Source organism: Ostrea edulis, chromosome 8, assembly GCF_947568905.1.
Source record: "Ostrea edulis chromosome 8, xbOstEdul1.1, whole genome shotgun sequence".
In the NCBI taxonomy this organism is placed as follows: domain Eukaryota; kingdom Metazoa; phylum Mollusca; class Bivalvia; order Ostreida; family Ostreidae; genus Ostrea; species Ostrea edulis.
The window spans coordinates 5,785,222-5,857,310 of NC_079171.1; the positions used below are offsets into that span (position 1 = coordinate 5,785,222).

The 72,089-nt window shown below is 36.1% G+C and overlaps 1 protein-coding gene and 1 pseudogene across 1 annotated transcript; both read left to right on the forward strand.

The window, feature by feature from the left end:
* The first annotated feature begins 2,514 nt into the window (after positions 1-2,514).
* LOC130049857 (uncharacterized) lies at positions 2,515-4,968 on the forward strand (annotated as a pseudogene).
* A 64,214-nt stretch (positions 4,969-69,182) lies between these two features.
* On the forward strand, positions 69,183-71,826 carry LOC130049854 (E3 ubiquitin-protein ligase TRIM36-like). The gene has a single exon (XM_056148044.1). The coding sequence runs from the start codon at positions 69,272-69,274 to the stop codon at positions 70,928-70,930; it is 1,659 nt and encodes a 552-aa protein (XP_056004019.1). The 5' UTR covers positions 69,183-69,271; the 3' UTR covers positions 70,931-71,826.
* The last annotated feature ends 263 nt before the right edge of the window (positions 71,827-72,089 follow it).

Below are 72,089 nucleotides of genomic sequence, written 5' to 3' on the forward strand. Positions count from 1 at the left end.
CGGATCCAGGATTTCCGAAAGGGGGGGATTGATTGATTGTATCTTGTTTAAAGTCTCTCTGGGGAATTTTTCACAAAGACCGGTGAAGGGCTTCAAATGTAGGCCTTTGCTCGGCGCTTACGGCCATTGAGCAGTGAGGGTTTTTTTTTAGCGTGTCACACCTCCGGGACATCCGTTTCAAGGTCACTTCCGAGAACCGTGACATTCACATCTGATGCCGAGCGTTTGGCGATGGAACTATCCCTAACTGTTTTAACGACTTAGGTATGTCGCGGCTGTGATTCGAACCCCCCATCGCTGCGGTGGGCACATTTGAAAGTCGAGTATTAGCTGAAATCATCAGCAATTTGGGGTGCTGAAGTTTAACTTACATTATTTTGTAAATTTTTTGCTCTAAAAAGGGAATGACCTGGGCCCCTGCTCTCCAAATCCACCACTGGATGTCCCTGCCCGCTAACACATGTCAATACCGAAAATACAAGACTGTATTCCGCCATGTAAACTTATACACATACTTATCTGAGCTTAATCAATTTATGGTGCAATGTTTTAAGATAAAATTGCTGTGCCACTTGTAAACAAATTCCTGAAATCTTAAGTCGTATTTGTCCGATTCTAAGTGTTTTCTAAGCTACATTAATCATTCTAATTCTTCAATTCCGTTCTGTTCCGCGTTTTAGCAACATCCGTTTCTAGTACCTAAAATGCGAGATTATTCATGACCCACAGGGTTGAATTTCAATACAAACGGAGAAATTTGATTGCATTTTTGATGAGAGCAAATTCTGTCTTCTGACGTAAATGTTGGCATAGCTACCCATTTAAAGTGAAAAATAAAATTTGGGGGAAAATCGTGAATCAGTCCCTTTAAAATATTTCAATCACATTCATGTATACACTCCTCTTCGCGGTACGCACGTTTTAATCATTTTTAATATAAAACCCTGAGAGAAAATTCATGTCATGAGTATTTGGCAAATAGATATTGTTTAAATTGAACCTGATCAAAGCATGAACATTACAAAATATGTACATACACGAAGCTGCGCTCGCTCAAACGGTAGCACCGTCAACATATTAATAATAACAAATATTCATTGTATATACATTGATTGTATTTTTTATGAGAGCAAATTCTGTCTTCTGACGTAAATGTTGTCATAGCTACCCAACATGAACTAGGTCAAAGCAAACTGCAAACAATTTAACCAGGCGATAACACATCACTAGCGTATACTGGCCGACGCGCCGCACAGGTATTTAATCACGGGACTAGGCGGAAGGTCGAAAGAACAGGGAGGCCGTGTTGGATTTTCAGGTTAGACAAAATTATATCAACGCATTCTGACATTGTAGTGTCAATAATATCGATATTTCTGTGATCAGTGAGATATATCTGATCAACTAGATAATGATTTCATATAATACTTCTCATTACCAGCTCGTTGGAGTTATCGTGCTTTGATGACTCTTGTGCGTCATTGGTAAGAAAATGCACAAATCTCGCGAGCAAGTGCGAGATTACTGGGACATAAACGGAACGAAATGTACATAGACCCCCCCTTTTTTGTAAGAGTTAAAATACATAGTGTATTTTTAAATAAAATTACCATTAATCAAACTGCATTTTTCAAATATTCTAACACTATCTTATTAAAGATGTTACATGTTTTTTTAAACTCCACCACACCTGTTTTAAAAATTCCAAACAACGATGTTCTCTGGACATCCAAGTCCATCAATATTTTGTAATTTTCAAATTAGCTTAGATGCAGTTTGGAAACGCATTAGGTGTGTTAATTAGTGTTATAAACGTCTTTAAAAAATGCAGTTTGGCATATACATGTATATAACTTGTTCTAAAATATGGATATTGACGGGGTGTGGCGGTGGGTGGGGGGTGTTCGTGTACGATTTCAAAGTCCATGCCATAAGAACCTCTCCTAATTGTATGATAAAATAGAATATCTTCATAGTCTGACAGAATAACTTTAAAAACATTGAGCACATTAATTACAAGAAAATTTCTTGTGTTGGATGTGCATATAGGTTTTTCCCTTTACAGTTCTTCTTGAGATTGAGGCTTTATATCGCACGGTCAGATTTGGCAAATTTAGTAGATTCTCTCTCTCACATAGTTTAAAAAGTTCGTCTGTTTTCTTGTAAGAATAATCAATTCCTAAATTTGACTTTAGAATTTTAATCAGTGTTGTGGTTTGCAGTCGGTTATAATATGTATTCAATACCATAATTCATATTACGTATGCCAAAGTAATGTATTTGCATTATGTTGTCCCGGTAGCACGACTTTACGCGCCTTTAATTTGAAGAGTTCCACTAATGGAAATGATAAGTATTCGGGGAGGGGGGGGGTATATCGATGCCTTTTACTTATCATTTCATTTGAAATATTAAAATTATTGTATTATATCATAGTGTAATTGTTTCTTGTCAATTGTTTTGACCTTTTGAAATATTTTATTAAGATCCCCCTTTTTTATTGACAGTAAACTACTCGTGATCCCGGCGTCAGAAATGCATCCCCGGCGCAGTGCTCAGGAAGTCCTACTGTGTGACCTCTGTGAGACTGTCCCCCTACAGAGTCATTGTGAAGTTTGTGCCGTAAATCTCTGTGTTAACTGTGTAGGAAAACACCTCTCGGACTCCTCTAAACAACATCATGTCATGCCCTATTTACAAAGAAAGTCTACTCCCAACTACCCAAGATGTCCGAAACAAGTCGAAAAACACTGCGAACTTCACTGTGAGAATTGTGATATTCCTGTTTGTATTAAATGCGTCTCCTCAGGTAAACACGAAGGTCACAAGTTATCAGAATGTCTGGAAAAACTCGGCGCTAAAACACAAAATTTACAAGAAGATTTGGAGGAACTCGAGACCCGAATTTACCCGCGATATGAAGAAATGGCGTCCGATGTCCAAACTGAAAAAGCCGACATAGAAACAAACTACGGGAAATTGACCACAGCTGCCGAACAAGAAGGTGAAATTTTACACCGGGAGATCACCGCCATTGTCAATCAGCGGAAATCTGCCATTGCAGAGATGAAAAACAAACACCTTTCTACCCTGAATAGAAATACAGATGAAATCACACAGAAAATGGCGGAACTCAAACATATCATGTCCGACTTGAAATCAATCCTAACATCAGATAACGTCTCCTTAACCTCTACTTACAAAACTAGGAAATCGGAATTTAGAACATTACCGCCTAAAGTTCGAGTTACATTACCGAGGTTTACTCCTCAGAAAATAAACAAAGATCAGCTCAATGAAATGTTTGGTTCCCTGTCGCCATTATCCATTAACACAGAACATGGCGACACAATGAAGTCAGCAGAAGCTGTATCGTCTCCTTCAGTCAAACCACTGCTTGATGAGCCGGTATGACACTCTATACAGTGTTAGCTGTCTGAGTGAAGATCAAGTCTGGACACGCGGGGATAACGACACCATGAAGCTGCTCAACCTCCAGAGTGAACTACTGACATCAATAAAAACCAAGTCAGGGAACGTACCGGGGGACATAGCAGTGACACGGGACGGAGATCTTGTTTATACTGACCCTAATAATAACACCGTAAACTTAATTAAGAATACAAAGATACGGACCGTGATCACACTACAGGGGTGGAGACCTCGCGGTGTCTGCTGTACCGCGGGTAACGATCTCCTGGTTACCATGGTCAGTGATGATAGAAAACAATCCAAAGTCGTGCGTTACTCCGGCTCCACAGAGAAACAAAGCATTCAGTTTGATGATCAGGGTCGTCCTCTCTATTCATCTGGTGATTATATCAATAAATACATCAGTGAGAATAGGAACCTGGATATCTGTGTGGCTGACTATGGAGCTAGAACAGTAGTGGTGGTCAATCAGTCAGGAAAACTCCGATTTAGATACACTGGTCATCCCTCTAATACCGAGCAATCATTTTATCCAGTCGGCATCACTACAGACAGCCAGAGTCACATCCTGACAGCAGACTTATACAATCACTGTATCCACATCCTAGATCAGGACGGACAGTTCCTCCATTACATTCACTGTGATTTACGCCGTCCATTCGGTTTATGTGTGGACATCAGAGACAACCTCTTTGTGGCTGAGTGGGATACTGCTAAAGTGAAGAAAATCCAATATCTATAAACACAGTGTTAATTACACAGCTCTACAGTGTTCATTACATCTATCAAAACGGTGTTAATTACACATCTCTACAGTGCTATTTACATCAGTGTGTTGATTACAACTGCTTGTTAATTACAGCCCTGGGTATATTACAGTCTTGTGTTGATTACAGTTCCTTGTTAATTACAGCCCTGTGTTAATTACAGTCCTGTGTTAATTACAGTTCCTTGTTAATTACAGCCCTGTGTTAATTACAGCCCTGTGTCTGTGATGTGTAATTAACATGTACTTGTGTTTGTGAGTTTAACTGATAGAACATTACTCTCTCACTGCTGTTTACTAATTATATCTTATCTGTATCATTATGTTTAGTGGAACAGTATTAATATTAGTACATTAATTACTAGTTTGACCGTGTTACTAGTTATCTCTATACAATCTTTTGTGGACTTATTTGACTGTGTTACTAGTTATCTATATCTTTTGTGGACTAATTTGACTGTGTTACTAATTATCTATCTCTATACAATCTTTTGTGGACTAATTTGACCGTGTTACTAGTTATCTATCTATATACAATCTTTTGTGGACTAATTTGACTGTGTTACTAGTTATCTATCTCTATACAATCTTTTGTGGACTAATTTGACTGTGTTACTAGTTATCTATCTCTATACAATCTTTGGTGGACTAATTTGACTGTGTTACTAGTTATCTATATATAATCTTTTGTGGACTAATTTGACTGTTTTACTAGTATCAATATGTGTACAATTTTTAATGTGTATATTATAGATAAACATGATTTAGAGTTCAGTCTTACTTTATTACTGAATACTTACTTAGATTTGTAGTACAGGCAGCTCTTCAGATTAGTAGTACTGTAACAGATAGTGACCACAAACGTTCGGTCTTTATCACAGAGCTTCAGATCCAACGTCACAGTCTTCTGTCTACAATCAATAACGTCACAGCAAGTAACCAAATCTCCACCGTCCTACAAAAGAAACACAGATAAAGTGTTATCATGTTAAACTGAATTATCAAGAATTGTCTGTGATATAAATATGTAAATGTGATGGAAAGGAAAAAATATTGTTCAAGCAGGAATCAAACCTGAGTCCCCTAATTTGAGCTATTCAGACCAATATCCATGATTTGACTAGACTGGGCCTGGGGGTTATAACTTTTTGAGCACGTTTTCATACTCAAACTCTGTGCTCTAAATCGTACTCGTATTCAAAAGTGAAGGTTATAAAACATTTATAAAACCATTCTCACACTCAAATGGAGTACAGACTCGATATTTTTCGAGTATGCTGGGAGCTTGCTGAGAGTTGTACTCAAAACAAATATGGCTGAAATTGAGTATGAGTGCATGAAAGGTTTTAAATATCTAGGCCAGGATGCAAATGAAATGTGAAGATAGCGAACAGTGATCAATCTCATAACTCCTATCAGCAATACAAAATAGATATTTGGGCAAACACGGACCTCTGTACATACCAGAGGTGGGACCAGGTGCCTAGGAGGAGTTAACATCCCCTGTCGACCGGTCACACCCACCGTGAGCCCTTTTTCCCGATCAGGTAAACGGAGTTTAAATGTAAAGGGAAGGGAAAAAATGCATAGCTCAACCAGGAATCAAACCTGACACCTCTGCATTTGTAGTCACGTGTTCTAATCACTGTGATATTCAGACCAATACATATGGTTTGTTTGAACTGGGAATCGAACCCGATACCTGTGTATTACTTGTTTAATAGTCAGATGATCTAACCACCGTGCTATTCAGACCAATGCCCATGGTTTGTCCGGACTGGGAATTGAACCTAAGATCCCTGTATTACTAGTCAGGTGCTCTAACCATTGAACTATCCAGGCTGATAGTCACAGTAGATATAGTCAGGTGCTTTAACCATTAAGCTACATGTATCCAGGCTGATAGTCACAGTACATATAGCCAGGTGCTTTAACCATTAAGCTATCCAGGATGATAGTCACAATATATATAGTCAGGTGCTCTAACCATTAAGCTATCCAGGCTGATAGTCACAGTACATATAGCCAAACCACTGCTACAACATTTACTAGTAATTCTGTACTGATATGCTGTAGCTATATATATAGTAAGAACATTGTTATTAACTCACCTGTGACAAAGGCTCAAGTGAAGTATTCTAATCGGTATTTGCAAGTGGTCAATGATTAATTATATTGATAAGCAAGCATCTGTTGGCATTGTTTTCCCCAGGGGAAGGTGGAGCCCACAATAGGAGATGAAGTTTCATGTGGGAATTATAGAGAAAAAAATCTTCCTAATAACAGCTGGGCCATGATTAGTCATATTAATATGCAAGAAGGTTTTTCTTTCTCAATTAAATTGTCTCGGAGGGGGGGGGGGTCACAGAAGATTGAAGTTTTATTTGAGAATATACAAGTTTACTTAGATGTAACTGGTCAGCCCCCATTGCCTGCTGTGCGCTAACAATAGAACATTGTTTTTAACTTCATGATAAATACCCTTCCAATTCTTTCAAAATTTGATATGAAGAATCTTTTGGACAAAGGTGATTTCTGGACTCCTACATTCAAGGGGCCTTAGAGGCAAGGCAAAAGTGCCAAAAAATTAAAACAGGATTTTATTTTCTAAATTTGTAGACATTCCTTTGGGCTAGTGATTGATACATTAAACATGTTCAGGTGACTGGCAAGGCCTGTGGGTCTCTTGTTATTTCATGCCCCTACAACTATAGTTTTGTTAGGGGACCTATTGTCTTTTCCTACCTTCAGATCGCTGTCCGAAACTTGAACCTTGCTAAAAACTTGAATGATGAGTGTTAGGACTCTCATATTTTGCATGTGAGCATTCTATGCGATAAGGCCTCTCGTTCGGTATCTGAGTGTTCAACATTGTGATCTTGGAGTTTGACTTGTTTTTAAGAATACCCAAACCCAGCTAATAGCTCTTTACTATGTAAAGTTTGGTTTTCATATTTTGTACCTAAATTCCTGACAATAGGACCTTGCATATCAGAACATTCTCTGTTATTCGTGATTTCAGTTTCTTGAATATCTTAAGATTCTGCTTTTCACAGTTCTTCAACTTTTATTTCCGACCATATACTGATGTTGATTGATTGCATCCTTAAAACGTCTCTCTCAAGAATTGTTCACATATATGAAGACGTCACCAAGACTGATGAAGGGCTTCAAATTTAGGCCTTTGGTCGGTGCTTATGGTCATTGAGAAGTAAGGGTTATTTAGCGTGCCACACCTAATGTGACAAGGGACATCTGTTTATAAGGTCATCTCCGAGGACCCGTGATATTCACACCTGATACCAAGCATCTGGCGATGGAACTGTCATTACTTGTTTCAACGACTTAGGTCTGTCGCGGCCAGATTTCGAACTACAGCCTTTCACTTGTGGCGTGAACTCTCTAACATCTAGGCCACAGCGGCGGTTCTTCAACTTTTAACTCTGATATTATACTGCTGTTGAAAAGGAACTAGATGTGTCGTAGTGTAGTGATACAATGGCCCCAATCAACAATCATAACTCTGTCAAATGTTTTCTGACCACACCCATATCACGTATATACCCAAAAGTATATACCCCAAACTTCAAATCGAAATGTCTGTGTATGATGGAGATGATAGACGGAGACATTATTTTTTTTTAATGTTTGAAAGTCCAGTGACTCAATTCCTTATTCAATGACAACCCAATACAAACTTGACCCGCATATTATCAGGACGTAACTACATGTATATCCACAACTTCAATTCAAAATGTTCCTGAAGGACTAAGATAATGATGGGGACTGTAAATTGTATAAAGTTGTCTACATGTAAGTACAAGGGGCATAACTCTGTCCAAAATTCATTTTATCGAAACCATGATAAGGAACCTTGACCTTCATCTTCTTATGATATATCTGTTTCCCGACTTTCTCTTCAAAATGACTGAGATAACATGGAATGTTCTTAGAGGACAAATTATATAACCCAAGACCACACTGTATGATGGAAAACAATGAATTTGTGTTCAATGGAGGATACATGGTTGTTAAGATGTTCTCTGGACAATGATATAAAACATGTAAACTCCCCATCCCTTAACACAAATCCATAACTTCCTTGAATGTTAAGAATCTCTCAATCAAATACTCTGATAAATGGCTGTTAAGATTTAAGATATAATCTGGTAAATGATATAATACATGTAAACCCCCATCCCTAAAAAAGGAGAAATTCATAACTTCCTTGAATGTAAAAAAATCTAAATCAAATATTCTGGACAAACTTTGTTTGCTGGGTGTATAATAAGTAGAGATCAATAGTTATTTAAAACCGTCTAAGTCCAAGGAACACAACTCTGTCAAAAATCATTCAAATATAACAATGAAAAACTTGATTGGGATACTCTCAGGATGTATTTATATCACAAATTTCAGTTGAAAAAGCACATCATTAGTAGAGATGATGAACCCCGTAAACTGAATTATGATGGAATGACGGAACTACAGATCGATGAAAAGGGCTAACACTATGCCCCAGTCACTTCATGGTAGAGAAAAATGAATATTTACACAATTTCATTAACAAACCTGACATTTTTCTATAGCAGTAGAGGTTTCCATATCTTGAATTATGTCAGACTCTTTGGAAAATCATCCTCATGATTCAGCTGGACGTATCTTGTCACTGCTACCCTGTAAAATTTATTCTCACATTTAGGATTAGGTAACCAAAAATTATCTCTTCAAACCATTAAATTGTGCATCTAGAACAAATATAAATAAAAAACTTCATACAGTGGTGGTAGTGTTAGATACTTGGCCTTCCGACTAGCTCTGGTTAACCCTTTATCTTGATTGGTAGAGTGATGGTTAGTGGGTTAACCCTTTATCTTGATTGATAGAGTGCTGGACTGCCGAGTCAGAGGTCCCAGGTTGTTGGTTAGTGGATTAACCCTTTAATTTGATTGATAGAGTGCTAGACTGTCGAGTCAGAGGTCACAGGTTCTACTAGCTCTGGTTAGTGGGTTAAACCTTTATCTTGATTGATAGAGTGCTAGACTGCCGAGTCAGAGGTCACAGGTTCTACTAGCTCTGGTTAGTGGGTTAACCCTTTATATTGATTGGTAAAGTGATAGTTAGTGGGTTAACCCTTTAGCTTGATTGGTAGAGTGCTGGACTGTCGATACAGAGGTATCAGGTTCTACTAGCTCTGGTTAGTGGTTAACCCTTTAGGTTGATTGATAGAGTGTTAGACTGCCGAGTCAGAGGTCACAGGTTCGATCCTCAGCTGAGGGAAATACTAGAAATTGCTGCACAATGGTACCGAATGTATCAAAATGAGACTGACCCTCAATTAAAAAACATTCATAGACACCTGATCTTACCTCCGGTATATCCAGAGTTCCGTGTTTGCTCAACTCTCTATTTTGTATTGCTTGTAGGAGTTCTTCACCTTTCTTGTAGGAGTTATGAAATTGATCACTGTTCGTTATCTTCGTCTTTCTTATAAGATTTATGAGATTGATCACTGTTCGTTATCTTCGTCTTTCTTGTAAGATTTATGAGATTGATCACTGTTCGTTATCTTCGCCTTTCTTGTAAGAGATAAAATTGATCACTGTTTGTTATCTTTACCTTTCATAACATTTCTCACTTGATTTGTATAGTTTTAGTTGTACACCTTATCTATAGAAATAGATCTTCACCCCCTCACCCCACAACGTAAAGTTCAATACTCATTATCATGTTTAAACCATTTTGTTTAACTGAATAAATGTGTAATCAATGAGAAAAAAAATGAGAAACCTCATAATCCCCACAATGAATAAAAACAAGAATTTCCTGCTCACATACCACACGCCTCCACAATAAATCTAAAGCAGAATTTCCAGCTCATATACCCTACACCCCACCAATAAATCTAAATCAGAATATCCAGCTCATATACCCTACACCCCCACAGTGAACTAAAACCAGAGTTTCCTGTAGATATGCACATTTACTCACTGTATGAAATTCTGTTCAGCGGTTTCAGCGGAGTTACGCTGACAACCTAGTTTATTTAATTTTGGTCAAAGTTTGAAGTCTGAAACTCACAGGGAAAACTGGTCTACATGTTTGCAGTTACTCTCCTTACACCGGAAGTTGGGGGCACGTTTAAGATTGCGCCCCGAAGCTTCACATATATAGTATTAACAGATAGTGTATAGTAAAGCTTACGTTATCAAATTCTTTATTATGCTAAGTTTTAACAGGTTGTAATATTTCTACGACAGAAACAAGGTTTAAATACTTCAATTTTATGGTGAAAACTTTTTACGATATGCACTTCGTCAAATTGTAGAGTGGGGGATGGGAGAGGGGGTGTTATAGACGTATTTGATGTTTATCTCTGTCCAAATTATGCAACTAATACTAAAGATTTCAGTGGTGATGTGCTTTAACAAGAGGCCCATGGGTCACATCACTCACCTTAGTCTTCTAGGCCCATACTGAAATATTTCCATATATATTCACATGTAAAACTTTGATCCCTATTGTGGCCCCAACCTAACCCCAGGGGACATAAGTTTTACAAATTTAAATCTGCACTTTGTCAGGAAGCTTTCATGCAAATGTAAACTTTTTTAAACCAATGGTTCTTGAGAAGAAATATTCTTAAAGATTTTCTCTATATATTAATTTTGATCCCCTATTATGGCCCCACCCTACCCCCGTCCTACTCCCACACGATATGAGCAAGCTTTTAGGTAAATTTCTACTTTCCTGGCCCAGAGGTTCTTGAGGAGAAAATGTTTAAAGATATGTTCTATACATTTGCATGTAAAAATTTGATCGCCTATTGTGGTCCCATCCTACCCCGGGGGATATGATTTTAACAAACTTATCTGCACTATATCAAGACACTATCATGCAAATCTAAGCTTTTCTGACCCAGTGGTTCTTGAGAAGAATATTTTTAAACGACACACCCTGCTTTTGTGATTATCTCCTGTTTAAAGAGAGCATGTCCCTTTATCAGAATAAACTTGAAAGTCCTTCACCAGAGGATGCTTTTTGCAAAGTGTTGTTGAAACTGGTCCAGTGCTTCTGGAGAAGAAGTCGAAAATGTAAAAAGTTTAGAGACAAACGGACAGGTGACCAGATGGATGGACAGGCGATGGACAACGTGCATACGATTAGAAAAGCTCACTTGAGTTTTCAGTTCAGGTGAGCGAAAAAAAAAAAGCGCCCGACTCCTAGAATCAAAAGCACAATGAAAGTATGTGATACACGATATTATCAGGTACGTAGCATTGTTTATAAAGTGTGTGTGTGAGATGTTGACTTCATAATATTGCCTGAAAATTCTCAAAAAACTAAATTAAAAAAAAATCCAAAGCTCAAAAAGGAAGGCCACAAGGGTTGATGTTTCAGTACCATGCATCCGTTAAATTTTACATTTCCATTACAGTACCATTAACCACAATGCTGTTGTGTTTTTAAACAAGAGTACCGCAAACGGTACATAATTCGCCCGTGAAATGCTTACATAGGGTGTTTTTCTTGCGCTATAATTTGTATAACGTTGCTTCAGGTAGTATCTGCCATCGTGAAGCTGTGACAAACTTTCACATAAACAAAGGGTCTTAGCTTAAAAATCGAGATTTCCTCAAAATGAACCAAGTTGAACAACCTGTAATTTTCTCAACAATTGTAGAAAATCAAAATCCATCCCATATGCACATCTTCAATACCCATACCAACACTCCACAAAATAAGAAGGCTCTCACTTGAAACTGTGCGAGGAGTAGGGCGGAAATACTATGTACCCTACATATAATAATTGTTTCCAAATAAAGGGGCAAAGCTCCTGGGAAAAGGGTCGAAATGGATCAAAATTGCAGTATGATCTAGAGTGACCCACAAAGAGGCTACACGGCAAGTTTCAACATGATATGTGAAAGGGAAATGAAATTATAAAGAGAAAACCCAGAACGGACGGACGGATGGACGTACAGACATCGCTGTACTATAATACGTCCCGTCTAAAGACGGGTGTATGAAAAGAGGAATGAGGGGCAACCAGCCTATATACAGCTATATCTCTGGACGTAAAAAGTGTCCAATTTGCATATAATGATAAGAGGGGGTAGATTCATTGTTGCTGCGTGTCTGATGATTGTTTTTGTTCTCATTTGAATAATTAAAGTGCAAGCAAAGTTTTAAATTGGTGTTCACAACATTTAACTTTCAAAAGATTGAATCACACAAGAAAAAAATATCTGAACAGAATTATTACACTAGAGGTATCAATTCTTGATAATCATGTTTTGTTTATTGGCACCTGGTGTACATTACACAGGAGGTAGTTTTGTTCAACAAATGGATATATGTATACACTCGTATCTTATTGCATGTTGTTTTGTGTTTTCATGAGCCATATTGCTCACCTGTGCCCATATTCAAAGAGTTTCCCTCTATATTTTGCATGTAAAACTTTGATTCCTTATAAAGGTCCCACAATACCCCTAGGGACAATGGTTTGAGCAAACTTGAATCTGCACTATGTCAACAAGCTATTATGTACATCTATTATCTTCTGGCCTGATTAAAGAAGAATTTTCCTATATACTCGTACTTACATGTAAAACGTAGATCCCATATTGAGGCCCCACCCTACCCTCGAGGACCATGATTTGAACAAACTTAAATTTGCACTATGTTACGAAGCTTTCATGTAAATGTCAACTCGTCTGGCCTAGTGGTTCTTTACAATAATAATTCCAAAGATTTTCACTATGTACGCACATGTAAATCTTTTATCCCTGATTGTGCTCCAACCCTACCTCCATAGACCATTTGCACAAACTTTAATGTTCACTATGTCACGAAGCTACCATTTAAATTCTGACTTTTCTAGCTTAATAAAATGTTTAAAGAGTTTCACTGTGTCTTCACACCTAAAACTTTGATCCCCTATTGTGGCCCCACCCTACCTCTTGAGGCCATTATTTGAACAATATTGAATATGCATTATGTAAGGAAGATTTTGTGTAAATTTCAGCTATCCTGGTCCAGTGTTTCTTGGTAGGAAGGCTTCAAATAACCCACCCCAGATTTGCATTCTTTGATTATCTCACTTTTAAGGTGGCATGACTCTTCATTTGAACAAACTGGAATCACCTTTATCCTCGAATTATGTGTACCAAATTTGATTGAAATTGGTCCAATGGTTCTGAAGAAGAAGTCGAAAATGTGAAAAGTTTACAACAACATAGACAATGACAGACAACGGGGAGTTCTGATCAGAAAAGACACGGAAGATCTATCTTAAGGAGATAAGGACATAATTAAGAGGTCAGATTCTTATTTAAAGTAGGTCAAACATTCAGTTCAAGGTCATAAGATTACACACTATTGCATCAACAAAAGGGTCTTTCTATAAAGAATACACATACAAAATATGAAAGTCCGTCCTTAGATAGTTCAAGAGAGAAGTTTAACGATTATTTCTATGTATACGTTCCAGCTTATAAAACATTGATCCCTTGTTGTTACCCCATTCTACCCCTGGGGGTGGAACCCTGGATTTGATCAATTTTGAATGCTTTTATCCAATGATGTTCTGTACTGAGTTTGGTTGAAATTGCACTAAGTATTACTAAAAATGCTGGAAATATGTAAAGTTTACAGACGGAGAGACAGACAGACAACAGACAAGGGATAATCATTGCTTATAAACTAGGCGAGCTAAAAGAGAGAAATTTTACCAGCTCGATACAAAACACCATCCCTAGAAATGGATCGGATGGGAAGGTAACCTGGCCACTTCTGCTGTTAAGAGACATGAAATGCTCCTATAGTCATTGTCTCACCGTCTTTTGAGGACCAGTAAGCTGCAAAACCAAAGTTGTAATGTGTGCTAGAATAACCAGAAATCAGACAGGGAAGTAACATTTTGTTGAAATCTGAAGCAAGTTTTAAATACAATTTTAGCAAGCAAGCCAGCTCATGACTCACAGGCCTTATAATTCACCAAGGCTAAGAAATCTACAACAATTGTTCCTACATTAGCTCTGTCCTACATCCCGTCCTTGACTAACCCCCCGCTTAGATGTTTAACCTCGGGTGATGAGATTACAATTTTGATACATCTCTTGTTGTTTTTCTTAAGTTTGCATTGATCAGTAGTGTATATACTACTAAGAATAATTTCAAATGCTGAAGACAATAAATAGCAAAGATCATGTAGGTCCCACTCTGATAACCAAGTCACTACCCCAGATTCATGAAATTCACATGTGTGTTGTCCATCACTAGCATTAAAGAAGATGTTATCCAATGTTTCACACACAAAAACACTAAATTTGTCGACATGTAAGATCAAGAACTTGTAATTTTACAAACAGTACACCAAAGAATTTAAAAAAAAAACGTTGAAGAATTAAAACCCTTGATCTAAATCTCCCAGTCGCCTGTGAAGTTCTGAGGTTGTAAACAGTGGGTGGAGTCACACAGACACGCCACGTAGTCATGGTGATACGTCCTCAAAACTGACCAGTTCAACAACCTGTAAATTTCTAAAAACATATCAGGAAATCAAGATCCATGCTACATGTATATCTTCAAAACCCATACAAGAAGAGTACCACCAAATAATACCAACCTATATAACAATGTAAAACGGCCGCGAAAAGCTAATATGGTGTTTTTTCTTACACCATGATTTGTAGAACTTGGATTGAAGTAGTATCAGCAATCATCAAGCTATGACATACTTTCTTTGCATTGTAAAAAAAAGACAAATCATGTACTCTCTATGTAACATTTCCTCAAAATGATTAAGTTCAACAATCTGTAAAATTCTCAAACAAGGTTTTCCTACAAAGTGATACTAAAACCTTGATCTTTGACCTTGTGAAAAAATAGACATCATCCACTTGGCACAAGATATATGTGTATTGAATTTGATGATCTTAGCCCCAACAGCTTGATCTGTACCCCTCCACTACGACTTTGACTTTGAGGAACAATAGGCATCCTTCACTTGGCAGAAGATGTATGTGTACCAAGTTTAACAGTCCTAACTCCAAAAGTTTGGTCTATATCATGTCTGCAAGGTTTTCTTACTAAGTGATACAATGACCTTGAACTTTGATCCTCAAGAACAAAATGCATCCTCCGATTGGCATGAGTTTGACAAACCTAGCCCTAATAGTTCAGCTTGTATTGTGCCTACCGGTAAAAGGTTTTCCTTTCAACTGATGCTACGATCTTGACCTTTGACCTTTGAAAACAATACCCCCCCTCATCATGATAATCAAATATACCAAGTTGCAATATTCTGGATCTTACGGTTCGGTTTGTATCCTGCCGAGGTCTGGACAGACGGACAGACAGACGTCACCCATACCATAACACGTCCCGTCTTTGACAGCGTATAAAACTATATAAAAAGACAATTCTCATTTGAAAACTGACATCAATCTAACTGAAACATGATCAAGAGTGACCAATTCAATATTTGATACTTGATAGAAAAATGAAAATAGAAACAGGAAAATTCTAATGAACGGACAAACATACAGACGTTGCTGTTCATAATACGCAACATTTAAAGATGGGCGTGTAAAAGTGTTCAACTGATGATGGAAAATGCATGACAACGGATGCAGAACAATACCAATAAGTTACCCGAGTACTCAGGTGACCTGAAAATATATTCCTAGAGTGTCTTATACATGAAATCTACCATTAGATGTGTAGTTCTATGCAGATAAGTATACGTAAACTGAGGCACTACACGCAGCTATAACTAATGCTTTTGACTACTGAACAGTCGAAAACATTCAAACAACAGTATCTGAAATCACATCAGTCTAAGGGAGGTAACTGTAATATCTGCCTTCATGCTCTCTACAATCTGAACTTATTACGAGAAAAATTAATACTTCTCTGACTCTTCTTAGAGGAAATGAAAACTTCCACTGATTGATACATCTCAGGAAGACCGCAGCAATGTTTATTGAAGTATCCAGCCTCCAACAGCAGGTAATGATGTGATGAGAAAAATCTTCTCTCCACTAACACTCCTCTTTCAATCAAGTCCCTAAAAACCCAGTGATAAGTTATGGCTAAAATTCAGAAAGTAAATGAGGCTGACATGATGAAGTCACAAATATTGCTAGGCGGTGGACGTCAAGACCCCTAGGATAAACCCACATGCAATCCCTGTTTACAGGGAATGGCGCCTACACTAACCCCCTGTACTCGGTGGTAGGTGAGTGGTGACTCTACAGTAACTCCCTATACTCGGGGGTGGGTGAGTGATGACACCTACAATAATTCCCTGTAATCGCGAGTGGGTGATTGATAATATATATAATAACCCCCTCTACTTTGTGCGGGAGTTGGGGTGGGGGTGTCTGGAATTGGGGGGTAAGACATTCTTGCAGCAATACAAACTGTGTAATAATTTAATGGAACTATCACCTCAAAACGTGAAATAATTAAAATGGCAAAATGAATGTAATTTGCTTTAAACATGGTCATTTACTAGATGAGGCCAAGGTCCAGCATTGCTGTAGTCCTGAGGTCTGAGACAAACTGTCTAATGTTACACATTATAAGGAAGCGCTGTTACCTAGATAGGAATGGTATATCAGAACACATCTGTGAGATTGGTTTTGAGGTACAGGAGATGACCACTGACCCGGACAGTGCTGCTGGTCAAACGACATATTCCCTCTACCAGGACGGGCATCTGGGGAAAACCACTGACACTCATCACTAGTTGTCAGAGAGAAGAAAAAAATAAAAATAAAATTTCAAAACAAAATTAAAGGTCATAGAAGACACATGGGTTAAAACAAAACATTTACCTGACAGATGTAGGTCTGGGGTCAGTTAAAGCCCAGCAGGTGTAGACGATACATTTACCTGACAGATGTAGGGCTGGTGTCAGTTAAAGCTCAGCAGGTGTAGACGATACATTTACCTGACAGATGTAGGGCTGGGGTCAGTTAAAGACCAGCAGCTGTAGAAGATACATATACATGTACCGATAACATGAAAAACAAGTTCGTATTGATGACAAATATGATATGGTGAAATGCGACGTGTAAGTGCTCGTGCATCATGCAGAAAACATTCCTTGGTATGCTGAAGGGGGGGGGGGGTAACTAGCTACGAACATTACACATCCCTAATCTATAATTAAAACTTACCTCACAGGTTTAAATACTGCATGTGTAGAATATGACAAATAAAATGGATGACATAGGGTTCAGAAGAAAAACATAGGTAGAACAGCATTAGCCTGATGAAATATTTTCAGAAATTCATTCGATAAAGTTGTTATGTATACCCTGTGAGTTGGTCTCGTTTGTTTACATGATTTGTTACGAACCTTTACATTTATTTGTATCACACATCAGAAAAGCTTATAGAAGATAGAAACTGACTATTCAGAACGATTTGTGAGGGTGATCGGTGGGGAAATAACATGTTTTGGATAAATTATGGTTCTGCATAAAAATAATTTTATTCTAGAAGGGGGAGGGGGCTATATGTGCATCAGACCTATAAAACCTGTCCACACGCCAGGTGCTTGTGTGTGTATATTATTTTGAAAAATGAAATTATCTTAGAAGAAAAAACACATTCTCCTCTGTAACCCTCTTAAGACCTCACACTGATCTCAAGTCATGATATGAATAAACATGAATATATACTTTATGAGGATGCTTGCAAATTAAATTTTGTATGCCCACATTTTGTAGCATCAGTGCATTTTAAAAGATGTTTAACTCCACGAGGATGCACGCATATCAATTTAACTATGTATACTAATAACCATTGTGGATCTCAGATATATGACTAGCTGCAACAATGATGTAGCCCTCTCCGATTTTGTTTTTTGTTTGGGGGGGGGGGTCAGAAGAAAAGCAAATAGGATAGGGCTACATTGTCAGTGATTATTGCAGCTGATATATGACAGACGCTTGATTAACCTTACTGCTCACGATATTTTGTTGATCCATATTATTGTAGCCGCAGTCTGAGATCATTGTGTCTACAAAATGGACTCTACACTGCACGATGATGCGGGATTATGACTTAATGAATTATATATCATTGCAGAGTATGTCAAAACGACAAAAGCAATTTAATGGTGATCACTACTCACTAGACTCGCGAACCTGAATGTAAAACTAGGTCTAAATATGTCTTTTATGCAACTCTAGACAAATAACAAGACAATGAAATATTACCTAATAATGTTCTACCCGACGGTTATTTTTTCTACGTACCTGCAAATATCCCTAATATACGCTTTCTTTCAGCTTCGGTATCCATGCAAGTGTCTTCTGCTTCACAAAGACAGACAACTCTTGTAGATTTCAGTGGTATGATATGAACAAGGAAGGAGTTGTTCCTCTTGATAACATTGAGAGATGGGTGTTTAAATCAATGGCGGATCCAGACAATTCTCAAAAGGGGGGTGTTGTTAAAATGCAGAAATGAAAATGAAAAATATATTTGTATACGTAATGCTATGAGGGAGTCAGCATTTCGTAAAATCAAAAGGCTGATGGACAAGGGAAGCAGAAATTACAAAGACAGTTTGACAGCAAATCGTGCCAAGAATGCACCGTTTAAAGCACTGACGGTAAAAAAAAAATTGAAAAATAAAAGGACAAATAGAATAACATATTTGTGATTGAATCTACATAATTTCATTTCATTAAAGTGATCTGAAGCAATAAACCCCGTTAAATCAGCAGAAAATGTCATTTCGTGAATTATTTTCTTCCAGACAGTAGTTTCTATTCGTAATCTCCGATATGCACTGACCTTGGATGTTAGCAGTTCTCAATTGGGGGACTTGCTGTTTATCAAACTTGATGTATTTAAAATCAATCAACTTAAATTTGACTTTTGTTTTACAACAGGTAGAATATAATATGTTGTTTGTTTAGTAGGAATCACCAAAGAAGGTGTTGCACGTCTCATGTTAATTTCCATAAAGGTGTTGCATGAAAGATTGAACATATTAAGTTATTCAAAATATATGATAAAACCAATGGAACGTATGTCTTGATTCAATAATTTTTTAAAATAAGTTCAAAAGATATGTATTGACAAAATTATCCAAACTATTTCGAGTTTAAATCAAGTAATAAGCGTTTTATATGATGCTTAGCGTTAAAATGGAGGGGTATCCCCAAATTTCAGAAAAACTGCCTCCGTGAAACAAAATAAATTTAGCATGAACATGTTCTTCGAGTTTACCTCTAAAAAAAACTGTCGCTTTGAAATTTTGTTTCACGAGAGCATTTATGAAAATAGAAACGACTTCACTGGTATTATTTTCAACTTCACCTGTACGTTAATTTTCCTTTGTAATGTATGGCCTACTGCTTGGTTCAGTGGATAAGGGCGTCGATTCAAATATGTAGAGCGACTTTCTATTTTTAAAACGACCGGGTTCGACTCCCTCACGAACACATTTTTTTGAAAATTGAACTTCACGCCATCCATGGTCCTCGTGGATATGGTGGGACAACAACAGGGATTGACGTCTTACATGCTGATCTGTAAGGTAATCTGGTATTCCAGAACCGCTGGACCAATTTCAATTTTTGCAGATAATTATTATCTCAACTAAGTGGGTAAAGAAACCATTTTAATAATAATACCATTGCAAGTTTCCCCAGTCCACCCGTCCGGACAAACACACGTGGAAGAGGTGATGTTCGTCGCGCCATTTTCACAGATTATGTTCGGGATTTGCTCTGAAAAAAAAAATATATTGTACTTTCCAAAATATTGTTTTGTAGAAAAAAAACTTAACTATATAATTTCTGCACCGTGACCAAATGATGTGATTTTACCAAAATTTGTTATTGTATTCCTGTATAAAAGATTGATTGGATGTGTATACCGTTATATGCAGAATATCTAGCAGCCATAAATACAACAACATGGGCCGGCGTCTATAACAATCCACTAGTGAGTGTTTATAAACAGTTGTCTGTTGATAATGAGATAATGACAGTGAGAAATCCCAGTATGATGAAGTTCGAACTTTACGCTGTATGTAAGTAATGAAGGACAACTCTCAAAGAACACAGAATCATATCATAAACAGGCCACCGCTAAATACCGATAGTTTGTTGTTTCTTTGTTTATTTCTTTGTTTGCTTCACGTTCCATTTGAGAATATTTCACTCGTATGAAGATGTCGGCATGCATCTCTATCATGACACAGGGTTTGTTGCGGTTTCATCCGAAAGACCACCCACTCTTACGCCAAGCAAGGCTTACTGTAGACCTTTTATATTCCGGATACGCACGGAAATGGTTATTCCAAATCTAGTAACGTGCATAATCTCATGTAAATGGTAAGAATTCACGTCATTGTGACAATACCTTTCTTGTGGTACAAGAAGTACTTTGGTACCAAACAAACATATCTTGTTTTGTTAAATTCGTCATACTACATGAAAAAGTAAAGTTACGGAACACTGATAAATCTGACAGTCTTATAAAGTAAGAGTAGCGTAACCACAAAATTACCTGATATACATTGAGCAGTTGAATAAGCATACCCTGTTGACCGTTCACACCCGCCATCAACTCTTTATTTTGATCAGGTAAACGGAGTAATTCGTAGTCAAAATCAATATGTACAAAACAACCTAACAATTGATATGAAATACGTCGGACAGCACTCGGCTTGCAGTTGTACACTAAAACGTTCTAATGACGTCAAAGTTTGCGAAATGCTGACTTTAAACGAGACTACTGATACTCCTGTAACATAAACTTATTTGCCAGTAGGTTGTCTTTATTCCGAAACTGACTATACGCATGCTAGTACATAGTGCTAATGAATATCGAATCAGTTGAAAGACAAAGAAACATACTCAGGTGATAATGGGTTATCGCCAAATAAATTTGGAAAGTTGACGATAGAAGATGAAATCATCCTGTTTGTCATAAAGTTGAGTTGTTAGTTTGCTGTTAGCATCCATGTTCAATAAATTATATCAAAGTATGAAGCAGGTGTGGAAGACTCTGTGGTGCATTTTATTTCGAGTTCCCTTGGATATGTTTAATCGACACTTGTGAATGATAATGGGTATTGTTAAGAAATAATACGTCCTCAATACATGTAATTATCGAGGTGAAGGTCACAACAAATATACTGTTTTTTTTATTTTGCCTTGCAATATTGTAAAAAAAAAATCGGCTATTGAAGGAGTGCAATCTGTGTACATGAGAATTCCAACAATATTTGATGATCTGATCACCAAAGAGAGCTGAAACTACTTATCTTCTTTGATGACAATATATATATATATATATATATATATATATATATATAGGGTGTATTAAATAGAAACTTACTTTGACAACGTCTTCTGCTGGGCAGATGCATTTCCGAGCAAAGTTGGTGTCATAACAGGTACCGCCGTTTTCACAAAGAGTGTTTATATATTCCGCTGTTAAGACAACATTTGTTGTTAAACGTAGTTAACCTTTCAATTACATTGTATATCATAAATATTCTCACAATGCAGTTAAATTATACGTCTAAAAGACTGATTGGTTGATTGATTAGCTGTTAAAATCGTTGAAGCAATATTTCAGCCGTTTTACGATGGATAACTTAATGAAATATGATTGTTTTTGAAAAGTGTTTAACTTTCCATGACGGCTCCCAAAAAGTATACACTTTTTCGAAAAATAGAAAAACGATCTTCATCGTGCCAAGAGGGTTTTATTCAAATCCTGTTTGATAAAAATCGCATTCTTCTAAAACTTGTATAATAATTTGATTTCCAATATTTGTACAAAATAGTTCTTGCAATAAATACACATTTCGTCAAGTATATTTCGTGTGGGAGAATAACTTGCACATTCTATAAGAATGTGATGCTAGTTAATGGACAGTCAGTCACCAGATATGCATTCTGGCTAAATTCTCATGTCGCCTATCGACTACACAGAAATTGGGAGTCATTGGAAAAATCCAAAGGCAAATTGAATAGCCTATGCTTCGGCAGAATGGATTATTGCTTCATTCCTAAGTCGAATAAAGAAAACGTAGTTTGTCAGTACTGCAACAGCAGTGACTCTATGTTGGTCTTTTGAACCATCTGTATCGATCTCAATTTATATTTTTCGACTGTTATGTTGGAGAGGATGAACTTTGTTTCAGATGTTTAATTGAAAAAAAATGATGTGGTTTCATATTTCACATCGTGGTTACCTACTAGTCGGGCGTTCGTTTTGAAACCGGGGTGTCCGTGTTTGCTTCTCGACTCTGACTCCAAGTCATTACATAATCTTGCAATTTACTATGTTTTGGACAGATTTAAATTACAATTGTTTTTTCTAACTTTGAAAAAATCAATAGAGACAAGGATTTCCTCGAAAAATGACAATTTAATATCACGTGAAACAAACTGAAGCTAACAGCTGAATCACGTGAAACAAATTGAAGCTTACATCTTACAGATTGGAAGTTAGCAAATATTACCTTTCTTGAACGATTTATTTTGAAGTAAGTTTTTATCAATCCTATAGATAAGGCGAGATTGCGAGAAGGACAAACAATTAACCATGGTACATCAGAGTTATGGATCTTGATCAGGTAAACGGAGTAATCCACAATCAAACTCAATATGTATAAACAACTTTACCCGAACAAGGCCAGCTGTCATCAGCCGCAGCACTGACGAAAACCACAACACTCAGAATGAAAATCTAATAAAACGAAAATGTTTGATTTTCATATTACTGTGAAATCATAAGAATTCGTGGGGGTTCAATTTTCGTAGAATCCGTTGGTACCCCTCATCCACGATTTTACATCATCAACGAGTGAGGACAACTACTATTTTTTTTTAGAGTTATCTTTCTTAGAACTATATAAATCCACGAAAGTACGGCCACACGAACCCGTAAACATTCAGCAATCCACAAAAATTGGCCCCACGGATTTAAATGATTCTACAGAAGTAATGCATATTAAGACTGATTCTATGTAACTATCAAAATTCAGTGGCCACGGTATGTCACAGATTTTTATGAAACTTTGTGTGTAACAATATTATGATAGATATAAAACAAAAAGGACATGCAAAGGTTTGACTTAGCAGCGGTTGCCATGGAAACCGATCCTCTAACAACAGCTGGACAAGATATGCACATGTATGTTATATTTTGAATAATCAAAAATTAAACGCTATTGTTTATAAAAACAACAATTGTAAAAATTATTTTGAGCTAGGTTCTAGCTTTTAGAATTTTTTTTTGTATTTATTTAATCCTTGAAAACAATAGAAATAAATATTTTTATGATGTATAAGGGTTTGATATATGTAATTTTTAGAGAGGGATAAAATATATTTGCCCAGTCATTTGGTGTAAACTCACATGCTAGTAAAATGTATTGAATCTTACTTTAAAAAAGTACAGAAACACATTTGTGGAGAAACCAAAGGTAAACACATAAACCAGTAATTTCCTCTGGTGCAAAAACCAAAATACACCAGAAAGAGTTATTGCCTTTTGTAACACTCTCTTGTATTGGAGATATGAACAGCCTTCATTTGTTCTCAGTATGGCAGGAGGTGGAAATTGAGTTTTTATTCAATTTGTTCTTCAGAAGTTTATCAATATCAGATGCTCTTTCTTCACTTAATTCACTACCACGATCTTTATCTTCAATTGTGCTGAAGGATTCCGGTTTATTTCATGGAATACAAATCCGTTTGATCTTTGCCATAGTCACCGGACTCTAGCATCCAATCGTCTACGTATTCGTAGAAAAAGTAAATGTTGTGGAATTTAACGCTTTATTGCATTACATCCGACTAAAAAAATGACCAGGGAAACAGAAGGCTGACAGACATATTCATAGAAAATATGAAAAAGCCCTGCCTGTTGCCGTGTTGGAACTTGTATTGACGTAAGTATTCTATTTGATTTAGAATCCAAATTCTAAAGTAAAGGCTGAATAAAAAGTATCAGAAAATTTGGCTTTTAGTAAACATATGAGAACCCCAATTTATTTTATACTGCCAGCCAGGCTAGTCAGCTATAGTGGTATACATGTAGACTGAACATTGTAAGTAGTCCTGTCATTTACTGCATGGGTGTACAATATATAATACTACTTAAGGTAGCTCCATCCTCATGTGACTTATCAATATTAATGGTTAAAAGTGGAAAAACTGTATTAATTTCCATTCAATATAGTTTAATTTAATTAATAACCAAAGAAAATATATATGTTGTCACCTTTTTAAAGATGTCAGACATACAAAAACAGTAATATTCATCAACATCAGAAAATCACACGTTTTCGTTAAACAGAATAATAAAAATAGATAAAAACTTGTTGAAACGACAAAATTTAAATATCAACAGTTTTAAAAACTGATAATTCATAAATATGTGTAGATTAATTGTGGATATTGGGTAAACCAATGTATAATAGACATCCAGTAGAGGAAATTCCAGCATAGGAGTTATTGCCCTTGACAACATTATTTTAATCATAAATAATTGATTATCTATGGAAAATATAAACTTTTTCAGTATTAATAGTTTACCAGATTTTTTATTATATCCAGTGAATAAAATTCCTCGGAAAGATATATTTCTATCATGCGCAAAGTTTAATTTATTAAGATTTTTGCAAAAAACTATGACATCACATGAGGATCGATCAACCTTAAGTGTGTCCCCAACCTAACATTCACTCAGGGAGTTTCCTATCACATTTACACAGAGTTCAGGATCTGTAAAAATTGGGGAATACTTATAAAATCATGTTTCATGTGGAAAATTTCAAAAGGACTAGGCTTAATTTATGTAATCCTAAGTGATGACCTCTACCTCTCTCTCTCTCTATCTCTCTCTCTCTCTCTCTCTCTCTCTCTCTCTCTCTCTCTCTCTCTCTCTCTCTCTCTCTCTCTCTCTCGCTCTCTCTCTCTCTCTCTCTCTCTGACTGTCACGTTTACAATAAAAACAAACATGTGAATGCCTGTGTGCATTCTAGATAAAGATTGTTAAAATCATATATATTGGTGCGCCAGGCTACTTTCAAGTTTGTTTACCTGTGGTAACCCCCACTAATATGTGATGGTTATAATCTACAGAAGAAATCACACAAATACTATTATGATTTAAAGTTTTCTCATCTCTGTAATTATGAACTTTAGGACACTTGATTTGGAAAAATTAAATGATGAAAAAGTGATGATTTTGAATTGGGTCCTGAAACTGGGTCCTCAAATATTAATACATGTAGGCCCTGTCAACTGAAGTAAATCAAAAAATATTAAATGTAAATTGTAAATATTCAAATACTTTTGAATTCTTACTTTTTCATCCAATAATCACATATTTTGGCCAAAGTACATGACCACTATTTTATGTAATTAATGTGTGCTTTTCTGTGTTTCAGCTGTATGAGCATCATACTGTGCAAATCACCTAAAGATGGAGTTGACCAAGTTGCTGACTTTGAGGAGGTAAATATTCAGCATTAATACATACACATTGAATACATAATTTGAAATTCAAATTTGAATCCTAAAACAAATTAATAGATGTGGGGAATGTGGTACATTGGGTTTAGTTTCTTGGTTATAGAGCCTGCATGGAAACTGAATTCTCTAGAATAATCACAGGAGACCATCCATTTTTTATGCGACATGATGACTTGAAACGTTTTCATCATAACTTCCTAAAAAAAAATTATTACTTCATTTAATTAGCATACTCAAAAAGACTAGTTGTTTTGTTCTCAATGACGCACATATATATGTACATATGTGTATGAGCTCAGTATCATTTGTAAAAATGATTAATTCTAATTAGGTCAATGTTGAGAATCACTCAAGTGACCTACATGTTGCTATGTGTGTGCGTCAGTCATCATAAGACGTTAATTAAACATTAATATTCTTTCTTGATAACCACCCTTCCAATTCTTTTCAAATTTCTTTTAAGCATCTTTGGGACAAGGGGAATTAACATAGATTGTAAATCTAAGGACTCTGGAGTGACGGTACTTTTAAAAATGCTCTATACCAAAATTGAGAATTTTGTTTTAGAACCAGGGTTTGATTTCTTCAATTTTATGGAGAAAACTTTTTCAGATATACACTTCGTTAAATTGTAGAGTTGGGGAAAGGGGGGGGGGTATAAGTGTGAGCCCTATATCTTGATCAGGTAAACGGAGGCACCCGCAGTCAAAATCAGTGTGACAAGAACGGCTTAACAATTGGTATGCAACACGTCAGACGTCATTTCACCCAATGCGAGGTTGTATTGACGAACTAGATTGTTATAACGACCATAATAAATTAATTTCAACTACGATATTTTACCCGACCAAGGCATAGGACTCATGATAGGTCAACAAGGGATAAATACCCTCCTAGACACCTGATCATACTCTGGTATATTTCGGGGTCCGTGTTTGCCTGACTCTCTATTTTGTATTCCTTATAAGATTTTTAAGATTGATCACCGTTCGTTATCTTCACATTTCATGTCTTGTCCTTAGACGAGTTTGACTCCACTTTTTGGCACACAGTTTTCCCCTAAAATAGCTCTAAAACTTCATTGTTATTTCAGATTTCAAACGTTTCGGTTGATCATCACTGAAGAGACATTATTTGTCGAAATGCGCATCTGGTGCATCAAAATTGGTACCGTATAAGTTGTACATGATTTAGATCTGCAAAACCAAGTTTCCTCTGACCACCATCATGTGGGTAGGTATTGGCGACAATTTGGATTCAATTTGCGTGAAGAATGTGAAAAGCTTATAAACACTTTTATCAATGATCATCATGAAAATAATAGAAATATTACGAGACAGCACTATAGTAAATCGTATTGAAGAATGGTTCAAGGTGAGAGAAAGACAAAGCATAGAAATCTTCTGAAGATGAACAGCATATATAGGAAATTTCAGCACGTATTTAATGCTGAGTGTGATACTCTGATGTTTCCTAGTTACTTGAACAAGTTGATATATGTAACGGAATCGCCACAAAAGGATATATTGAAGCAAACATAGATATATATTGTTATTTCAATAGATTTATAAAGTACACATTTTAACGTATCCCATCTTTAGTCTTCGATTCCCGTTTCATCACTTTAAATGTTTCATTCTATGAGGTCAGCTCGCATCCATCACTTTATCATCAAACACGTGATCGAATCCTGTGATGCTGAGCATTTATTTTGTCAGAATAACCTATAGCAGATATTATCTTATATTTAAACAATCCAAATAATACATCTCAAACCGCGAAGAATATGACAATTTAACGCAGTATACCAGTGTATGAAAAGGAAATGTGAAGGAAACGTTCTTGCCCGTAATAACCTTTTATGTCATTGTTTGATTTGAATTCATCTGACTTCGATCACTAATTCGTCTTTCTGCAATTAACGTGCTACAAATGTACTAGAATTGTAATCAGACTTCATTATTTCAATATATACCTCAGAGGTAACTAAATTATCCCATTATTTATAACACATAATCTGTAATGTCAGTTTGGCACAGTTATGGCCAATTTCCGTATGTTTTCCATCGGCAATATATACCAATATCTGAGATGTGCACTGCTTGAGAAAAAACAGGTATGACAGTAACATCTTTCTTATACAGTCTCGCCTCCCTACGTTTTGATGAAACTACCATCGATGTATTAACCTGTGATAGCAGTGCGCCATTCTACACCATCGTACATAATTGTAAGTATCGAAGTCAACAAATCAAAGCACGTTATTGTTTTATTACATTTGATATGAATATGCTCTTCTCTTATCAGCCTCCTCCATATCCGCCTCCTCCATATCCTCCATATCCGCCTCCATCTTCTAAAAGTGTCTGCCGTTGTAATGTGCTTTCTGAATAAATGAGACATTGATCATTTATATCACGGATCACCTCAATACAATATTATAGATTATTAGGCCGTTCTTGGTACTCTGATTTTGACTGCGGACAGCTCCGTTTATCTGGTCGATATATAGGGTGCATGGCAGATATGACCGGTTAACAGTGAATGCTTACAACTCCTAGACACCTTGTCCCACTTCTGGTATGTCGAAGAATCCGTGTTTGTCCAGGTATCTATTTTATCTTACTTATAGGAGTTATGAAATTGGTCACTGTTTGTTATTTTCACTTTGCATGCTAGCATTAAATAGCAAGAAAACATAATGTCATATTCACTGACACACAACTATAGTCATGTACGTCGTGAGGTCATCATAAGATGTGAAGTACACCGATGTACACTCTGTGATCTGTTTTATTTTAACCTTTAACCCTTCTGTGTATTAGCTTATATTAAACGTGTTATCTTTGACGCATCGTCGGGATGGAACGGGACCCCTTTGTTACTAATTATAAGGCTACAATGTCATTGATTACGTCATCTTTAACTGAAAAGCATCTCCAATACGTACGAAACCATACACATGTGACATAGTTTTCTATAGCAACTATCATTGTTACAATGGTTCGTCCTTGAAATTTGCAAGGTAAAGAATTTCAATCCACATCTTTGTCTCGGTCATTGCCGTTTACATTACATACTTGTTTGTTGCTAGACACATCTACTCTATTTTATGAAATATACATTTTAAGGGAACATTTTATTCACCAACATTTCTTGCCATACATAGAGCATATATTGGGGGGAAAGACTTTTAATCTCGTGTACATGTGATGCACAATAGCAAATCGTTTCAATGAAATATGAAGGTAACGAACAGAGATCAATCAAAATAAAGGGTTAGGACAACATGGACCCCTGGATTTACCAGAGGTGGGATCAAGTGCCTAGGAGGAATACGCATCCTCTGCTGGACAGTCACCCCCCCCCCCCCACGAGTCCTATATGTTGTAAGGTAAAGGAAATAGCATTTAATGTAACATTCATATAAAAGCGATTTATTTAAACTGAATAGATAAGCAAGTAAAGGTTGAAATGGCTCAAAACTAAGTTTTGTTTTTAGATGTTTAATGAATTTCTCATTTAAGTAGGTGACTTAAAACATATCCAATAATGTTTTCTAATATCACCCGCTTGAATTCAGGTGATATATTACAATTTGTATGCGTCCGGCTTCTTCCGTCCTTTGTTAACAATTAAACACTTAACCAAATCCGTGAAATCCTGGTTAAAATAGGTCTTCAGAAGCCTTTGCTTGTGGTAAGAGACCGCTAAATGGAGCGGTCCTTCAGATGAAACCGCAAAAACTGAGGTTCCGTGTCACAGCTTGATAAAAGGTCGTAAGTGCCTATCATATGCCTTAATTTAAAGGTCAATCACAGATAATGGTGACATCTCCATATAAATGAAAAATTTTCGAGTTTGGCGTGAAACAAGATGCAATCACCGTTTACGACAAAGAGGAAATAATTAAGGTAATTCCCCGTACCACATCTTAATATAGAAAAACCTACATATTTCTATCAAAATATGCATGTATTTTGTCGAGGATGTATCTTGATCAAATTCCTGAAGAAAAATATGTTCAGTGGACTTTCCTAGAATACAGCCACTTCTAAAAATAGAATACACCACTTTAAAACCAGCAGTGCTAATGTACATACATTTTAAGGCACTGTATTTATCTAAACGATAGAAATATGTTTCTTTCATGTGATTTAAAGAAAATGTATTGCATTTGACTGTTTTCAATAATTTTTCATCTACTGAACCATGCTCTTGGTTCAAGGTGATGAAAATGTGCGTATAGTAGTCAAATTTTGACTAACCATAGCCGGAAATTTGTGTTTTCAAAAACCTTCAGAATTTTGAAACATTTCAATATGTTTTACCTTTACACTCTAGCAATCATTTGGCCTAAGGGATAGATAGGGTATCGGATAATTTGAGAGCTCAATGACCCCCTCTAGGTTAAAACCCTTAAAATAACGCATATCGGAAAATGGTGTCTAAAATTCCCATCTCTGCAAACATGTTTCATTCACCATTTACAATACAAAATTACCATTTCAATAAATATCACTAGGTAGTTTTATAAAAACAGTTTAAAACATTAAAGCTTCATTTAACTAAAAACCACTTTCATCGATTGCCGTAGGTTTTAGGGATCGGACTTGAAGTTAGAAAAATCCTAACTTTACTATGGAGCTTAGCCTACGTCACATGAACACTGACATGACGTAAGAATAGATGAAAAAATAAAACTATGTCGTCAGAACTAGGTGGAACAAAGTGATGTAGTTCAGACTGATCTTTACTTTCAGAGAATGCTCAAGTTACAACTTTTGGGAAATTCATATATCTAAAAACACAAGAATTCTGCATTCCTCACCCCCTTGGTATTTTTTTAGTTCCTAGTAATGTGAGTGCTAACGACATGTAACTACCGCGTACATTCCGAAATGTTTTAATCAAAACATCTGTGAAGGTCATGTCCGGCCAGAAAAGTGTTTTAGATAAAAGAAAATTACATTAGAACACCCATGATCAATACTGTACTTATAAGAACACAAACGTAAGACATCTAGGCCTAGAGATATAGGGCCTAAATATAAATCTGTCAGCGTATGATCTAAATTGAACACCCTGAAATCATTAGACACAACAGAGATTATGTACATGTACATGTATATGCTCATTCATTGTGGATTCGGAGGCCCTCGAACGCGATTTTTGTGAATAAATATAAGAATGTATTTTATTCAGATCATGACGACATCGATTTATTCTTTCGTGTTTAAATAAATCATAAGGAAAACATAACAAAAATATGTGATTGTCAGTACATGTAGCACGCACAAATTTGCATTTTCTTGTAGGAGATTCGATATTTCTACCCGTCATTAATGATCAGAAATCACACAAAAGAAATGGCCTACAATAGATACATTGAAAGATGGCAACACGATTTAACATCATAATCTGTAATATTTGCAGAAATTTCACGATCATTAGTAAACAACAGTGTGTGTTAACCCAATGTATATGGAGAGTACAGTAAAATATCTGTATCTCGAATATGGTTTATCTCGAATACCCCGCTTGAGTCGAAGTCGACCGCCGGTCCCAGCCGTTTTCCCTATATAAATGATTTTAAAAACTTCTGATATTTCGAACACGGTCATCTCGAATACTCCGCTTATGTCGAAGTATTTGCAAGGTCCCATACCCCAAATTCACCTGGTTTATCTCGAAGTGCAGTCAATTTTCCGCTCTGCTTACCACACCTGGCGTCGTTAAGTAACACATTCACACCCGTGGCTACATCAATTATAATTAATGACCGCTAATCCACGCTCGCTTTTTGGGTGACTAGGGAAGCCTTCCAACATTACGGCTAAAGTTCACTGCCAATTATGAACTACCACACCCGATTCCAGGGATGGTGTTTTGAATGACACACGCTATATCATTAATATGTGGGTTAGATAAACGCACAGAATGATCGAAGCACGCTTAAAAGTAATGCTCTTATTAACGATAATGCATTTAATAATACACACTTCATCATTAAAACTGGTACAGAGATAACAAGAAAATTTATTTAATAAACATTTAAAAGTTGTTTTTTAACCGTCTTTTTGTTTCTTACGTGATAGATTCTTTCATTACAACGCAATAATTACATGGCAGTCGAGCCTGGGCATCAGTAAACTTAAAGTAAGCATACAGGCACGATCATCTTAATTTTGAAACACAATGTGAATATTTGTGAATGATATTGTAATGTACACACTAAGACAACATATACGTGATTAGTATCATCGTGACATAAAACGGCATATTCAGCGTTATTGTAGTTTACACAGAAAAACAACAACGCTTTATGAAAAACAACTCGTTTCAAATAAAACATCAACATATATTTCCCACATTATCACCAGTGTGAGATCGATTTTACCCATGGGAGACAGCCATGTGAGATTTTTCTGTTTCACACTGCTGCGACGTCATTTGATTGTGACGTCATATATTTTCTATGATTTTCGTTACACGGTGAAGCAAAAATATTTTGCATTGTTATCTTTAAATTTTAATGTATATAGCTTTCTGTTGGACAACCTTGGGTTTTTTAGTTTACACTTACAGTGTAAACCATTTTCGGATACGCTCTTTCTGCCTATCTAATTAGTTTTTGCATCGAAGTTCAAATGAGGATTTTGATAATTTAGAATTTTCTCAAAGCTCCTAAATTTATGCACTACACTGTAGGTAAAATGTGAGAAAAATAATCCTTCATTATTAACTCGGTAGGGAAATTCTACCTCTGGAACAAGATTCACTGTCTAGGACTCGGCAAGGCCTCGTTCTAGACTGCGAATCTTGTCCCCTCGGTGGAATTTCCCTATCCCACACTCGTACTAATGAAGGATTCTATTAATCTCATATACCCTATCGTTTCCTCTTCTCATGTTTGTCTAAAGAGCTTTACCTTTATTCAGGCGTCCGTGGGGCGGTCTAGAAGAGCTCAAAGTATCGGTCCCTTCAAGTCTGGACAGGGCAATGACACCAAGGATATAAATCTGATAAAAAAAATCACCAAGTATATAATAGTACTTTCAATCTGCACTGGTGCTTATCAGTTTTGATATAACTAGGAATTTATTGTGAGATGTGCAGTATTCTATTCACAAAGAAAATAGCGATGTAGGTCGTTACAATTTCTGAGTTAACAAACATACTATTGATGAATGAAAGGTAAAGATAACAAACAATGAGCAATCTTATAACTCCTATAAGTAATACAAAATAAATAGTTGGACAAACACGGACCCTGGATACACCAGAAGTGGGATCAGGTGCCAAGGAGAAGTAAGCATCCCCTGTCAACCAATCACACCCGCCGTGAACAAATTCTTGCATATCAAATCAGTTGAATGATATGATGTTGTTTGTTGAAGTTCCTGGGTTTACAGAAATGCTATAGTTAAATAAAATTAAGGACTTGACATTTCATTTTAATTCAGCGCATTGAGATGTGATATATTTTATGCTAAATCTAAATGACATATATATTTTTTCACACAGAAAAGTGAATGTGTCGCTCTTTCCTTTTTATGTTAACGTCAAACTCTTTACATACTAAATGATCTTAAATTTGTAATAGAGCAGATAACAAACATGCAATCCCTATATCTGTGATTTATTGGATAGTGTGCCTTAATCTACAGCATGATTCCTATGCATAATCATTTTTTTGGTCTGAACAACTAAAAAAAAAACTCTGGCAAACACAGTAAGATTGATATGGTAGTCAGAATTTCCTTTGCTAGTAATTTTGTACAATGGTCATTTGTTGTGTCTTATTTTTACTCAGAATTTTAAAGCTTTTTTTTTGATAAAGTTACGTTTTCACAGAATAGCATGTTTGTGATGACATATATAATTAATTAGAATAAGGTATTGGTACGAGTGAGAAAGAAAACTCACTTATTTTACGTTACGAAAAGATAAAAGGTAGCCAATTTAAAACGATCTCAGAAATATGTATTACGGACCTTCTACTAAGGCTTTTATTTGATTCCTGAAACATATCGTCGCCTATAATTCAACACCGTGGGGAAATATTTGCTTGCAATTATTTTATTCACAGCACATGCCCTTAAATCAAGTAACACAGAATGAATTATCAATGTCCGTGTTGAGATGCATATCTCCAGCTGATTGAGTCTGTGTAGAGGTAAATTACAATTTGTGTGTATTTAAATACATTTTAAATGAATACATGGATTTTAACTAGATTATTCGAGGAAAATATGCATTTTTTTGCAAAATATTAAGAAAAGGCAAATCTAAAAAAAAATAATGTCGAAATGAGCGTAGTATGGATTCGAACCACGAGATAAAATACCGGCATAGAGGCGTTGCTTGCCTGGACTATATTTTCGACTCTGACAATTGTTGGTATGAAGATGAAACATAATCGTCAAAAACAGGTTTTCGATTCTTTTGTAGTTTTTCTTTTTTGGGAATTTCGAGCCCGTGACAGCGATTAATTTTATTGTAAATTGGTCTTAAGATATCAGACTAACAAAATTGTCATAAGTTTGTTTACAAGCAGGCCTGACCTGAAGAAATCAAGGCCATAATCGGCGCTAACATAAAGAAAGCAGTGTTTAAGTCAGCAATGGAAACTAATTTTTACAACACAAATAATGCAATTTAATTTTGAATTGTAAATCTTCAAAATGTAAAAATATAAACAAGAAATAATAAACAAAGACCTAAAAAGGGGAAAAAGAAATCATGAAAATGTACTTTTCGAAAGAAAAAAAACACGCCATAGTGTACCTTTCATATTGTTTACCTGAACTGCTCTTCTTGTATTGGTAAGTTTTGAATTTTGAATTCCTCATTTCCTCTTTTTTGATTGCTTCAGAGAATTAAAATACTTGATTTTCTACCTTTCAAAAATATACATTTTCCCCGTTTACACTTGTACATGTACCAACTCATATTTATTTGAAATAGTTTGTTCATGTCTCAAAATACGCATAGTAACTGTTTTGTGAATAACTATAAATGATGTATTGTTCTAATTAACCGTGTATGCACAGTCAGTCAGTATCCTATAATCATTCTAACATAACGGCTGCAAATTCGGGACGCAAGGTGAAGATAACGAACAGTGATCAATCTCATAACTCCTATAAGCAATACAAAATAGATAGTTGGGCAATCACGGACCCCTGGACACACCAGAGGTGAGCAAATCCATGTTCCATGTTTTGTCAAAGAGCAATTACGAGAACATATTCTCTTACAAAACTTCTCAGATTTCATGTCTACTATAGTGGCTGTCTTCGCTAAGTCATCAACGTGAAAATCTTAAGAATAGTGATCAATCTCAAAAATCATAGAAACAAGAGTAGGCGAGACCCGGGCATACCAGAAGTGGGATCAGGTGTCTTGTCTTTTGGTAACGCCCGCCTTGGGCCCTTTATCGTAATCGGATAAGAGGAGGAATCTGTAGTCAAAATCAGTGTGCAAAGAACGACCTCGCTTGGTATAAAACATGACAATCAGCATTTTATCCATGGCAAATTGTATTATAAAATTCGTGGCATGTTGACTTCAAACGCAACTGTTCGACACCCTTTAACGGCAACTGTTTTGGTAATAACCAGCTTAGATTAAAAAGTACCCTAATTATACCACTTTGATGATTGATAAGATATTGATCACGTGATTCAAAGATTCCACGTCCACATCAGTGTTTGTTTACATTTTTAGTAGATATGATATCAGAGTTTAATGATTGATGCAACGTCTTATAGTAGACAATGGTGTTGTACACGTATGTGTCTTATTTACAGCTATACATAAAACCGGACCTATTTCCCCCGATTCTTCTGCCAATTTGGCCGCAAAAATGATCAAATATCAAGTAAAAAGTTCAATTCTATGCTTGACGATTATGATCCAATGTTAACCAATTTTCTCCCAGAGGTGTTACGTTCCCCTATCCAGTGACTTCCTGGAATAAACTTAACCCAAATTATTTTGTCATATTTGTATTGGGGTTACCAGTGCTGCCATATTCACCAAATCTGAGAAATAGATATGACAACTGCATCTTTGGTGATAATGCCCAACCTTCCCTTAACAGTTTTGTTCTCATCAAAGTTGCACTTACCTTTAACCATAGCATGATGCGTTGATCACCAGATACACCATTCAACAGACTAATGCATTTTTCTTATTTATGTTCTTGAACTGAAATTGAAGAACTCTGATTGGATAAACCGATCCATGATGTTTTCCGTGTGGTGTCTACGTCCCACGCCTTCTTTGAGTGGTACGTCGCTGATGGAAAGAAATTGATTGCTTTAGATTTAGCCAAACTTCAGCAGTAACACCCTACTACCATAGTTACTCTTTTGTAAATTTTTCACCGGATATAAGAAATTATTCTCACATATGTTAGGCAACTGCAGTCCGTATTATACCCAAGAGTATCGATTGAAGTCAGTAGTTATGAGAATTATGAGTAGTTATTAGAATAATAATTATAAAGACTGGTGTTGCACGGAAGACCAATTCCTCCGAATGATCCGATTTTTTACGTACAAAGTGAATGACTTCCGCGTCTACATCATCACCTTCTCATATTTATTTTACAATATCCCATTGTCACCTACACATGGTGTTTATGAATTTCAAATGATTCAAAACGCAAGATCTTGTTCTGTTTTTAAATCGAGGCAAGCTACTGAGAAACAAGATGGATGTATAGGGATTTCAACAGTCTCGGTTGAAGTCAGCAGTCTTAGAATGTTATGGCACGGAAGACCAATTCCTCCGAATGATCCGATTTTTAAACGAGACAGGCTACTGACTAGCAAGATGACGTCACCGGGGTTTCAAACGTCTCGTTGAAAGTATACATAAAGCAAGTTATATGGTCGTTATAATGCTCTCTTTATAATTTAAATAAAAAAGTCGAATTACAGCTGATGATCTTAATCATTTTCAAAAATAATCTGTAAAACATTTATCTACTTTCTGAAATAGCATGTGTACATTCAAATGTACGTGAAATTATCTATACATGTCATTCTATATACACATGTGATTGTTTATAACTGTCATTATTTTAACAATGTTTAGTAAATATATCAGTTATTCGTTGTTTCTCGAAAATTCACAATAATCTTCAGGCATTGTGTTTGTATATTGAATTCGAAGATTTTACTGGAGTTTTGTAAGATTTTATAGGACAGCGTGATGAACATGTTTAGAAGTGGTATTGTATGCAAGGTTAAGGTAACGAACAGCAATCATTCTCATACTTTGCCAACCTATCATTAGATATATTGCTGTCTGACGTGTTTCATACCGATTGTTAGACAGTTCTTGGCACACTGATTTTAACTACGTATCGTATAACTCCGTTTATCTGATCAGGATATTAGGTTTCACAGCGGGTGTAATCGGTCGATAGGGGATGCTTACTCCTCCTAGGCACCTGATCCCACCTCTGGTGTGTCCAGGGGTCCGTGTTTGTCCAACTATCTATTTTGTATTATTTATATTAGTTTTGAGATTAATCACTGTTCGTTATCTTCACATGTCCTATAAGCAATACAAAATAGAAAGCAGGTGAAACACGGTTTCATGAAAATTGTAGCGGGGAATGGGTTCTGTAGGAGGCGTAAAAATCCCCTGCTGACCGGCCGCATCTGTCATTATCCCACTATATTTATCAAGTAAATGAAATAATGTTCTTTCACAAGAATGATACTCTTTGGGCGAATACGGATATCTTTATATGCATGAAACTGATACATTAGTTTTAGAATGAATTATTTTCATATTTGTTTAAGTATGCCATGAAAACCACTCTGAAGGGTGAATGATAATTTTGTCTTCAATGGATATTTTACAACTAAGAATTGAATAAAATATTTCTGTTCTCTTTTTCATTTATATTCTTTTAACAAAGGAATATAGATGACATCGTTTGCAGTTATTTTAATCGTTTTTATTTAAAAGAAACTATGCATGAAAAAGCAACGTTCTTTGCCGCTATAAATGTTAGCATGAACTATTCAACTACTCAATTCTCTGTGAAATGATTCATACAAAATAAAGTCATTCACATGCAACATGTGGTATTTTCTGCATCACATATTTAAAAAATCAGAAAATTGAGAGGTTTAACACAATGTGATATTACAAGTCTCAAATTGAATTTTCACATTAAGTGTAAGTAATAAAGTGTTATGCATTGTGTGCGGCGAATAAAACCATCAGTTTATGATGTGATTAATCCTAACGTCTTGCTGTTTATAGCCGATGTATGGCATATGGTTAAATCTTCAACGACAATATTATTGTGGAGCTGCCCTTGTTTTATATAACGTGTACCATATCATACTGCTGTTTTTATCTCTGGCTACTAAAAAGCATCGATTAGTTGGAGTTCTCATTTCCCATAAGAAAAATCAGACAATAATTAAGTTGTAGTAATAAGTTGAGAATGTAGGGAGCATGAAGGTAGATGTTATAGTTATATACCTTAGACTATGTGAAATATAATACAGCACTTGCTAATGATACAATTCATATACTGCTTTTCGAAAGCCTTAAATCAGGTCATTAATCAAAGACATTAGTTGTAACTTGCATTGCCGCAGCCTACATATAATATCCGCATAGAACTAAACAATTGATCATGTATTTCATGTAGTACTACCTGACTCTCCTGGAATGCATTTTAGGTCACCTGAGTCACTCGCGTGACCTAATGGTATTGTTCTGCATCTGTTGTCGTGCGTTGTACATCAACAATTGAATGGGTTTATACGTCAATCTTTAAATGATGTCATATTGTGGTGAAAGGTGAAGATAACGAACAGTGACCAATCTCATAACCCTTATGAGTAATACAAAATAGATAGTTGGGCAAACAAGAATCCCTGATCACACCAGGAGTGGGATCAAATGCCTAGGGGGAGTAAGGATACCCTATTAACCGGCCACATCCACCGTGAGCCATATATTCTGATCAGGTAAGCGGAATTTACTGTATTCAAAATGAGAGTGTCAAGAACGGCCTAACAATCGATACAACGAGGTATGTACGTTTTCCCGTTCCTTGAGATTTCTTTTTTCTATTGTGGAGTCATTATATGTCCACCCGCATTTTCTCTGTCAAGTATCAAACTGAAAGTTATTGAGTAATTTCATTATGAATCACTCTTGATCATGTTTCAGCTTTGCTTGATTTCAGTTTTCAAGAGTGGACCATATTATTTTTCAGTTATAGTTTGGGTATTGAAGATGTGTATGTAGCATGGATTTGATTTTCTTAATTGTTTTGACGGGTGGGAGTCGAGGTAGGGTATTATAATTTTATTCCAGGAGGGACCATGTTTAGCATATAGCGTATATGTGTGCAACAATCAATATCATATTCTTTAATGCTATTGATGAACACTACAATTTAAAAATTCATGATTCCAGGGTAGGGCTTTTGATAGAAATCCGAGACCTGAATTCTCTTTGTGATTTATTGTATTTAACATTTCAAAGCATTCTTACTAGTTTATAAACTACCGAAAATGCATAGTTTGATAAAAAAGAATATCAAAATTGTAAATCTTGCAACCACAGTTATAGAGGTTACACATGTAGGCGGTGTCAATAATGTAATGCTCCTGTGTATAGGTCAGGCTCTAGAAGAGGTCTAATGCAGGATAATTGTTGTAGATTTCTTAGCCTTAGTCATATCTCTAATACTCAGGTGGCTGATAAGGCCTTTGAGTCTTCCGTTTACATTTTGTCATGGAACAGACAACAAGCAGGTTTGCTTGCCAAAATTGTGTTGAAAAATATACTTAAAATCTTAACAAAATTGTATTTTCTTGTCTGAATTCTGGTCATTCAAGCACTCATTATCATGTTCAATACATAATATCTGTAGAGGAATTCTCTCATTAGTTACATACAGGTTAAAGATACAGTTGGACTTCAATATCTTGAGCGCCGATATCTCGAACACCGATATCTCGAATTTGGACACGTTAAAGTGATTCAGAAGTCCCAAACACTTGTTTTTAAGTTTTTATCTCTCAATATCTTGAATCCTCGAATATCTTGATGTTTTTATTTCGTGTTCCATCGACTTTGAGATGACGAGGTTTAACTGTACTTGTATCACACGACCAAAAGGGATCCAGGTTTTGAATGTTTCAAATGTTTGACTTGAATTTACAATATATTATGAAAGGCGACTGGAGGAAGGGGGGTGGGGGTGAGGTCAGAAGGTGAATATCTTGGATGTGTGATATATTGACTGGTATCTCGTTATACGTGATATATTGACTGGTATCTCGTTATACGTGATATATTATAGGATTAAACATTCTTTTCGAAGAATCTATCGATGTGTAAACTCCGGACATTTTACTTACAAACTGAATAACAGTGCGTAGCAATTGAACCGTAAAGAACCTAGCATGAATTTTCTGTGTGTATGTCTGTAAAATTCTGCTTCATACGTGTAAACTACCTGTGACGAAACCACATGAACTGCATATCCAAGATTTTAATCTGGACGCTTAACTTTGTATTGAAGTGTTACAAAAGAGGACAATAAATTTATATATTATTTTTCAGTGCTGTCATTCATGTTACAGGTTGTTGATAATATATTGCACTGACAATCACTGATTTGTTAGTAGACTTCTCCCCAGTGTTTAAGTCAGGACCTTCTTGTTTTTCAGAGTGTTTATATAGGTATCAAAGATGTGTATGTGGCACAGAGTTTGATTTCCTTCAATTGTTGAGCAAATTACACGTTATTGAACTTAGCTTTGAGGAATTATTACATAGAGAGTGCATGCTTTGTCTTTCTTCTTTAAAACCCATTAATTTCTGATATAAGATCAGTAATAAAAACAACATAACACACTAAATGGACTAGCAACGACACGCAGCAGCTTTTAATGTTGTAACAATACAACGTACTATAATTACATAAGTGTAAATGCAAATTAGTATTAGTATAAAATTTAAACGTGTTGTCTGCTCTACGTGTCGTCCTAAACTGATTTTACATCGTTACTCGATTAAAACTGGTTCTATTGAACCGCATGACTAAACATACCTATACAGGTATTCGAATTGAAAACTTGAAATATCCGGAACAATCCATTCATTATAATTACCAAGAAGAAATTGATTTCTGTCTAATTCGTTCCTCAAAAGAAAAAGAAATCTCATTTCTCCTTTAAAACCCAATCATTTCTGATATAAGATCAGTAATAAAAAGAACACAACACACTAAATGCATTAGCAACGACACGCAGCAGCTCAAACACGAAGAACGGGGAAAAGATACTATCACATTAATCACATCTAATGAATCCAACTGTAATAAATTGTATCAATACATATAAAAATATATCATAGAAATCACTGTTACTTTAACCACAAATAATTAAAGTCCAATATTTTTAGATACATTTCAACGGTCTGTGAGCGGATCCTTGATATAACCATCTTTTGCGGATTCCGACCACAGGGGCTAAGTCCGTTCTAAGCCCGAACTTTGTGATACCATCAATTTAATCTATATCATATTGTATCACAGAGTTCGGGCTCAAAACGGGTTTAGCCCCTATGATTCCGACCGCCACCGTCCTTGTCTCGTAAAAAGTCTATCCGGTATCCTGCGAACCACCAGATCGCAGACTGTGTAATCCATTTTGCTTAATATTATCAACAGTTTCTGTAAATGCTTTAATGAAAAATTCCCGCACTCTAGTATAGGAAAGAGGTTTACCACAATTACGCATTGTGAAACCATTGTCAGTTTTCGTAACGGCACAAAACACAAAATCCTGAGAATCGTCTTGAATGCCTGCTAAACTAAGATATAATTCAAGATTACTGACTGGACACAAATCAGAAAACACTCTTGCGATCACGACTCTGGTCCCCTCTCTATATATACCTTTGTTTTACTAGATTCGATATTTCAACATGATCACTGAAAAATGACACATGTGATATGTTAATATTAATGAGCTCTTTACTCCGTAAAAATCCTGCAAATGATAGTAAACACATACATGTAGTGCGTTGATTATAAAGAGTGTTGTGGTCAAACAATTTCAGATACATTTTCTGCAAAATATCAACTGTAATAGGTTCTTTTTTGTAAAAGACTTGGATAATATACGTTTAAATCCCTCTAAAATGTTAATCACAAAATGGTTATCGGTCGGGGACGGATACCCAACAATAGATGTTTTGCACACTCTAACGTCATGCTAGGTCAAAAGGTCATAGGGGAAAAAATCTTACATCCGAATCCTTTGTCAATGTGAAACAGCGAACGACGACGGCTGCTCGCCAACATAGTTTGTTTAATCATGTAAGATGATAGAAAATACCATTCGTAAAAAAAAAATACACTTTAAAGTTACCACTAAGAGTTGCAGAGTAGAATGTTTCATTCACATTTGTTTAATTTGAGCTGGTGAAGTATAGGTTGTTTATGTGTGCTCGCGCTCGCTACTTTCACTTGCTATGTTTTTTATCGAATTAAAAATCTCTCTAAAGTTAACCCAGTGAAGTAGTACATTGCATAGAGAAGTGATAACAGTTCAATAATTTTATTGACAATGTGTCTTTTTTCTTTCAAAATTACAAAGTGGTTTGATTTATCGGCTTACACCCCCCTCATCTCTCTCTATTATGTGGTATACAGTACTGAGTAGTAATTAAGTTTGAACCTATGAATTAAGCCACCCCTCACACAATCAAGGATTTTGAAGTTTGGATTGAATTAAGTTTTACGAGTTGTTTGGCTGTTTTTATTTAAGTGTCTATCAGCATGACTGTCTTGCTCATCATTTTCAATATTTGCACGACGTTCGCGCTTATATTAGAACTCCTATCCGCACGATATTCTTTTCCCAATTATAAATGTATTCTACTTGCCCATGGGACAGAGTTAGAAATATATTTAATTTGTATGATTTTAAATCTTATAAGCTTCTGACAAATAAAAAAAAATATAGATGTCTACACAATTATTTAATTTATCTCTAACTTTGACAAATGACCAGTTCAAAGTCCACTTTTAGGTATAACATATGTAAGCCTATATATATTAAAGCTAGAAACCTTATTGCAAATAATAAAGATACTAATTATAAACCAGGCAATTTAGGTTCACCACCCAATACCCAACTGTTAGTCAATCCATTTTCAACAGTCTGATTTAAACAACCGCCTTCTCTTTGCGAGTGTAAGGAGAAAGGGATGTATAAGACGATTGTAAGAAAAAGGAGGGGGTATTAAACGATTTTAAGAAAGGAGGGTTTGTATTAGACGAATGTAAGTATATGGAGGTGTATTTGACGAGTGTAAGGAGAGAAGGGGGTCGGAAAAGCCCTTAATTATTCCAGACTTTCAATAACTATGTAGACTACAAGTGATTTTCAAAATGTGTCGTCGTGCGTATAATCTCGCCCCCTTTTTGTAAAATTTTCTTTTAAAAACTATTAACTGTATAGATCGTAGTAGTTGTCAACATTTATATTTTGTAAACCCCCCCCCCCGTTGGTAAGGGACGCTATGATATGCCTGGCTAATACTGCCGTGATTTGTTGTAATGCAATTATAATCTTTTTTTGTATAATTACCATTAATAATACCCCTCCCCCAAACAAAAACATTCCAATACAATGGGTTCAGTAGTCGGTAGAGGGGTAATCTCGAAATTTTACATTTTTGTACAATTCAGAATTCAAAATGAAGATTTGTTAGTGTTAAAATGATTTTTTTTTATTATGAAATGGAATCTTCAAACATGGTTATAAAAAGCAACTTTAGTGGCAATAAATAGTTTCTCATAGAAATTCTAGACAGGAACTTTACCATAAAAGATATGCTAAAGTAAACCTTTGGTCCTCTTTACCTATTATGTAAACAAATTCTATCATAATATAAGAGATAAATCATTAAAAACTTTGGGGGAAAAAGCAATACACAGTTGATTTGTCAAAAGCTGCGTCCATGATTACGTCGTTTTTCCCCTATGACCTTTGCCACGCATATATGATTAGGTAATTAAATATGGTGGCACCGAGTGTGCAAAACATCTATAGCACGAGCCCATTTTATTTCATAAAATGCTTCGGTAACAGGAGATGGTCACTTAGCTTGTTGTGCTAAACACGCTAAATAAATTGACACATGTAAAATGTTAGAAGGGAATAATTCACGGTCCTTAATTCCTTGAGTTTTCGCCCATTTTTGGAACCTAAGAAAACTACCACAATATTTCTAAATCGTAGAATCCGCACGTGACGCTCTGATGGTACCTAGGAGTAAATTCACCTTGTCCTTCTCCCGCAACTTTATCCGCAAATGTAACAAATCTTTTCCAAAAATCTGAAAAAAAAAACAAAGAACAAGAGCCACGGATACCCAAATATGGCCCTGTAATTTTGAGTAAAATAAGGTATCTTCATTCCAAAACTCCATCATATGGAATAGTTTAGACTTTCTTCTTTGTAAATCCAGTGTGTTTTTCCCGCGTAAATTCACGCATATTGAAATTATAACATGCAGAACCTATAACAGTTCTGTTATTTTTGTAAAAGTTGATAATTTCCAATATTATGCACCAACAATTAGTATAACCCCCAAGGCCTCGATCCAATAAATGTTAATGAATTGGTAATTAGCTTTCTAAATACTATATAGAGGTTAAGAGGTTTTTTGGATCGAGGCATGGGGGATATGATAATTTTTATTTTTTATGTTCTGCAAATAACCGAAATTTCACATTCCATGCACGACATCTGAATTTTTTTTCAATCTATAGGTTTACTACAAATAGTAATATTTAAATATTATAGTTGGGGATTGTTCTATTTTCTTTTTACGAGACCAGTAATTATTCAAAGTTAATGAAATACTATTATTTCAAACAATAGTATTACAATAAAATCGGATCTGCGCCATCGTCGGAATCGGGCTAGACGTACGTCACTCGATTTTGCCCCCAAAATTTCAAATATATTATATGCTCAATTTATGAACCTAAATATATATACAACCATGTTAGAAACAGTTACAAAAACCTTGCACTAGTTAAATAGTTTTAGTCATTTGATCAAACAATTACAATGTTAAGTCCTCCAATCCACTCCAGATACAATCGAGATCCACCCATCATCTGCGCCTTTACTTCCATACTTTTTCTGTACACGTTATCACACTGTATAAATTCTTTAATTATCTAAAGGTCGTTGAATTTAATGGATATTTGGCTTCACATATTTCATCTCCGTAGATTCAGTTTTCTTGGCACTGATGAACATGTTGAAATCGCTATTGCAGTACATAAAAAGACTTCGAGGGCCGAGGGGTGCCTAATTCGATAGACTACTTTTTTATGGTGGATGCCAAACTACAGATGTGTTAATTCACCATGAATTTAACCTCTTGATTGATAACATTCTTATTTCTATTTATGTGAAAATTTAGTTGTATTGGTAACCCCGCTAAATTTCGTTGTTTGCACAGAACCCAAATATATGGCATTAGGGAGTTTGGTTCTATTATGTAGCACTATCAAAATAAGATTTTTTAATAAATGAATTCATTTCATAATTGTTATAGAGTTATATGTATAATGATAATAAGGTATTTTGAAATACACACAGGTCTATATCATTGTAATAAACGATTCGGACAGGAAACTAATGAAATTAGATAAAAGGAACATATTCTACCTGATGATGAAATCGCGTTAAATTTTTTTCTTAGTCTAATGTGAAATAATTATGTCCATATGACAAAACTAAAGGTTGATATGTTATTCTGTATACATGTACGGCTACTTTTCTAACAGTTTACTTATTTACCCCCCACCCATCCACACACACACACACACCATAAATGTAACTCCCTATAGCAAAAACACAAAATTTTATGCAACAATGATAATTGATGTGTAAAAATAAAAGTGTGAAACATAGGATTAAAATGTTTACTCACTGTCCAAAGTTGTACATGAGGCAACTGTGTTACTAGTTATCTATACACAATCTTTTGTGGACTAATTTGACTGTATACTAGTTATCTATACACAATCTTTTGTGAACTAATTTGACTGTGTCACTAGTTGTCTATATACAATATTTTGTGGACTAATTTGGCTGTGTTACTAGTACTTAAATATTATTCTGATTTTGTTTATTTTGTTTCGAGATGCATATAATTTGTCAATGTGTGTATTATAGATAAACGTGATTTAGAATTCAGTCTTACTTTATTACTGAGTACTTACTTAGATATGTAGTACATGTACTGTAACAGAGAGTGACCTCAAACGGCTTGCCTCCATCACATATCTTCAGATTCAATGTCACAGTCTTCTGTTACCATCAATAACATCACAACATTCCACCGTCCTACAAAATAAACACAGATAAAGTATTTTTTGGGGGGTGGGGGCGTGGGGGGGGGGGGGTCATTTAGTCGCTGTCGTGTATGTGCTTATAAGTCCTTTTGTCCGAGCTGGTATCCTCCAAACATTTCATTATATATTTAATTGACCACAGATGCTCCATGAGACGAGGAGTTTTGGACCCAAGTCTCTCAAGGACATTTTGGAAAGGTCAAGGTCACTTTGCACACGTAAATGTTCACTAATGTAACAGTTTTTTAAATATAAACTTATCTCCAAAACTTTTCATAGGAAATTGATCATAATTCATTCCTTGGGACTGGGAATTTTGGACCAAGGTCAGTCTAGAAGGTTAGGGTCATTTAGAACATAATGCCTTGCAAAAGATGAAGATAACGAACAGTGATCAATCTCAAAACTCCTATAAGAAATACAAAATAGATAATTGGGCAAACACGGACCCTTGGACACACCAGAGGTGGGATCAGGTGCCTGGGAGGAGTAAGTATCCCCTGTCAACCGGTGTCAGAGGGAGTTCCTTATTTCAATAGTCCCAGAATAAGAATTGATCACATATCACACAAATATGTAGCATTGAAATGAGTCTTTCAGACAAATGTCACTCAAGGTAATTTGGTAAAGGTCAAGGTCATTCAAAACAAATATCTTTGATAAGGAGTGGGTTCCTTATTTCAAGTTTATATACGCCCGTTTTTAAACGAAACGTGTTATGGTACAGATATATCTGTACGTCCGTCTGTCTGGGGTTTTCTATTTCTAATTTCATTTTTCTATCACATATAAAGCTGAAACTTGCTATGTAGCTTCTAGATCTTATAGCAAATTTAATTCATTTCGAGTTTTGGCCCTTTATTTGAAAATTATTGTTTAATGCAGGGTACATAATTTGTCCACCTAACTCCTCCCACCATATTCAAGTGAGGGTCAGTTTGCTTTAGATCATTTTGTTTTACAATGTCTGTATGGAAATGAAATTTTACAGGTTGTTGAACGTAGTCTGTTTTGAGAATATATTGCACAGATAGTCACTGATTTGTTAGCAGACTTCTCCCCAGTGTTTTAGTCAGGACCTTCTTGTTTTACAAAGTGTGTATATAGGTATTGAAGATGTGCATGTGGCACGGAGTTTGATTTCCTTCAATTGTTGAGCAAATTACACGTTATTGCACTTAGTTTTGAGGAATTATTACATGGGGATTGCATGATTTGTCTGGGTTTTTTTTCCTTCTAGAGTTTTGAAGTGAGAACCTTCTTATTTTTACACAGTATTTGTATGGGTATGGAATATGTGCAGGTGGCAAGGATTTTGATTTTCTTCAATTTTTAAGAAAATTACAGGTTGCTGAATTTAGTCCTTTTTCTTAGGAAATATTCATATTATGCAAAGAAAGTATATCACAGCCTGATGATGGCTGACACTTCCTGAAGCAAATTTCTACAAATTATGTCTTAAGGAAAGAACTTTATGTTAGCATTTTCACGGGTGTATTATATACTGTGTGCAGTACTCATGTTGTCACTGTCTGATGGGTATATTATGTACCGTTCAGGGTACTCTTGTTGTCACTGTCTGATGGGCGTATCATGTAACGTTTGGGGTACTCTTGTCACCGCCTAAGGGGCGTATTGTGTAACGTTTGCGGTTCTCTTGTTGTCACTGTCTGATGGGCGTATTATGTAACGTTTGTGGTACTGTTGTTCTAACCATCTTATGTCTGTCTGTCCATAAACTTTTCACATTTTCATTTTCTGCAAAACCCGAAATTGAAAGTGCTTAAAGACCGAGAAAATAAGCACCGCCTTCAAATTTACCTGGTCGGTGAACCGATGTCAATCAGAAGAAATGGACGCTAGCAATTGATGGACATTTGGTTACTAGTCTTTGTGTATACCTTATCTATCTTATCTGGTGTCCATGCAATCTTTTGATGCTTACTGCGTAAACCTACTCGATAGGAAAACGGTTTTTGGTTTTTTCATGTAGAAATATTTACACAATAATAGTAGTAAATGTTGCATACAATTACATGTATATAAATTATAATAGAATATAGTAGGTTATGCTGATAGGAATGGATACGATTGATAATGCTCATCATGGATTGTTGAATATATTTTACACGGACATCGATTTTATGCTAAACAGATTAATTATGAGTAAATACATTGTACGTTAGTGAAATCTTGTTTAGACTCAGTTGAAAATTTATAGGCGTAATTTTCCCATTGAAATATGGCGACAGAAGTTCAACTAATCGGAAAAGAAATTAGCCGCTATAAGGGCTCTTTTTTGCATATAATGTTTGCAATTGGGATCCAGAGGAAGAACAAATTCTTCAGCTAGACCAGTTATAGAAGGAACTGTTGGAAAATACGAATGTCCTGTTTAAGTAGGGCATGCGTTATGGACGAGTCACGTAGACAACTTTGGTAGCCAGATAATTCTGGTGTGCGGTCCAGAAAAACGAATTCAAAGATAATGAAACTTTCAAAGCTGTTTTAAATATATAGTCATCAAGGGACGTGAGACGATGATCGTTACATCAGCTGTACATAACCCGAAAATCTACCGCAGTACAAAACCACCTCCCCTTAGTGTACTTTATAGTATGGAGGAGAAAGCATGAGCAGGGACATAGATATGATGGACTTCACTTTGTGCATTGTGGAAAAAGATGGAGAAAATATTGATCATCGATGTGACTAATGTCATTGTGACCTATAATATCAACCTATAAAACACTCCTCTTTGATCCGCTGTAAATAGAAAAATATTTGATTCCTGGGTCAGAACAATGTAAAATCATTAAATGATAATTAAGCAATGTACATATTTCAAGGTTGTCTGATAAGCCATATTAGGAGAGGGGAGTGTTCAAAAGATGTTTTACACCCTTCACTCCTCTTAGATCCACTATAACTTTTAAAGATAACAATTGGATCGTCGTGTCCCGACTGCATATCTACAAATGGCAATACGGCCTGCCTTGTACAGAGTTTCAAGTATGTCCGATAAGTCATATAGGAGAAGTGTTCACAGGCTATTTTACACCTTCCACCCCTCTTAGATCCACCATAAATTTTAGAAAAATAATCGGATCCTCCTGTCCCAACAATATGTAATCTACAAATGACACTGAAGCATTGTACAAAGTTTCAAGTATATCCGATAAGCCATACAGGAAGAGAAGCATTCACATGATTTTGTGACAGACGGAAGTACTAAAAGAATATGTCTCCCCCTGGAATAGAGTGACATGGTAAGAGATGATTAAGAAGATAATGGACTAAAATTATATGGTGATCAGACCTTGAAATGTTTTTATTTATCATTCCCTATTTTGTACTGAACTAAGAAATCACGAAATAGAATACATTCGATACTGTATACTGAATTCATTTTACTCAGAAAAAATACCTATACATTTAGGTTCATCATTTTGAGAGAGAAAAAATCTTTGTAGCAAGTGGCGTTAAGGAATTTTATAAACTGTACAACATTCGGATTAAAATCAGATCTTTGATCCGCTCCCGTAATTTTGTAAACTGCACATCAATCGGATTGAAATGAGATCTTTGATCCATTCCGGTAATATATGTGGCTACACAAATATTGCGTATTAGCGGAGCGGATAAAATACTTGATTTTAATCAGATTGACTGCACATTAATTATAATTTATAATTAGATCATCGTCACAAACCACGCCCATTGTATTCGTTCATACTGCGACCTATATAGCAGTGATGTAAACATCGGCATTGATTATTCCTTCGCCATACGCTCGGCATTTAACTGTAAAAATAATGGGTCTTTTGATTAAAAACGGAGGTACCGTGTCTTGACAGGCTTTCACACGTCAAAGAACCCTCACCGCTACGACCGTAAGCACTCAGCATACAGTGGCGGTTTTGAGGCCGGTACATCCTCCTAAAAAGTTTTGATTGAAGGGAAAGCATGGTCTCTTCTCGACAAAATAAATAAACGATTAAAAGATCTTTTGATTTATAGAATTACTTTCATTGGAAAAGCTTATATTTTTTTGGAAAAAAACTTAAAATATTTGACAATATATTAATTTCACCTTATCAAAATTGACAGAAAATAGTAAAATTCACTACATAGGAGACATATTTCAAGCCCTATATTATCTCTATAATCCTTGAGCATTCGGGGGCCTCTACCAGGGAACTGGGACCCTTAAGACTCCTGGATTCTACAGATTTTATAGGGCTAGAAATATGTCTCTTTTGCAGTAAGTTTTACTATTTTCTGTCATTTTTTGTTGATAAAATGACGCAAACTTGAAGGTTTTTTTTTAGGGGGGGATGTAAGTTTTCTCAATAAAATGTAATTGAATAAATAAAAAGATGTTGTTGTTTATTTCTCCGAAAGTGGACGAAATTATTGCTTCGTTTATCGTTTACATTCTTCTATATTTACCTTAAATCCGCCACTTTCGAGGTTAATACATCGGGCATTGCGAACTTAATTACTGTTGGGGAGGCAATGATTCATGAATGACATTTTTGAGGGGTTTATTGCTTCGGACCCACTCTGATTCAATGAGATTATAGATATCCAGTCACCAGTGTGTTATTGTATTTGTTTCTTTACGTTTCAATTTATATATGTCAGTTACAGCTTGTATTGCTTTAAAGATGTCATTTAATTCCTCATAATGAAAAAAAGTCAAAAAACCGGTTCTACATAATCAATATAGAGTGACAAGTCAGTTTTCCGAAGTTCGGTCTTGTTTCTACCAAATCAAACCTGTTGTGTATTGAAGTTTTGAAATAAAATTTAAATACCACGATATGATCTGAGAAAGAATTAATGCATGTCTTACAATGGAGATATTTCAATTAACAGCAATAATTCTCCCCAGGCGCGTTAAGTTGGTAGGTGCAATGATGTTATCTTTTCGGGCTGTAGTGTGATTGTTATTGTGTTATGCTTAGACTATACATTTAGGAACCGTCCGTAAAGTACACACAAAAAGAATAATGATTTTACAATGCAAAATGAGGGTATTACACAAAATATTTGTCGTTTTAAACACGTACAGCTGAATACAGATTATAATATGAGGCAGAACGTTGTTTCCATTTTTTTATCATTTGGGCGAAACCAATAAAATGTCTTCTTCTTCGGACAAATAACCACAAATCTGGGGCGAACGAGCGATTTACTATATAATATTATATTTGTTTTTCAACATAATGTTCAAACGGCATGGTAAAAGCACAAAGCGAACGATTATTATTATTATTATTTTCTTTTTTGCTTTCCTAAACTTTTGTATTGTAAAACAATGAAACATCAATTCAAAATCACCTGATAGTGTAAAATAACCAATATTCTATTTTTTCAAGAAGATACATTAGCTGTGAAATGATGGTAATCTTGTTTACTCAAAAGTTCTCAATGGCATAAAACTATGATATATAGGTGTATGTTAATGACTAATAAAAACATTTATTTTGAACAAAAACAAGAGGTGATCGCTTTTGGAGTATAGAAATATACCTGAAAGAACAATTGCCTTGCAAGACAATAATTATTTAAGGTAATTCCCCAGCCCACTTCAAATAACGTTAGAAACGTTATTCACGAGTCACGAACGTTTACACATTCAACGAACCCGATGGCATTTTGGTGAATTTTGTAGACCGTATTTTAAAAGACCGATTGTTTGAAAGCAAATGACAAAAATTTAGAATTAAAAACACTAACATACGAATCGCAATAATACATAATTCATGTGCCTGCTTTGAAGATAAAAAGTGTTTGAAATAATTAAACCGTGCCTTTATTGCTGAAATATATAATATTGAGCAATTTTCATTGAATTAAACTTTTTGATGACAAAATGATAGCTAATGCCCCATTGAATATACGTATTGCTAATTTAGTAAATATACAGGCGGTGTTTCTGTTTGACCCTTTGTTTATACCCCAAATGTGATGATATTGCTGCTCGGTTACACATGTATATTGTTTAGTTCGTGTGTTCGAAGCATTGTGTATACATGTACAAGTTCATTATTTGATGAAGAAATGGATAACAAATCTCACTGAATATATTCAAAATTGTATTTGTATATTATAGGATTAAACATTCTTTTTGAAGAATTTATCGATGTGTAAACTCCGGACATTTTACTCACAAACTGAATAGAAGTGCGAAGCACTTTTATGTTAAGTTTGTGAGTAAAATGTCCGGAGTTTACACATCGATAAATTCTTCAAAAAGAATGTTTGATTCTTATAATTCCAATTCATTCACTTTATTAACAATTGCAAAAATTTGAATAGTTTCCCCGCACTATGTTATTTGTTTTCAGGCGTGTATGAATACATTGCGTTTTCGGATTTATTGATGTATAAACTCCTGTTCAGCTTTATTTGTGTCCAATGGAAACAATTCTAATAAATGACATTGGAATTATAGATGTGTAATTGCTATTTCAAGAGTAAATATTCTGTCGTTTGCCCAGTATCGGATCACATTTTCATTAACGATTACTGGCGGTACCACGAAGATAATTCCGGTTTCAATCGTCTTGTGGGAAGATCAGAAGTTTTTTTTTAATGCAAAATTATTTAAATCGTTGTAAATATCACCAATCTTTGCATTTCTCATACACGAGTTCATAGGTCTGTTCCGAATCACACCGCCAGTTTCAAATCACGGAGATGTTTGAAATGACTGCAAGCCAATTCCAACATTGACTGATCCGATCCTGCATTCAATCGGTCTCATACTTTAAATCAGTATGTCTGTATGTTTATTCCGCTTAAGGTATACCTAGTTTTTGTAGATATAAAAATAAATCAGACACTAAGTCAAATTGATTGTTACATTTTTTTGAACAATACGTAAAGCTTCACATTTAGACATAGCCAAAATTTGGCATTCAAAATTATCTTAATTGGCATTCATAATTATCTTAATTAGCATTCATAATTATCTTTCTCTAAGTCTGTTTATGATATAACATTATATGTACACGGATTAACAATTTCTCGCCATTTTCTTCTGATTTTAGCAAGGGTAGGAAACTTGAAATAGAATTTTTTTTTATTAAAGTTATAAAATGAATATGCTAAAGTTGAATAAACTACAGTATACATTTTAAATATTAATTTGAAGAAGTAAATCTTGACGCAATGCGTAATATATTAATTGACAGTCTCAATTTGCTAATCAAAAAATGTTGATTTATCAACACACAACATTACATGGGTATGAACAGCTATTGATGAGACGTATTCGGTCTTATAGAGAGTAAATGAGATCTTATTCTTTCATGGAAGTTTCATCAAATTATGACAATAAAAACCAGTAGTTGCTTAGAAAAGCTGTTTGTTAATCAATTTGAAATCATTGTGCAGAAAAACTGATTGTTTAAGCAATTTGAAATCATTGTGTAGAAAAACTGTTTGTTAATCCATGTGAAACCATTGTGTAGAAAAGCTGATTGTTAATCCATGTAAAATCATTGTGTAGAAAAACTGTTAGTTGATACATGTGAAATCTGTGATGATACAGAAATATGCTGACTCTAATTTTTCTGTAAACACAGATTGGTGCCACGTACCACAAATCCCAGATTCTGGACGACGATGGACAGTGGTCGGAAGGACTCATATCAGCGGTAAGTCTCACCCGAGATACACAAGTCTCATCTCAGTACGTCAATGAGACGCACAAGTCTAATCTCAGTATAGCAACGATATGCACAAGTTTCATCTCAGTACGCGGAACTAGTGAATTTCTGATCTCAGTATGCGAGACTAGTGAATTTCTGATCTCAGTATACGATACTAGTGAATTTCTGATCTCAGTATGCGAGACTAGTGAATTTCTGATCTCAGTATACGAGACTAGTGAATTTCTGATCTCAGTATACGAGACTAGTGAATTTCTGATCTCAGTATGCGAGACTAGTGCATTTTTGATCTCAGCATGCGAGATTAGTGAATTTCTGATCTCAGTATGCGAGACTATTGAATTCCTGATCTCAGTATGCGAGACTATTGAATTCCTGATCTCAGTATACGAGACTAGTGAATTTCTGATCTCAGTACGATAGACTAGTGCATTTCTGATCTCAGTATGTGAAAATAATGAATTTCTGATCCCAGTATGCGAGACTAGTGAATTTCTGATCTCAGTATGCGAGACTAGTGAATTTCTGATCCCAGTATGCGAGACTAGTGAATTTCTGATCTCAGTATGCAAGACTAGTGGATTTTTTTTTTATCTCAGTGCACGAGACTAGTGAATTTCTGATCTCAGTACGGAAGAGTAGTGAATGTTTGATCCCAGCACACAAAACTAGTGAATTTCTGATCTCAGTATGCGACACTGTCGAATGTTTGATCTCAGTATGTGAGACTAGTGAATTTCTTATCTCAGTATGCGAGACTAGTGCATTTCTGATCTCAGTATGCGAGACTAGTGAAATTCTGATCTCAGTATGCGAGACTAGTGAATTTCTTATCTCAATATGCGAGATTTGTGAATTTCTGATCTCAGTACACGAGGCAAGTTAATGTCTGATCTCAGTACGGAAGACTAGTGAATGTCTCATCTCAGTACATTAGGCTAGTGAATGTTTCTATTATTTACACCATACATAACTTGTGAACGATGAGCAGAACCCCAACCCTTCACTGATAAATAAACCACAACACTCTATATCAGCCATTGTTTTAATTTACATGACAGTCCATCATATTCAATGTTTAGTTTACACAACAGTATTGATTTACATGAAAATCTTGTAGTCGTTTGTTTAGTGTAAATACCCCCAGCTTTTTACGTTTCCAGCAGATTATTGGCAATTTGAGGGAGTTGAGCACACTTGCACTTCTAATGCACTAAAATTTCACTGACAGGCCAAAATGGTGACGGCAGCAACACACAGCTTAAGCGAGTCAGCCAATGCCATGGTCCAGGGTCACGCCACGGAGGAGCGGCTGATTGCCTCAGCGAAAGAGGTTGCGGGGTCAACAGCCTATCTGTTAGTGGCATGTAGGGTCAAGGCTGACCCGGACTCGGTTGCTATCAAGCGACTTCAGGTAAGTAGGAGTCCATTACAGATATCCTGTCTACATGCTTACATACTACATATTTTTTACAGTTACTTATAGAATAAAAACAGAATTAGTTTTACAGGAAACTTTGTTCCTTTTCTCTGCTAATTCGTTCAGTCTTTGTTGTCAGACAGTATTCAGTGTTGATGCATTGTAAGTAAATTATCTGGATTTTCGTTTTTGTCTCCCAATGTTTCTTTTGTGATAGACATATCGTTCAGTGTTACCTGTCAATGACTGGAACCAAACAACACCCCCCATGGCAAGCTCAAAGATATTGTTTAACTAATTTGCAAACGAAAACTGTGTAAGCTTTTGGACTCGTTATAAATACAGATGCAGTATTGAAAATAAAAGTCCCTTCATACTACAGTCTTGAGAGACTCCAAGTCAACTTGTGATACAGTTTGATTAAATTCAGAGTTATTTCCATTGGCAAATATTGGACACTGACTGAATGTTATTGATTTTAATCTCCTTTTTCCTGTGTACTTCCTCTGTATTGATTTTAACCTCCATTTTCCTGTGAACTTCCTCTGTATTGATTTTAACCTACTTTTCCTGTGAACTTCGTCTGTATTGATTTGAACCTCCTTTCCCTGTGTACTTCCTCTGTATTGATTTTAACCTCCTTTTCCTATGTACTTTATCGGTATTGATTTTAATCTCCTTTTTCCTGTGTACTTCCTCTGTATTGATTTTAACCTCCATTTTCTTGTGTATTTCCTCTGTATTGATTTTAACCTACTTTTCCTGTGAACTTCCTCTGTATTGATTTGAACCTCCCTTCCCTGTGTACTTCCTCTGTATTGATTTTAACCTCCTTTTCCTGTGTACTTTATCTGTATTGATTTTAACCTCCTTTTCCTGTGTACTTCCTCTGTATTGATTCAACCTCCTTTTCCTGTGTACTTCCTCTGTAGGGTGCTTGGGACGCCGTCAAGCGAGCGACAGAGGTCCTGGTGAAGGCCGCCCAGCAGGCCAAACAGCGAGATGAAGATTACGTAGATGTGGCGGTCGATTCCCGTAAAGTGGGCGGCATTAAACAGGTCAGTCTGCCCTATATCTGGTGTTCTCATTCTATTGATTGTCTCACTTCAGTATTCAAGATTATGATTGTATATACATGTAGTTTGTATTTATATTTTTTAACTATCTCAACTGAAAACAGGCTTGTTGTCAGAATAGGTTTTGCATTCGGGAGTTCAGACATTGAATGTAAATGTTTCGTGGTTTGAGATAATCTACGGTTAACCGGAAAGTTGCAATAATTTTCAATGAATTTATCATTCATTGTGGCCAAAAAATGTGATCTGTTTTCATTTGAGTGGCTACATATTGATTATGTACTTTTTTCTCCGACTCAACTCTTTAAATCCCAATAAAAAACTCAACTCAACTCTGTAATTCCCAATAAAAAAATCAACTCAACTCTGTAATTCCCAATAGAGAAATCAACTCAATTCTGTAATTCCCAATAGCAAAATCAATTCAACTCTATATTTCTACGGCGGCCATGTTGGATTACACGCTACACTTTAGTTTTTTTATATGCTTTGTCCTCATCATCTAGATTTTTCTTGCATAAATTTTTCTTTCCGTATGAATTTGACAGGAATTACAATTCCAAGAGGATATTTTACGGAAAGAGAAAGAGTGAACTGAAGCCCGAGAGAAGCTGGCTAAGTTCCGGAAGCAGCGGTATAAAGACAACCCCCAGGACAGCGAGTCTTCCTCAGCATTCTAACTCTTCAGCTTCAAGTGTTTACGTACAGTGCCTGTCAAATGTATTGTGATTTCATAATGGCTTCCATGTCTAATGTCCGGGTCAAAACAAGACCATGAAGACAAGCGTTCCAGTGACTTGGATCTGGGATGTGTTTTGGATCAGGAAAGCGTTTTAGCAGATTGTTTTGTTTTTTTTGTTAAGAGAGATGAGAGGTGTGCTTGACTGAATGTCATGGTTGAATGGAGAAAGTAAACAGGGATCAGATACAAAGATGACATCTCCTAGTATTTATAGACATGTTATTTATAGACATGATGTAACATGTGGAAGGAGTGATGCCAGCATTGTAGAACATTCTATTTTAAAAAAATTGTTAAACCAGAAGATTTAGAAAACACCTTCTACTCAGAATAGATAGAATACATGAGGCCTGTCTTAATGGTACATCTTTATCAAATGGAATTGTCATGGCATAGTGTGTATTTTGTAACACAAAATTTGTGATATATGTGTGTTTAAAATAATAGAATTATTATGCAATATTAATATATGAATTTTTAATACCACTTTCACTTGAAAACCATATTTTTGTGGATTCGCTATACAACTCTGTAATGAAATAAATACTGTGCTGACACTGCATGTGATGTATGAGACGTATGTACAAATAATAACATTATGTATCAATACCTATATACTAACATCATGAAGTAATCCTCCCTCATTTTTTGGAATGAGTGTGAACCATAATTTTTTTGTTTGCTGTTGCTATAGAAACACTAGGCCTGGGTGTTTATTTTGCTAGCTATTACTATAGAAACACTAGGCCTGGGTGTTTATTTTGTTAGCTGTTGCTATAGAAACACTAGGCCTGGATGTTTATTATGCTAGTTTTACTTTGTGTTAACGGTAGACATTTATGGATGACACTTTTATTTTATGGCTTTATGACGAGTAATAACAAGTATTTCACAAGCTAGTCTTCTACTGTATATTAACCAGTGCCGGGCAGACATACATTTATATCACCTACTCATAGGTCTGCTAGACTGTTATGTTAACCTCTCCTTCTACACTACCTATCGTACAATTTTATACATGAACTGTATATCCCATGATGCATCATCAACCGAGTTTATTCTGAGACGTGATGTAACTACCGCATGTTCAATACATGATACCTGTAGAGGAATTCTCTCATTAGTTATATACAGGTTAAAATACAGTTGAACTTCAATATTTCGAACACCGATATCTCGAATATGGACACGTTAAAGTGATTTAGAAGTCCCAAACACTTATGTTTTAAATATTTATCTCTCAATATCTTGAATCCTCAGATATCTTGATGTTTTTATTTCGTGTTCCGTCGACTTTGAGATGACGAGATTTAACTGTACTTGTATCATACAACCAAAAGAGGACCCAGGCTTTGAATGTGTCCAATTTTTGTATAGCAGTGAGGACTTGACTTTACAGTATATCATGAAAGGCGACTGGGTAGGGGGGGGGGGGGGCAAAAGGTGAATAGTTTAGGTGTCTGATATATTGACTGGTATATCGTTATACGTGATATATTTACTGGTTTCTCGTTATACGTGATATATTGACCGGTATATCGTTGTACGTGATATATTGACTGGTGTATCGTTATACTTGATATGTTGACTGGTATATCGTTATACGTGATATATTGACCGGTATATCGTTATACGTGATATATTGACTGGTATCTCGTTGATATAGACTCCTTATGTTGTAGCCACTGAACCGTAAAGAACCTAGCTTGAACTTTCTGTGTGTATGTCTGTAAAATTCTGCTTCATACTTGTAAACTAGATGTGACGAAAGCACATGAACTGCATATCAAAGATTTTAATCTGGACGCTTAACTTTGTATTGAAGTGTTACAAAAGATGACAATAAATTTATGTATTATTAACCAGTGCTGTCATTCGTATCCTCCCTGAATAATTTCAGGGGGGGGGGGGGTTTAGTTGCTGTCGTGTCTGTGCTTATAAGTCCTTTTGTCCGAGCTCGTATCCTCCAAACATTTCATTAGAAATTTATTTGACCACAAACACTCCATGAGACGAGGAGTTTTGGACCCAAGTCTCTCAAGGACATTTTGGAAAGGTCAAGGCCACTTTGAAGTTGTAAATGTTAATTAATTTAAGAGTTTTTGATGTGAAACCCATCAAATTTTTTGAAATCCGAAACTTTTCATCGGAAATTGATCATAATTCATTCCTTGGGACTGGGAATTTTGAGACAAGGTCAGTCTAGAAGGTCAACGTCACTTAGAACATATTACCTTACGAAAGGTGAAGATAACGAACAGTGATCGATTTTTAGAGGAAACGTATTATGGTACAGTGATGGTTGTACGTCGGTCTGTCTGTTCGGGGTTTTCTGGTTCTAATTGCATTTCTCTTCACATATCAAGCTGAAACTTGCTAGGTAGATTCTTTGTGGATCACTCGAGATCATGTTACAATGTTTATCCATTTCAACCTCTCTTGCAGGATTTTGGGACCTTTATTTGAAAATTATTGTTTAATGCAGGGTACATAATTTGTCCGGCTAAGTACTCCCACCATTTTCAAGTGAGGATCATTTTGTTTTACAATGTCTGTATGGAAATTGAAGATGTTGCAAGGATTTTGATTTTCGTCAGTTTTTGAGAAATTTGACATGTTGTTGAAGTTAGTCTGTTTTGAGAATATATTGCAAAAAAAAAGATACCTGAAGCAAATTTCTACAAGTGACGTCTTCAGGAAAGCACCTTATGTAACCATTTTCACGGGCGTGTACCGTTTGCGGTACTCTTGTTCTAATCACCTTATTTCTGTCTGTCCATAAACTTTTCATTTTCTGCAGAACCACGTGGCAAATTTTAATTAAACAAAGTACAAACTATTCTTGGGTGATTTAAGTTTGTTCAATTGAAGGGCAATGTAAACATACTCACCCCACACACAAACTCAGCCTCACACACATTCACACACATACTCAGCCTCACACACACACTCAGCCTCACACACATACTCTGCCACACACATTCACACACATACTATGCCACACACAAACACATTCACACACATACTCAGCCTCACACACAAACTCAGCCACACACATTCACACACATACTCAGCCACACACATACACATACTCAGCCACACACATACTCTGCCATACACATTCACAGCCTCACACATTCACACACATACTCAGCATCACACACATTCACACACAAACTCAGCCTCACACACCTTCACACACAAACTCAGCCTCACACACATTCACACACATACTCAGCCTCACACACAAACTCAGCCTCACACATTCACACACATACTCAGCCACACACATACACATACTCAGCCACACACATTCACACACATACTCAGCCTCACACACAAACTCAGCCTCACACATTCACACACATACTCAGCCAAACACATACACTTACTCAGCCACACACATACACATACTCAACCACACACATTCACACACATACTCTGCCACACACATACACATGCATTCACAGCCTCACACACATACACATACATACTCAGCCATACACATACTCAGCCACACACATTCATACACATACTCAGCCATACACATACTCAGTCACACACATACTCAGCCACACACATTCACACATTTTGTTATAGGTTAAGGACTCACATGTGACACTATTTAAGATGTGGGCAGTAACTCCAGAGCAAGCGTTTCAGAATTTATTGGCAAAAATTGTGAAAAACTAGGTGTGATCTGTGACTTAAATATATATAGCACGGAAATAGCAATGAACTATTAAATGAACATAACTGACCCAAGTGAAGAAATGATTAATATAAAGCACATTAAGTTTTACTTTATTTGGATACCCACTTCCGCTCTTACCCGGCTCTTTCCTGGGGTTGAACTTATGACCAATACGTGTCTAATATGTATGTCCTATATCCAGACAGATACATGTCTAATATGTACGTCCTATACCCAGATAGATACGTGTCTAATAAGTATGTTCTATACCCAGACAGATACGTGTCTAATATTTACGTCCTATACCCAGACAGATACGTGTCCAATATGTATGTTATATACCTGACGAATACGTCTACACAACTTATGCTTGTCAGCAAATAAAAAGGAATGTTAACTTCTATATGTTAGGTCGTTCTTGGCACACTGATTTTGACTACGGATTACTCCGTTCACCTCATAAAGGTATAGGACGGGGTGCTTACTCCTCCAGGATACCTGATCCCACCTCTCCAGGAGTCCGTGTTTACCCAACTATTTTGTATTGCTTGTATGAGTTATGAGATGTGACCGGTCGACAGGAGATGCTTATTCCTCCTCTGGTATACCCCACCTCTGGTATATTCAGGGACCCGTGTTTGCCAACTCTCTATTTTGTACATGTATTGCTTATAGGAGTTATGCGATTTATCACTGTGTGTGCTATTCACCGGCTTCCACGGATGTTGGCACTAGGAGGTCATTTCGTGGAAGGAAACCGGATTACCCTACAAGGAAAACCACGAGTCCAAACACAAATTTTGTATAAATCTCCAAAACACAAATTGTGTACAGATGATTTGGTATAAATATCCATAAGACAAACAGCATATCATCATTGAATACAACACTGGAAGAAAGTTTTGTTTAACTTAATTTCTAATTCACTAGTTCAAGAAAACATTCAGGAAGTAAGACTCGAACACGTAATACAGGAAAAGCTCGCATGCGTGAGTGCAGCACACGTTTAATCATGCACGTGTGAATGTACATAGATATCTGAAGGTTCATTATTCCACTCAACTCAATCTACAAGAAAAAAAAATTGTTAACTACATTGATATAAATCATGCATATATAACGTATTCATCATGCCATTTTCTCACCAGGGGGCGCAATACACAAGCTTCACTTGCACTTCTGAAAAAAAAAGTCTAGCTAATTTACCTATTTGTTTTGCCTGTAATTCACAGTAAATACATAGAAGGTGAGTAAGGCGCATTGTGTCCTCGGGCGAGATAATGATATCATACCGCTACAAGCAAGACCTGATAAACTGTGTGAGGTATTGGGTTTAAATTGTTGCATATCAAGGCAGAGAAACTTAGAGTGTCATTAAACAGGCACGTAGTATCTGGGTTTTTTTTTCATAATGGGGGGGGGGGGGGGGTGAAATATTGATTATATCTTATTTAACATCTCTCTCTCGAATTTTCCACTGGTATGAAGAGATCAACTAGTCTGGTAAAGGACTTCAAAATGTAGGCCTGTGTTCCGTGCATACGACCCTTGAGTGATGGGGGTTCTGGTTCTTTAGCGAGCCGGGCCTGCTTTGACACGGGGCATCCATTTTTAAAGTTAACTCCGAGGACTCGTGACATTCACATCTGATGCCGAGCGTTTGATGATGGAATTGTCACTAACTGTCGCGGTCTGGATTCGAACCCCGGACTTCTACATGCGAGGCGAACACTGTAATCGCTAGGAAGCTGGAGGATGATTTGTTTAAAATTCTTGAATTCAAATTGGCCCACCTTCCAAATTCTAAATTGATTGGGGGGAGGGGGGGGGGGGGGTCGATAGAAGTGAAAGTTACCGGTCTCTCAGATATGACCTTCAAAAAACGGAGGTATATCCTGTCGTGCTAGACGTTGGCATGATAAAGAGCCCTCACTCGGTCGTTGTAACTGTGTATAGTTTATTTTCTGATAAAGAACCCTCACTCGGTCGTTGTAACTGTGTATAGTTTATTTTCTGTTAAAGAACCCTCACTCGGTCGTTGTAAATGTGAATACTTTATTTTCTGGTACACCCTCACTGAAACGGCTGTTCGTTTTTGTTTTTTGTACCAAAAATGAGGTCAAACTAAATGCGCTCTATCGTGAAATATATATTGCTAAGGGAAGCAGAAATCATAGAGAGAACATACTTAGAATCCACCTTTTTATATATCAACAAGGGATGATTACTCCTCCTAGGCACCTGATCCCACCTCTGGTGTGTCCAGGGGTCCGCGTTTGTCCGACTGTCTATTTTGTATTGATTATGGGAGTTATGAGATCGATCACTGTTCGTTATCTTCACCTTGCATACTTCATACACATAGATATGTATTTAAAAAAAAATGGAAAAAAGGATGCTATCCCCTTTCCGCGGTTTTATCATTTTCTGACACCCCTCCCCCTTCGCCTCTCCTACCAATTGTGACATTGTGTTGTCGAAAATAATAAATCAAATATACAAGAAGTTAAATTTCAATCTAATTAAAATCAGATCCTAGGATACGCTCACAATCGCTACAGAGTATACGGCGTGGATCTAAAAAGTCTGATTTTTGATTAGATTGAGTTAAATTCCAAACAAGAGGTCCATGGGCCACATCACTCACCTGAGTCACCTTGGTCCATATCAGAAGACTTTCTATATATATTTGCATGTAAAACCGTAGTCCTTATTATGGCCCCAACCTACCCCTGGAGGCCATAGTTTTTGCAAACTTGAATCTACACTATGTCAGAAAGCTTTCATGTAAATGTGAACTTCTTTGGCCCAATGGTTCACGAGAAGATATTTGAAGATTTTTCCTATATATTTGTATGTAAAACTTTGATCCCCCCTTGTGGCCCCATCCTACCCCCAGGGGACATGATTTGAACAAACTTGAATCTGCACTATTTCAGGAAGCTTTCATGTAAATATCACCTTTTCTGGCTCAGTGGTTCTTGAAAAGAAGATTTTTTTTTAAAAATTCCTATATATTTGTATGTAAAACTTTGATCCACTATTGTGGCCCCATCCTACAACAGGGGACCATGATTTGAACAAACTTAACTCTGCTCTATGTTAGGAAGCTATTCATGTGAATATCAGCTTTTCTGGCTCAGTGATTCTTGAAAAGAAGATTTTTAAAGATTGTTCCTATATATTTGTATGTAAAACTTTGATCCCCTATTGTGGCGCCATCCGACCCCCGAGGGCCATGATTTGAACAATTTAGAATCTGCATTATATAAGGAAGCTTTCATATAAATCTCAGCTTTTCTGGCTTAGTGGTTCTTGAGAATAAGATTTTTAAAGATTTTCCCCATATATTTGTATGTAAAACTTTGATACCCTATTGTGGCCCCATCTGACCCCCGGGGGCCATGATTTTAACAATTTAGAATCTATATCAGAAAGCTTTCATATAAATCTCAGCTTTTCTGGCCCAGTGGTTCTTGAGAAGAAGATTTTAAAAGATTGTTCCTATATATTTGTATGTAAAACTTTGATCCCCTATTGTGGCCCCATCCGAGCCCCGGGGGCCAGGATTTTAACAATTTAGAATATGTACTATATCAGGAAGCTTTCATATAAATCTCAGCTTTTCTGGCCCAGTGGTTCTTGAGAAGAAGATTTTTAAAGATTGTTCCTATATATTTGTATGTAAAATTTTGATCCCCTATTGTGGCGCCATCCGACCCCCGAGGGCCATGATTTGAACAATTTAGAATCTGCATTATATAAGGAAGCTTTCATATAAATCTCAGCTTTTCTGGCTTAGTGGTTCTTGAGAAGAAGATTTTTAAAGATTTTCCCCATATATTTGTATGTAAAACTTTGATACCCTATTGTGGCCCCATCTGACCCCCGGGGCCATGATTTTAACAATTTAGAATCTATATCAGAAAGCTTTCATATAAATCTCAGCTTTTCTGGCCCAGTGGTTCTTGAGAAGAAGATTTTAAAAGATTGTTCCTATATATTTGTATGTAAAACTTTGATCCCCTATTGTGGCCCCAATCCGAGCCCCGGGGGCCAGGATTTTAACAATTTAGAATATGTACTATATCAGGAAGCTTTCATATAAATCTCAGCTTTTCTGGCCCAGTGGTTCTTGAGAAGAAGATTTTTAAAGATTTTTCCTATATATTTGTATGTAAAACTTTGATCCCCTATTGTGGCCCCATCCAACCCCCAGGGGCCATGATTTGAACAAACTTGAATCTGCACTATGTCAGAAAGCTTTCATATAAATCTCAGCTTTTCTGGCCCAGTGGTTCTTGAGAAGAAGATTTTTAAAGATTTTTCCTATATATTTGTATGTAAAACTTTGATCCCCTATTGTGGCCCCATCTGACCCCCGGGGGCCATGATATTAACAATTTAGAATCTGCACTATATCTAGAAGCTTTCAGATAAATCTCAGCTTTTCTGGCTCAGTGGTTCTTGAGAAGAAGATTTTTCCTATATATTTGTATGTAAAACCTTGATCCCCTATTGTGGCCCCATCCGACCCCCAGGGGCCATGATTTTTACAATTTAGAATCTGCACTACCTAGTAAAGCTTATCTATAAATTTCATCTTTTCTAGCCCAGTGGTTCTTGAGAAGATTTTTTAATGCCCCTACCCTATTTTTACATTTTCTTGATTATCTACCCCTGGATGGTGGCCTGGCCCTTTATTTTAACAATTTAGAATTCCCTTTACCTAAGGATGCTTTTATGCGAACTTTGGTTGAAATTGGCCCAGTGGTTTTTGAGAAGAAGTTAAAAATGTTAAAAGTTTACAGACGGACAGACGGACGGACAGACGAACGGACGCCGGAATACGGGTGATCAGAAAAGCTCACTTGAGCTTTTAGCTCAGGTGAGCTAAAAACCTTTCAAATTTTATTACTTTTTTTTTGATTGCCACTACAGGAAATGATTTATAAACTTTGCCAATGATGAATAAGAGGTGTCCATTCTCCCCTTCCCCCAAAACAACATTGAAAAATATAAAACGATTTTGTCCAAAAAAAATCCCCATACATAACCTTTTAAAATCTAACTTGTTCTTAATCGCACTTTATATTTTCAAGATAAGTGATTTTGGATTTGATTTTTTTCTACCCCTTTTATATAAATGTACATATATGTCGCGATTTACGTCAAATGTACCGGAATCCCGCAGGCATCTGTTAAACCCGAAGAGATGCAGCAAAAAAAAAAAACCCCGATTGAAGCAGATTGAACCTCCCTCCCCCCAATTGAAGCAGAATGAATTCAAACTAAGATGTACACGTTAGATGTAGGTAATGCAACTATTAACAGGACTTAACAGATTTATTCCGTAATATATGAAATAACTAGAAGGCTGCCAGAATTTATGTTTAAATCAAATTAAAATGTCATCTCATTAGGAATATAAATAGTTAGATTAGAAATCAACTGTTAGAAGTTCTCGCTCATTTAATGTTAGAAGAATGATGTGGTCACTCAGTCTCTGCTTGTTTTTGTTTTTGTTTTTTTTTTAAAGTAATAAATCTAACACAAAATGTTAAAACATGTATTATGTGTAAATATATACACGTGACAAGTTCCTACAAGAAGGCGGGGGCATATAGACCTTGACTTTATCAATAGATGTCAGTAGCGGATCCAGGATTTCCGAAAGGGGGGGGGGGGGGTGATTGATTCATTGTATTTTGTTTAAAGCCTCTCTGGGGAATTTTTCACAAAGACCGGTGAAGGGCTTCAAATGTAGGCCTTTGCTCGGCGCTTACGGCCATTGAGCAGTGAGGTTTTTTTTAGCGTGTCACACCACCGTGACATCCGTTTCAAGGTCACCTCCGAGAACCCGTGACATTCACATCTGATGCCGAGCGTTTGGCGATGGAACTATCACTAACTGTTTTAACGACTTAGGTATGTCGCGGCTGTGATTCGAACCCCCCCCCCCCCCATCGCTGCGGTGGGCACATTTGAAAGTCGAGCATTAGCTGAAATCATCAGCGATTTGGGGTGCCGAAGTTTAACTTACATTATTTGTATTTTTTTTGCGCAAAAAAGGGAATGGCCCGGGCCCCTGCTCTCCAAATCCACCACTGGGTGTCCCTGCCCGCTAACACATGTCAATACCGAAAATACAAGACTGTATTCCGCCATGTAAACTTATACACATACTTATCTGAGCTTAATCAATTTATGGTGGAATGTTTTAAGATAAAATTGTTGTGCCAATTGTAAACAAATTCCCGAAATCTGATTTTAATGTAAATAAGTCGTATTTGTCCGATTCTAAGTGTTTTCTAAGCTACATTAATCATTCTAATTCTTCAATTCCGTTCTGTTCCGCGTTTTAGCAACATCCGTTTCTATGTACCTAGAATGCGACATTAATCGTGACCCACAGGGTTGAATTTCAATACAAACAGAGAATTACATTAATATTTGATTGCATGTTTGATGACAGCAAATTCTGTCTTCTGACGTAAATGTTGGCATAGCTACCCATTTAAAGTGAAAAATAAAATTTGGGGGAAAATCGTGAATCGATCCCTTTAAAATATTTCAATCACATTCATGTATACACTCCTCTTCGCGGTACACACGTTTTAATGATTTTTAATATAAAACCCTGAGAGAAAATTCATGTCATGAGTATTTGGCAAATAGATATTGTTTAAATTGAACCTGATCAATGTGTGACAGTTTTGGTTTAATTAACATTTCAATTGTTAATTCATTACCTATGTTTATGCTACTGTACATCCTGTAGATCATCATTTTTGTGTAAAGTCTGAATCTGATGTAAATTGTTCACTTTACTATTTTTATCACATGTACTGTTTATACTGTTGAATTTGCCTCCATCTTGTCAATCATTCCAAAGTGAATTTGTTTCCTAACTTTTCATTGGTTTAAAGCTAGTGCCTTAAACTCACCAGAAATCGTTTTAGATTTTCACCCTGCAGTTTTCAAAGTCTCTTAGTTAGAGTCATTTTCATTGGTTAGAGTTAGTATATAAACAGTGACAGCGGCAGTTTCAAGTCTCTCTTTGCTAGGGACTAAAGAACTCACAGGTTCGTGCTCTTTCTATTCTTCTCTTCTTCTCTTGGGTTAAATCCCGGACTGCTCGTGCAGTCTTATTTTTTTTACCGGTTTAGGAAATAGTCTAAATTCTTTAAGATGTAATTTAGTCCCTGGATAGAGTCAGACTGGTTCAAGGTTGAATTAGATATCCCTTTACAACTTTACTTTGTATGGCATTGTAGTTATTTTTATGTAGAGAAATTACTGAGCTTAGTGCCTTTTTGATACTTAGGAATTTACATACAGTTGTGCTGGTATAGCGAGCCACCATGTGCTTTAGGGTTTGTTAGGTGTTGTATGGAAGCCTATTCCCTTCTCCTTTGATATTTTTGGGCCATAATATTTTCATTTTCCCCTTATTTATTTTTGTTATTTAAATTCATTTTGGTTATTAATTACTCAGTGGTCAGTTCATCTTCGTTTTCTAACTCATTTACCTTTCTATTTTATTTACATTTTTGGAGATTATATTGAAAACTTATATTATTTGTTGTCAATCAAATTATTCAGTATTATACTATAATAAATGATCTGTTAAAACTTTCAAACTCTCTTCTTATTCCAAGGTGTTGATCATAATTTAGGAATCTTATATCTGAACCTGGGTTGAACAAAAACAGGACCAGTCATTGTAAACTGACATTGTCAGTGGACTTAGTCTGTTCCTTAGTATTACGCCCTTCAGTACAGAGTTTAAGGGTATTTTGATAGTTTTTATGCTTTGGGCAGACTGAGTACACTTTGCGGCCGGAAACAGACTGGTTCCCGTTACAAATGCATGGAGATTACAAAATATGTACATACATGAAGCTGCGCTCGCTCAAACGGTAGCACCGTCAACATATTAATAATAACAAATATTCATTGTATATACATTGATTGTATTTTTTATGAGAGCAAATTCTGTCTTCTGACGTAAATGTTGGCATAGCTACCCAACATGAACTAGGTCAAAGCTAACTGCAAACCATTTAAACAGGCGATAACACATCACTAGCGTATGCTAGTCGACGCGCCGCACAGGTATTTAATCACGGGACTAGACGGAAGGTCGAAAGAACAGGGAGGCAATGTTGGATTTTCAGGTTAGACAAAATTATATACACGCATTCTGCCATCGTAGTGTCAATAATATCGATATTTGTGTGATCAGTGAGATATATCTGATCACCTAGATAATGATTTCATATAATTCGGGGAGTGGGGGTGGTTATATCGATGCCTTTTACTTATCATTTCATTTGAAATATTAAAATTATTGTATTCTATCATAGTGTAATTGTTTCTTGTCAAATGTTTTGACCTTTTAAAATATTTTATTAAGATCCCCCTTTTTTATTGACAGTAAACTACTCGTGATCCCGGCGTCAGAAATGCATCCCCGGCGCAGTGCTCAGGAAGTCCTACTGTGTGACCTCTGTGAAACTGTCCCCCTACAGAGTCATTGTGAACTTTGTAATATAAATCTATGTAAGGCCTGTGTTGGGGAGCACCTCTCGGACTCCTCTAAAAAACACCATGTAATGCCCTATTTACAAAGAAAGTCTACTCCCAACTACCCGAAATGTCTGAAACACGTCGAAAAACACTGCGAACTTCACTGTGAGAATTGTGATATTCCTGTTTGTATTAAATGCGTCTCCTCCGGTAAACACGAAGGTCACAAGTTATCAGAATTTCTGGAAAAACTCAGCGCTAAAACACAAAATTTACAAAAAGATTTGGAGGAACTCGAGACCAGAATTTACCCGCGATATGAAGAAATGGCGTCCAGTATCCAAACCGAAAAAGCCGACATAGAAACAAACTACGGGAAATTGACCACAGCTGCCGAAAAAGAAGGTGAAATTTTACACCGGGAGATCACCGCCATTGTCAATCAGCGAAAATCTGCCATTCAGGAGATGAAAAACAAACACCTATCTACCCTGAACAAAAATACAGAAGAAATCACACAGAAAATGGCGGAACTCAAACAGATCATTTCCGACTTGAAATCAATCCTAAAATCAAATGACGTCTCCTTAACCTCTACTTACAAATCTAGGAATTCCGAATTTAGAACATTACCCTCTAAAGTCCGAGTTACATTTCCGAGTTTTACTCCTCAGAAAATAAACAAAGATCAGTTCAATGAAATGTTTGGTTCTCTGTCGCCATTATCCATTAACACAGAACATGGCGACACAATGAAGTCAGCAAAAGCTGTATCGTTTCCTCCAGTCAAACCACTGCTTGATGAGCCACGCCTCACCGCCACCATAGACACTGGGTATAGAGAACTATACAGTGTTAGCTGTCTGAGTGAAGATCAAGTCTGGACACGCGGGAATAACAAAACCATAAAGCTCCTCAACCTCCAGAGTAAACTACTGACATCAATAAAAACCAAGTCAGGGTACTGGCCACGGGACATAACAGTGACACGGGACGGAGATCTTGTTTATACTGACTCTAGTAATAACACCGTGAATTTAATTAAGAATAAAAAGCTACAGACCGTGATCACACTACAGGGGTGGAGTCCTCGCTTTGTCTGCTGTACCGTGGTTAACGACCTCCTGGTTATCATGATCAGTGATGACAAACAATCCAAAGTCGTGCGTTACTCCGGCTCCACAGAGAAACAAAGCATTCAATTTGATGGTCAGGGTCGTCCTCTCTACTCATCTGGTTATAACTATAAATACATCAGTGAGAATAGGAACCTGGATATCTGTGTCGCTGACTTTGACGCTAGTGCAGTAGTGGTGGTTAATCAGTCAGGAAAACTCCGATTTAGGTACACTGGTCATCCCTCTAATACCAAGCAATCATTTACTCCAGTTGGCATCACTACAGACAGTCAGAGTCACATCCTGACAGCAGACCATAACAATGACCGTATCCACATCCTAGATCAGGACGGACAGTTCCTCCGTTACATTCACTGTGATTTACGCGCTCCATTCGGTTTATGTGTGGACATCAGAGACAACCTCTTTGTGGCTGAGTGTTACACTGCTAAAGTGAAGAAAATCCAATATTTATAAACACTGTTAATTACACAGTTCTATGGTGTTAATTACATCTATCAAAACGGTGTTAATTACACATCTCTACAGTGCTATTTACATCAGTGTGTTGATTACAACTGCTTGTTAATTACAGTTCCTTGTTAATTACAGCCCTGTGTTAATTACATCCCTGTGTTAATTACAGCCCTGTGTCTATGATGTGTAATGTACTTGTGTTTGTGAGTTTAACTGATAGAACATTTGTCTCTCACTAATGTTTACTAATTATATCTGTATCATTATGTTTAGCTGAACAGTATTAATTTTAGAACACTAATTACTATTTTGACCGTGTTACTAGTTATGTATATACAATCTTTTGTGGACTAATTTGACTGTGTTACTAGTTATCTCTATACAATATTTTATGGACTAATTTGACTGTGTTACTAGTTATCTCTATATAATCTTTTGTGGACTAATTTGACTGTGTTACTAGTTATCTTTATGCAATCTTTTGTGGACTGATTTGACTGTGTTACTAGTTATCTATATACAATCTTTTGTGGACTAATTTGACTGTGTTACTAGTTATATATCTATACAATCTTTTGTGGACTGATTTGACTGTGTTACTAGTTATCTATATACAATCTTTTGTGGACTAATTTGACTGTGTTACTAGTTATCTCTATACAATTTTTTGTGAACTAATTTGACTGTGTTACTAGTTATATATCTCTATACAATCTTTTGTGGACTAAGTTGACTGTGTTACTAGTTATCTATATACAATCTTTTGTGGACTAATTTGACTGTGTTACTAGTTATCTATCTCTATACAATCTTTTGTGGACTAATTTGACTGTTTTACTAGTATCAATATGTGTACAATTTTTAATGTGTATATTATAGATAAACATGATTTAGAGTACAGTCTTACTTTATCACTGTCAGTACAGATAGATAAACATGATTTAGAGTTCAGTCTTACTTTATTACTGAGTACTTACTTAGATTTGTGGTACTGTAACAGAGAGTGACCACAAACGTCCGGTCTTTATCACAGATCTTCAGATCCAAGGTCACAGTCTTCTGTCTACAATCAATAACATCACAGCAAGTAACCAAATCTCCACCGTCCTACAAAACAAACACAGATAAAGTGTTATCATGTTAAACTGAATTATCAAGA

What these genes read in the sequence shown, in the direction of transcription:
- LOC130049854 (XM_056148044.1), top strand. Translation starts at nt 69,272, where the DNA reads ATGCATCCCCGGCGCAGTGCTCAGGAAGTCCTACTGTGTGACCTCTGT.